Source organism: Pholis gunnellus (assembly GCF_910591455.1).
Source record: "Pholis gunnellus genome assembly, chromosome: 17".
Classification (NCBI taxonomy): domain Eukaryota; kingdom Metazoa; phylum Chordata; class Actinopteri; order Perciformes; family Pholidae; genus Pholis; species Pholis gunnellus.
The window spans coordinates 2,666,189-2,738,277 of NC_136544.1; the positions used below are offsets into that span (position 1 = coordinate 2,666,189).

The 72,089-nt window shown below is 42.7% G+C and overlaps 2 protein-coding genes across 3 annotated transcripts; both read left to right on the top strand.

Moving 5' to 3' along the window:
• Positions 1 to 15,296: 15,296 nt before the first annotated feature.
• ppl (periplakin) lies at positions 15,297 to 36,285 on the top strand. Its single transcript, XM_079177231.1, has 22 exons — positions 15,297 to 15,518; positions 19,189 to 19,288; positions 20,607 to 20,761; positions 21,156 to 21,276; positions 22,102 to 22,227; positions 22,333 to 22,374; positions 23,276 to 23,437; positions 23,550 to 23,657; positions 24,307 to 24,402; positions 24,521 to 24,643; positions 24,735 to 24,881; positions 27,337 to 27,488; positions 27,599 to 27,708; positions 29,081 to 29,238; positions 29,377 to 29,555; positions 30,430 to 30,568; positions 31,401 to 31,594; positions 31,738 to 31,888; positions 31,995 to 32,078; positions 32,181 to 32,297; positions 32,971 to 33,063; positions 33,156 to 36,285. Exons 1-22 carry the CDS (start codon positions 15,469 to 15,471, stop codon positions 35,823 to 35,825), a joined length of 5,277 nt encoding a protein of 1,758 aa, XP_079033357.1. The 5' UTR covers positions 15,297 to 15,468; the 3' UTR covers positions 35,826 to 36,285.
• Positions 36,286 to 38,563: 2,278 nt separating this feature from the next.
• glyr1 (glyoxylate reductase 1 homolog (Arabidopsis)) lies at positions 38,564 to 52,791 on the top strand. Of its 2 annotated transcripts, XM_079177733.1 has the most exons (17): positions 38,564 to 38,620; positions 40,597 to 40,633; positions 40,742 to 40,821; positions 40,913 to 41,051; positions 42,821 to 42,931; positions 44,230 to 44,316; positions 45,646 to 45,699; positions 46,128 to 46,178; positions 46,365 to 46,438; positions 46,627 to 46,726; positions 47,158 to 47,268; positions 47,365 to 47,466; positions 47,726 to 47,888; positions 48,407 to 48,586; positions 48,746 to 48,870; positions 49,751 to 49,831; positions 49,991 to 52,791. In XM_079177733.1, exons 1-16 carry the CDS (start codon positions 38,583 to 38,585, stop codon positions 49,823 to 49,825), a joined length of 1,527 nt encoding a protein of 508 aa, XP_079033859.1. In that variant the 5' UTR covers positions 38,564 to 38,582; the 3' UTR covers positions 49,826 to 49,831; positions 49,991 to 52,791. The 2 variants fall into 2 exon arrangements, with proteins under 2 accessions (XP_079033859.1, XP_079033860.1); XM_079177734.1 differs by lacking the exon at positions 44,230 to 44,316 and having other exon boundaries at positions 49,751 to 52,791.
• Positions 52,792 to 72,089: the final 19,298 nt, after the last annotated feature.

Consider the following 72,089-nt stretch of genomic DNA (forward strand, 5'->3'; position numbering starts at 1 on the left):
GAAGGCTCAGGGTAGCACTTCTTGAAGAGGTGAGTTTTCAGCCTGATGAAAGATGGGCAGTGACTCTGCTGTCCTGACGTCAGTGGGGAGTTCATTCCACCACTGTGGAGCCAGGACAGGAAACAGCCGTGACCGGGTCGATCGGCCGCAGGGTGAACCCTTCGAATATATATTTTTTATATCTGATCCTGAAATTATGGTTGACACAAGTGACGGACAATGTTGTTGGTGTGTTGCATGGTTGTTTTGATGTATTTTGTTTTTGTTTTTCTCTTATTTATCTATTTATGTTTATTTTTATTTTTATTCCTGGTCTTTCTTTGCCAAGTGCATGATTTACTATATATTATTATTCCTTTACTTGTTTGTGATTTGTTTTTCCTTGCTACAAAAAACCCTTAGTAAAATATTAGGTATAAAAAAAGAAATCAACTGTAAAGAAATTAAGTTTATTATAAATGTATAGTAAAATTATGATGATCCTAATCATGTCAGTAATGAGATAAGAGTGTGATGGGTGCAAACAAAACACACAAAACCTTCACCAAACCGAGAGATGGAGGCCTTGGGAGGAAGAGTGAGGATAGGGAAGAAGCCACTGAAAAAGGCTGATGGTCCAATCAACAATATCGTCCCCATTCACTTAAACTGCACATGGATTCACTGGTGAGTCTGCAGGCCTGGGGCCTCTCTTCTACCTAGAGACACAGAGGTGAAATCTGATTGGATAAAAGCTCTACTTAAAACAAGCTGCACTGGAAGCAGAGCAACTGAGGAAGACAGTAGCTGTGCAATGAGAAAATAAGATAATGGGAAACATATTTTTATAAATTATGATACATGTCGTGTATTTAAGAATAATTATTAAATTATAAAATAGCTATAACTTTGTGATTCTGTTTAGGCCAGCAGAGAAGGCTTTGCAGGCCCTGACGGCCCACCACTGTCCTAATGGCAAAATGACAGCAGTATTTCTACAGCCCTGTCCCCAGGAGACTATTCTCACAGGCCATGACTTTTAGTGCGGCTCTCCTGCCAACACTCATCCTTATCCAACACTTTGGCTCAAGTTATCTTGACATTGCTAACCACAGTTAAATGGACAATTCTTTAGGGCCTTTCTAGTCTTGGCACAGCCTTCAGAAGCAGTTTGGGGTTCAGTATCTTACCCAAGAACACTTCAACATGCGGACTGCATGGATGACCCGCTACACCTCTGGAGCTAACGCATTATAAGTGCTCAATATTAACAAGTGAATTAATGAGTCATACACACGGACACATGTATTAGAAGATAGTTTGGTGCTTCTCATCACCATAGCCTGACTGCAGTTAGTCAAAACATCCTCCCATATGCTTCCCATCAGGGTGACTGCACTCCAATCCTGTTACCTTAATCCCACTGTGGAGCTCTAAGGTTAACACGCCTGGGGCCAAGCGTCGGCGCTCTGACTCTCTGAGTTGTAATGGCTGCAGATAGGATTGGGAGCTGTGATCTTACATCTGCTATTATAGGAACCCGAGACCAGCTAATCCAGTCAAATCCTCCTCAGCCACTAATTGTAGAAGCCAGACATTGCCATACACACAGCCTCATCTACAGCATCATCAGTCTACTACAACTAATCTCACACAACGCTGCGGATGTCTTTACATGTCTTTACTGATCGTGTCAACTTCATTGAGCTCTAAAACATAAGCAGGAGGTGTACCTTGACCGCATCTTTGCGGAAACATATTTCCACAAGGAAAAGAAGAAACTGATGACATGTATGGAATGAAGAATTATGAAAATAAACTGCTAATTCAAAAGTAAAACTTTTCCTTTACTTAGAAAGTAAAGTCTTAAGGAGGCCATGCAAATGATTCTTTTTGGATAAATGACGTTTACTGAGGTCATTTAATTAAAGCTGCATTAATTCAAGTTTTGATCCCTTTTGAATTACACATATGTAATTTGCTCCATGATTGAAAAAATATTGCTTTGTCCAGCGTTAAGGTTTTGGTCATGCTTCTTTTTAGTACAGTTATTTCAAAAAAATCAAAGATCGCATTTCCATTTCTTTTCTTTTTTACAAATATGGTTACAAGTTTTTGTATTGTCCTTGCGCAACAAAGTTACACAAAGAAATGCAGATTGCGGTCCCATTTTGCCTCACAACAAAAACACAAAATAAACTATATGTGGAGGGTGAATGAAGGAGTGTCACAGCCTGAGGACAGAAGCTGCTTTGAAGGCAGCTGATACTTCTCTAACTTCATGTAAGCATGAATTATCTGTGAGGTCAAGCTGCACACAACTAGTCACAAATGCTTTTGCAAAAATGTTTTCAAATAATATTTTCACCTTTTATCAACTAGTGAATAAGGCCTTCAATGTTCACCTGCACTGGTGACATCACCGTACAGGAACAGGGAGGCTTTGGTGAAAGTAAAATAATAATACAGTTATTTTGTATAGACACGTTTTGTAACACATTATTTACAATATTTAGTACAATATATTACATATTTACATATAATATATATATATTTATAACTTTATTAATTACAATAACACACATATGTCTGGCTTTAAGAAAACTACTCACCAATTTAGCTGAATTGATTTTAATTTATCATATTTAAATTTTCAGTGATCTGTCTGGCACGAGGTAGCGTCAGCGTGAAACGACTTGTTTCTTCTCTACATTATTTTCACAGCTGTAGTTATTAATCATACTTACCTTAAATGAAGAAACTAAATATATGATGAACTGATGAAAAACACTGAATTGTTAGAGATTGAACCGGTTTGCTCTGAGCTTTTTGGTTTGTCTACTTCTGGCTCCTTGTCCCGCTTCTGTTGTTAGTGAGTTGTTCGACATTTACCCTCCAAACATGTTCGGGGCTCAATGAGTTAAAAGTGATCCAATATTTCACAAAAAGACGAAGATTAGAGAAATGCATCAAATATGAATATGAATACAAATTTCTGAAGCAGCTCCTAAACTCTGTCTTCAGAATTATGATTCAGGTTGTCTTTGCTCTCCAAAACTCTTCATGGACCGTCAGTGAACGCGTCTCACATGAGATCCAGGACCACCGTTTTGGACGACCGACTATAGATTTTCCTTCCAGCCGTCGATTTTCATCTGGGACAAGAACATGAGAAAGAAGCCTTTGGACAAAAACTGTGATTCTTGTAGCATCAATGTTCTTATATTCTCCAGTAATTTCCATCCAATGTCTTCACATTTGTTCTATTGGTTGTGTGACTTTAAATAGTAGGTATGTCCTGTTACACATTTGGTCAATAATCAAGAGCCACATCGGCTGTGAGCGTTCTCAGGTGACGTTTGTGTTTGATTCAGATTCTCCATATGAACTTCACGAGTGATTATAGTATATAGTGTTATTGTATTTCTAAAGATACTGACTACATTATGACATTTAATATCCTACAGGTTTATGTTGAGGCATCCTGAGGTTCTTAGTATGTGGTGCTACCTGGATGATCCTCTATGAGTTCATCAAGTCACTGTGTAGTCTCCTGGAGGTGAGGCACTACTTTCTCTAAATAGGCTGGTAAGTGAACTGGAATCTGGAATCAACACAGCCAGCTGGACATGTAGCACCCTCTTCTGGACACTATTCTAACTCTGTAGAAAGTCTCCACACGTTCACATCTTCAGCATTGTTGAAGGAGACAAACACACGATCACAAGACTGATGTTCACGTTTCTAAAATGCACAAATATACAAGTCAACTGGAGAGTGATCTGATGAGAACCTTGACAATAAGGTGTGTCAGACAATCAATCACATCCTAAAACAATCATGTGTTCAGCAGACCATTAGGTTAACAAATCAATCTAAACTCAAAGGTTCACTTACTGGCTTTTAGAGCTTTCAACCACAATCAAAAAACAACATTTTGGCCTGATGGTGGTACTACAGGAAACATTAGGACTACAAGGAAGGAGCTATAGGTGAAGCAGACAAGCAGAGCGAATAACCTGAAAGAACAGGAGAGCAGTGTGAGGCATGAATAAATGCAGCTGCTTCACTATTCCCATATTCTATAACTCACTTCACATGTTATAGTGATCACTTCTTTCTCCTCACCTTCTTCTGCTCTACTCCTCACTTTCAACATGTTTTTTTAACCCCAGGCGCAGCCTGTTTTGCATTCCGTGTACTGTTGGGCCATTGCAGTGCAGTCATGTTCAGAGAGGAGCAGCTCTTGGCTTCAGTGTTGATCAGGCTGCAGTGTTTCTCTCCTGGGGTGTGGGGCTGGGAGGGAGGAGACAGATAAAGTGTCCTCCCCTCTGTGTGAGTGCACACACACACACACACACACACACACACACTGCTCTCCTGACATACCAGTTTGAGGTGTGGTCCTGTCAGGTTTCAGGTGTGCAGAGACAGGGTTGGGAGGACTTCTCTCACTTTATACAGCACTCAGTGTGCTGACCTCTGAGCGGAAGGTTGCTGGTTTGATTCCCAGGAGTCAGAGAGGAAACATGGGGAAGTGAACAAGTGTCTATGACCCTTTTCACAGCACGGTAAACACAGATGTAATGAATAACATTGGTTATGGTCCTGTTCCATAGGTCAGGGCCCTGGTATCGTGCATGCTGGCTCACTGGCTGTCACTCACTAAATAGAACGGGCCTGTGATTGATCCGTTACACTTGTTTTTACACTTGTTTTTGTTCTGACACGTCACAATGGCTGTTGTGGAAAGGGCCTGTTGCCCTTGAGCAAGGCACTAAACTCTGAACTGCTCCAGATGAGTCCATAGCAACCAAGAGTTTATTGTATCAACTGGCTCTGACGGGAACATGAACATGTTCAAGCTTATTACAACTAGGGTCTTATTTTTGTCATGATTTATATTGATTAAAATAACATTGTACTTTCTACAATAAAGTCTGACTGGACAAGAGACAGTTGACAGTTGAAATAAAAACAGTTTTTAAAACTAAACCATTTTAGGTGAAACATAAAAATGGAAATATAATATTTCATTGGACTGAAAAACTGCATGTTCACAGCTGTGGTGAGCAGGTGGTTTACTACAGACACTTTGGAGAATCATTTGAATGTTTAGCCAATCCGGTGATCAGATTAAAGTTCAATGAATAGAGTTGCCAAGTTGGAAACAGCGGAACAAGCTGAAGAGACATTAATGGTAAATGGACTGTAATGTATTATCTCTTTTCTCTTTCCGACCACTCAAAGCGCTTTCACACTAACTTGTCATAATTCACCCATTCACACACTGACGGCAGCCTATCAGACTAACTCATTCACACACCGTAGGCACAGCTACGGGAGCAATGTTGGGGTTAAGTGTCTTGCTCACGGACACATCGACATGCGACTAGCGCAGCCGGAGATCGCTTACCGCCACTGATTGAAGGATGACCCTGCTCTCCACTTAGCCACAGTCGCCCTCAACGTCTATCCCCCTATTAATACCTATAAACACATTCTGTGTTCATATGCAATGGGGCAAGACTTTGGTATCAGGAGCGTTCTGCTTTCCATTTGTAGCCTGAGTACAAGTGACCAATCACGTTGGAGAAGGCTTTGATTGAATGTGAATGTGTGGAGAGCAAAAGAAGAAGAACACATTGGCTGTGATGCATTCTGGGAAACCACCGGCTATCTGACGATGATTTAGCTTCTTATTGGTTTGAACTTAATTAGCTTGTAAACTGATCCCGTCGTCTCTCAACTCCAGTCTCCAGATATCACACATACTTATTTAATCCATTGTTAATATACAATATTGTTTGGTGCAGTTTTCACATCTGTTAAATTGTCTGATTGCTGTCTTCAGTGAGGTCCACGTCATTGTTTACTGATAGAAAAGATGGCCGAAACCAAGATAACGAAAATGATAATACATCCAGAATGAAGCTTTAACGCTACATTAGCAGTGTGTTGCAACATATTCTATCAGCAGATGTATGATTAGAGACAATACAATGTCTTCACAAGTGTAGTAATAGCATGCGTGGTGTTAGAGTGGCAGCAGACTGTAACCAGAGGGGGCTTCGTGAGGCTTACAGTCCGGACAGACAGAGCAGCAGTTTCCTGTCAGAGGGGCTTTGCCATGGTTAAGGGGGCTTTAGCTTGTGCTGGTCCTCACACACACACACACACACACACACACACACACACACACAGAGACATTGCATTGCGTCAAGGCAAAACATTTAAAAAGACAACGTGCTTTTTGCACCACAGCCCTCAGCATAGAGACATCTTCTCACGCAGTGCTCATGTCTGGCTGAACACTCCATTGGCTCGATCGTTTTCAACTTCCCTACCTTGTTGATAGGGTTCCATTAAACCACCGCAGAAAAGAAGGCCGCAGCAACATGATGTCACTAGAAAGAGCTCCCATCAAAAGGAAGGAAGTGAGGAAGGTTACAGTCTCTTTATCACAAATCTCATTTCTTCATCTGCTGCCGTTTTTCCGTGGCTTTCTGCGTTTTTTCAGTGGAGCAGAAAGAGTGAAATAAGTGACATGCTTCATTGTTCGTCAAGGCCACTGTAGTTTTAACATTTCTCAAACAGGAGGAGTGCATCTATTTGGGACTATATGTTCAGAGGCGATTAATCTGCATTTGGTGCTCTAGTGAGTGTTTTCATCGCAGCAGGATTGAGTCCAAATAAACACCGGTGTTGTGATACTCAATTCTCCTAATGTTTAGGAGGGGTTCAATGCAGATGTCAACTATGTTTGTATGTATGTGACAAATGTAACAAAGTTTAAGTGTATATAGAGCATCATCAGACGTATCTAGTTAACTACCTATGGGACAAATAAAAGTCTGTTGTGTTGGTGTGAGGGATACATTAGGATACGCCTTAGGTAATAAGGGTAATCAAGAAGATACTTTCAAGACTGCAGGAGTGTTTATTGAGCGGATCACATATTTGAGGGCCGGGTGGAGTTGGTTGGCTGGCCGGCTGCCAACAGACTATGTTTTTAACGCTAAGAAGGGTTCGGCAGTTTGTGGAATGAGTGAATGGTTGTTTGTATGAATGCCTGCGTAGATCTGTGTGTGAATGCGGAATGCATTTAGTTTCAAACCTGAAGAGTGGGGACACACCTGTCACAGAGAGGCCGGTGCTGCACACACCCTTCACCTGCCACAATAGCTCGGACAAACTGCTGCTTTATTGTGGCAAAGCAAACAATGAACATTTTGAGACTCCGTTCATTCAAATGTTTCCCTCATTATGGTGAAAACAATTCTGTGTGGCATTACATTTATTTACTGTTGTTACGGTTGAACATGAATATCCACCGCACATGCCATCTTTTAATGAACATTTATTAGTTACCAAATAAAAATATATAATATAAAAATATAATGTATGTTAACACTGACAACAATGGGAGTTTTGATTACATTTGGGGGGGAGCAAGAACGCACTTTAATACTATCTGCTCTGAATTATCAGCTGACCAAAGCTTCAGTCACTGCACCAACATGTTTTTATTCTGCTGCAGAACAAACTCAGGATGTGTTTGCCACACCTGAGTTGATGTTTGGAGTTTGGAATGACTTCCACACCCTGTCCAATCCACCGTTTGTGTGCTTCCTCGTGTGAGGGGTTGACCCGGCAGACAGACTGGTTTGATCGTAGAATGGTTGACTTTGGTGACTTGGTCTCAGTGGGACTAATCTCTTCTACCCTGCCAGATCACCACTGGGGTCCATCATATATTAATAATTCTGGTCAATATCCCCCCAGTGTCCAGTGACACCAGTCATGTCGAGCTGAAGCCGAGTAAAATATCTTTTTATGAGAGTCTGTGTGGTTTTCAAATACTTTTCTCTAACTTAAAAGCTACTCAAGGCGGTAGGTTAAAGGGGAAGTCAGAGATCAAAAATGTAAAGTATGGTCGAGCAGTATAACTAGAACACACACACACACACACAGTGCACAACTAGACAGCAATCATATGGCACCACCTTTGGCAACAATGTATCTGAAGCTGCATGTGTCATACTTGTCATACCAGCAGTGAACCCCCTTCCTCCAGGTAATTAAACTGGTGACAGCCAGACACACCTTTAAGTCACCAAGATCACACCCCTCTGGGGAATGTGGAGTACAAAGGCATGAATGCACTTCAGTTTCCTCCATGTCATACCTGCACACATAGTATCACTGCATCTTAGACACCTGTTCACTTCTACAGCGTGTCACCTGGCTGGGTTGCTAAGGACAGAAATGCACTGACACACTCATGCCTTCATGGTGGTTCACAGACAGGTATGTGTGTGTATGTGTGTGTGACAATAGTCTACGTGAAAATAATATTCATGAATGTCACAAAACCGGTTGGAATTACGGTTGTGAGGTGAGTGAGAGCGAGGCAATGGGGAATGGACCCAAATACAATCCAGGCAGACAGGGACAGTTCAGTCATTTATAGAAAAAGTGAAGAAACATAAGTTTACTGACATGAGTAACAAATCCCAAAAGAAGTCATTGAGAGCACTAGTAAACAGGAAGGGCAGGTGGGAGGTACAACAACTTGCAACAAGGGGAAAGATGCAAGCTGGACAGAGGGCTCAGAGTAATGTGTCCAGTATGTGGATCCAGCTAGAGTCTGATCATTGTGTCCACACAGAATCCTAGTACTTCTCTAGTACTTCTACTGCTACCTCTACTTCTCTAGTACTTCTACTGCTACCTCTACTTCTCTAGTACTTCTACTGCTACCTCTACTTCTCTAGTACTTCTACTGCTACCTCTACTTCTCTAGTACTTCTACTGCTACCTCTACTTCTCTAGTACTTCTACTGCTACCTCTACTTATGAAGTACTTCTACTGCTACCTCTACTTCTCTAGTACTTCTACTGCTACCTCTACTTCTCTAGTACTTTTACTTCTATTGCTACCTCTACTTCTCTAGTACTTCTACTGCTACCTCTACTTCTCTAGTACTTTTACTTCTATTGCTACCTCTACTTCTCTAGTACTTCTACTGCTACCTCTACTTCTCTAGTACTTCTACTGCTACCTCTACTTCTCTAGTACTTTTACTTCTACTGCTACCTCTACTTCTCTAGTACTTTTACTTCTATTGCTACCTCTACTTCTCTAGTACTTCTACTGCTACCTCTACTTCTCTAGTACTTCTACTTCTACTGCTACCTCTACTTCTCTAGTACTTCTACTGCTACCTCTACTTCTCTAGTACTTTTACTTCTACTGCTACCTCTACTTCTCTAGTACTTTTACTTCTACTGCTACCTCTACTTCTCTAGTACTTCTACTGCTACCTCTACTTCTCTAATACTTGTACTTCTACCTCTACTTTTCCAGTTCTTCTACTTCTACAGGACCTCTGCTTCCACTTCTAGTTCTAGACTTTTACCTCCACTTGTATTTTTAGGTGTCTGGTCAGGATTATGAGCAGAGCAACATCTCAGAGCTGTTAGTGATCTAGTAAACTTGTCTCAAGTACAGCAATCAGGCCTCTCTCCTGCCCTGAAGAAGCATGGTAAACGTACTCTTGTTGAAGTCATCCTTTGTACTTCACCATGTCTTCATGAGCCCAGGCAGTGAATCAGCCTGAATCATGCCTGTGCTCTCCATCAGAATGCTACCATACTCGCTCAACAGTCCAGCCAAACATTCCAGTCATGGTACAGTACCTGGATCAGCCCAGACTACACCCTGTTGGAATGCTTTACCTTTTGTCACAGAGACCTGCCTCTGCTACATTAGCATTACCTGAAGAACTAGGGCAACTTTACCAACACCGATAAACCCCACGATCAAAATCAAGTTAACTCACTCTGAATCTGAATCCAAAGCTGAATTAAAGGGCCACTCCAACAACTTTATCAATGAGGATCAGTTAGTTATGTGGCGTAGACCTTTGCCCATTTATTACAAAAAGAAGTGTTTTTGTCATATTTTAGCCTCTTAACCCAATCGTCATCAATACCGACCATTTTCTAAAAAAGTATTAAAGTATTCCGGTTCAAAGGAACGTAATTAGAAAAATATTGCAGATACAAAATAGACTTTAAACCCAACTCTTAGTTGTTTTAATTTTATCTTTATTTTGGGTTACTTGTCTTACATTTCCTAAATCTATACCCTGTTTTATTGCTTCCTATCTTGGCCAAGAGATGAATGTATTCATTTAAAACACTTTGATTTGATGGTACTTTACTGTATAAAGTAAGGTTATTTTACACTAATGTTCCAACGAGGTTCCAAGGGTTAAAGCCCTTTATCATTCATGTCAGGGCAGACTGAGGACAGTGAGCACCATTTACACAGTTCACCTTTGGTGATTTATAGATACAGAGTTGCCTCTACTATGTTCGTTTCACCTCAGTATCATAAAAGTTAAAGGAGGTTTTAGGGGAATTGTTATAACATGTTAATTAATTACAAGCATGAATGTTTCCTGCATAAAATATAATTCATTGGTTGAACACTGGTTTAAAACATTTTCAGAAGTCCAAGTGAAGTGAAAATATTCATAAATCAATTCACCAGTCTAAACGTGTCCTTTTTCATCCAGCGACAAATGTAGTTTCAGGTTGTAATTTGAGCAGCATGTGTGTTTGCATGATGTTAATGTTTAAGCAGAAAACAGGCTGGTCCTTCATTGATCGACTCTCACCCTTGTATCAGTAGAGGAATGCAGTGGTGATGGGGTCAGCGGGGGGGAAGTCACCACTGCAAGATATCACTGTTAGCTTCTGATGACATGACATGAGATAAGTGCCGCTCGGTCAGATAGAGGCCTCGATGCAGCACAACTCTCTACTGCTTCACGCTGCTTGTGTCATATTCACCTTTTGAACTACCTTAGAATGCCTTTGGGAAGTTTCATCTGTTTCCAAATCACTGCTCTACGCCCTAATTACCAAATTACAACCATATCCATGGATGAGACAATGCATTTGGACCTGTAATTCACTCAGCAGATGTTATTGTCAGCTGGATAAGAGCAAAACTGTATTCTACAAAGCTGTCTCTCCTCTCTGCTTCTCCCATCTCATTCTGTTCTGTTACATATTCATACTCACATTCATTGGGTCATGTTGTTGAGTAGAGCTCAGGCTTGGGTCCACTTTGGGTTTGGTCAAAAATAATTCATTAATAAATTCATCATTGGGAAGTGGGAAGAGAGAGAGAAGCTGGGGGTCACAAATATATTGGATTGCCCTTTCGAGCTAACGATCACTTGTCTATATGTAAATAGCTTTGAGTGTAGGGTTAGGTTTGGGTCGAAATATGGCAGTTCAGTCATGTGGAGTCTTAAATGGCCAGTTTAGCATTTCGGGGGAGATATTAACAGAAATGGAATATAATATTTATCATTTTGTTTTCATTAGTGTATAATCATTTGAAACTAAGTTCTCTATGCGCTTGTGTAACCTAATCAAGCCACAGAATGTAAACCTGTGTTATACGCCAGCCGCCGTCTGACTTCTGTTGCTCCTAAAGTGGGGTTATTATGGTATGGTTGGCCTCTGAGCAAGGTGAACGGCGTTACCACGGTTTTGCACTTGGCGGCTCATGTTACCACAGTCTTGGAAAGGAAAGAGAGAGTGGAGGGGTATTCAGTTGGTTGCAATCTGCAACCTCACGGCCAGATGCCACCAAATCCTACACACTGTCCCTTTAAGGCCCAGGTCTCAGTTTTAGACCCAGAACTCTAGTGCTGATGTCACATCAGCTGCATGTGCCATCTCGGACTAAATATACATGTTTCTGAAGGGACGTTTTGAAATAGAGACAGTATTTCCACCTGGTATTAACATGTATATGGCCTCCGTTATCTTAATGTTATCAGACATTGTAATCAGATCTAATGAAATCTGTTTGATCACTATCTTTATAAATCCATCCAGCAAGTGTAAAGGTCACCTTACTTCACCTCTTCTTTGTATCTCAAGATGAGCTCCCCCTCTACAATGGAGACACAATAGAGCTCATACAACAGTACTGCTTTGGACCTCTACTCCATGCAAGACTGTGTGTGTGTGTGTGTGTGTGTGTGTGTGTGTGTGTGTGTGTGTGTGTGTGTGTGTCTGAATCTATATATTCTGTATATATGAGTGTTGGCAAGTTGTAATGCTGTTTCTCTACGGACAACAAAATGTTCCACATGGTTTAACTCTTGAATGTTGTATACGTTGCATTCCTATGTATATTGAATTTGTCCCTACCAAATACGCATGAAATGAAATGATGACCACATTGTGTTGCAGAAAAGGGACAACCCTGCGTTGCTTTGCTGGAGCCCCCTCTGTTTGGGCCCCTGCTGACCCACTGGCTCCATTCAAATAAATGAGAGGGCTTTTTTTCACACAGGGCACCGTTGTCCTGAAAGTGGCCTTACAGTATAGATAAGATTAATCAAGTTCGGCAAGCTGGAAAAAAAACTGACCATCACTTGAGTCTGCCAGCACCACACCTAATTTGCATATTGATGATCAGATGACAGTATCCAAAAATAGGTCACATGTAAGTAGTAAGTAGTAGTACCAGGTTCTGGAGTTTGCTTTTACTGCTCAATGACACCTTCTGCCAAGTTAAAGGGAGGTAACGTGGTGGAGGTGATGGAATGAGCACAGAAGAAGGCTGAGACACCAGTCAGTCAAGCAAACGTAGGATACACTCACCGGAGCAGAGGGTCAGGTGGTGTTTGTCTCAGGTTGGAACTTCTTTAAACTAAAGCTTCTGTGTAGTCAAAGGTCAAACTATCATGAAGTCTGGGGTCACTGACTTACTATAATGAGAAGAAATGATTGGCCTGTTAAATATAGCTGCTGATGGCAGCATACTGACTGAAAGAGTCAAATCAACCACACACTTTGAGTAAGATTTCCCTGTGAAGATGGACAACATGAAGAATCATTTGAATAGATTGTAATTCACTTAGAACAAGCATCCTTCTTTAACACTTTAACTCTTGCAGTAGGCTACTATTCCAAATTGGACACCTGCAATAGAGGTTTTGCTGTTTGCATGCTACAACCCAAAGGAGGGGAAGAGGTGTCAGGGGAAAAGATAGAACTAAAGATTATACTGTTGTTTCCCAAAACTAGACATGGGAACATGGAAACATGGAAACAGACACACACACACAGACACCATTATTTGTGCTCACACCCATGGCCGGTTGCTCTTCCTTCCAGCTGATAACAGCCTTTCCCTCCATGGTTGAGAGGTCATGGCCATCAGCCCAGATGTTGAATGACACTGTTTCATTCCACCAGAGGGGATGGAAAGAATGACCCTGTTTGAAGAAGACTCCACTCTTGACAGTCCTGGAAAGCTTCAACATGTTTACATTGAGGTCTACAAGAAGACAGTGAAGATTCTTTTTAATTGTTATGAATTCAAGAAACACAAGGGCATGTTCAGACTGTCAATATCGCTCCAGAAAAACTACAGAAATGGCTGAAGAGGGGTGGGCATGTTGCTACAGTGAGAGGATTAAACATGAATCTGGAATTCAAGTTTAACGGATGATCGGATTTGAAGACACTGCACAGTTTACTCTTTAAAGCAGGATGTTGTAGTTGTCTTTTACTATGGAGTGAACTGCTTCTGGAGGCTTTGTTGAAGGGATACACTATAGGATCGGGTTGGAAGTTTAGAAATGTTAACTTTTGGCAAATTATGACTTAGGATAAACTTATTAAACTGGAAGTGTGTGTTGAGTCAGAAGTCTTTACCTGTTAAAAGGCTGTTGAAGGTCAATATTGGCTAATGATACCTATTTTTATGACCTCTCTCTCCAATAGTACAGAGTCAAAGAAGTGCTGCCAGGCACAAATCATGCAAATAGTTGGAGAAAGTTAGTGACTTCCATAAATCCATAACTGGACACCCACAGTATGATGCAGAGCAGCAGCAGAATGTGAGATGAGCAGTGGACAGACACAGAGGTTCACCCTCACTCAGTCACAGAGTGTTTACAAAGTGAGAGTGAAAACACAAGGCCAGCTATTTTAGAAAACAAATCATACTTCTATTACTTTATAATATAAGTAATCTTGTTAGTGCATATTAGTAACCTACTGTATTAGTGATGCTGCAGGTCAGAAGTGCTGAGTGGACCATGGTGACATTGAGAACAAGGAATGTTTCAAATAAGACAGCAATAAGGAAACATATTGTATAAGTTATCATACTAAACATTTTAAATGAATGTTAGTTGACAATCATTGATAGTCACCAGTTGGTCTCCTTCTGTCCTATCTGAAAGTCATACAGAATCAACAGTTATTACGATTAGATAGGCCATCATTTACCGTAGAGTATTGAAACCACCATGAAGTAAAGACATGGCAGAAAATCTCTTGATTAAGTTCTACTTTCAGGTGTGAAAAACACGTGTGGCTGCAGAACGGGTTTATGTATCTTATGTGAAAAATCTAAATGAACTGAAGGGAACTGGGTTTTATTTTAAATCCTGATCGGATCACAAAAGTAGCACAATGTTCAGTGTGAAGTCAAAGCTAGTTTGATGTCCCCTTACCTATAGTTCAGTTAGGAAATAGTTCACCTGGAGATCCTGTATCTGTCACACATAGACACACACACACACACACACACACACACACACACACACACACACACACACACACACACACACACACACACACACACACACACACAAATACACACGTAGTCGGGGCAGAAAATTGAGTCTGACTGGTTCAGCCAGTGAAGTCCTTTCTGTCACACTACAGAGCTAATCACACACCCACCCACACACACACACACACACACACACACACACAGACAGACTATGAAGAACTTCATGGATCGATCTACCATGGATAGATTCATAGTTGATCCATATTAAACAGTAAGTGGTATCATGTCCTACTCTACACCATGCACTCTGTAATAATAAGTCCATCTGTACCTGTTACATCACATCAACTGCACAAACAGACACTTGTTTTTTCCTCTACACAAATGTGTTGTCACGCCCTGTTTTACATAGTTTGGCCTTTATTTGTTTGTGTGTCATAATAATATGCAATATACTTTAGAGACAGGTACAGTCCTTTTTCAATCTATATTATTTAGTAGGCTTTTAAGTTATTATTACTATTTAAATACTGTATATTTGCATTAGCGATATCAGCCCGTGTGTGTGTGTGTGTGTGTGCACGTGCGCGTGTGTGCGTATAGTGTGCTTGGCTGTGAGGGCGGGGCCTAGCTCTGAGGCCCCACCTGTCCCCTGCTGTCTGACAGGTAGTGTCCACAGCGAACGCGGCAGGTGAATCACAGTGTCTGTGGGAGTGGACGCGGTGACATTGAGAAGGCGTGTGGAACGTACACATACACACCCGGAGCAGCGGAACGAGCAGAGGACTCACTCACAGCCGAGGTTCACCTGTCCTGTTGGGATTGTTTTCTCGTCGGAAGCCGGTGCCAGGTGACCCGTCAACATGTTCAAGAAAAAGTCCAAGACCACCGCGATAACGCAGCCAACTTCAAGGTGAGTGGCGGTAGTCTCCGGGACAGTTGGTCTACAACGAGCTATGGCGTCTTCTGGACCCTGTAGTCGCGAGTCCTCCGGTCTGCTGGCTCCACACGTAACGTGACTCCACTGACACACACCGAGAACCAACGTTAAAACTCCGGTTTGAAGTGACCTTGCTTTGCGGTAAAGTCATTAAATACTAACATGTAGTAACTTGACACAAGCTGTCAGTCCGTCTTCATTAGGAGAAACATTACGAGTAAATATCTCATCTTTGGTCACCGTCGTAGGAATAGTGTGACAAGTAGCCTATTCAAATGTATATAATGTAAATATAATGTATACTAGGTGTCATTAATTAAACACCGTGTCGTGTTTATTCACAAAGACCTCTAATACAAACTGGTGTGTTGAGCGTACAGATGTCCTTTTTATTTAGTCACTTTTATGGTTATTTTGTGAACATCGCGTCTCGTGTGAATTTGCTGCCTGAATCATTTGGATGTAACTTCATTTTAAAGTCCGGATCATCTGCGTTCAGGACAGCACCGAGCGGGTGTAGATGAGATTGCATAATGTGTGCTTTGGCTCCAGAGAGGGTGTGGTGCTCACAGGCTGTGCAGTAAAGTTGTAGTAACTGGTTTGTGAAGTATTCAGATGTCCTGTGTGAGGAATGGCTTTCAGCCTCTCCCACCTTACTAACGCCTTCCTTTCCACCGGGTCTGAGTTCCACCTGGAGAGGCTGATGTCTTCTTAAACCATCATCCCATGGCTGCTCCATGTCACTCAGCACTATAGGGCCCCAAAAACAACACCCTCTGGGGTCAAGTACTAGAAGATGGACTAATCTGTGTTTAAATAGTAACTCTTCAGTGAGAGCTGTGTTCCACTGTCACATCCACCATCAAGAGAAAAGGAATGACTGCTAGTCTTTATTTATTTATGAAAGAATTATTAGCAAGTAGGTTTGCACATACAAGGACTTTGTCTTGGTACTTTGGAACAGAACAATAAATACAGTGCAAGAGTCAAGAGACATGATACAGAATATATATAATATATATACACATGACGAATCCCATAAGAATATATGCAGGAGGCACTTCGTCAGAGAAGTCCAGACCAAACCATGATATATTTGCATGTTTGTGGCTAGTATTGGTTTCTACTCCTCGGGCAATGGGACAAGGAGGATAAGTCCTTATTATAATCACTGCTGAACACCTTGATAACCACCAACAGACGGTGGAGGAATCCTGATAATGCAGCTCCACCCTCCTCATTCTCTTCATACGGCTCTCCTTATGCAGTTTGTAGTCGGTGCATGAAAGCTGTGATCTCAGGTATCTGGCACGCTGGCAGCTAATGACAGCTTCAAGTCCAAGCAGGAGATCTAAAGATGTCTGGATCCAAAGCCTCGCAGCTTGCAATACTAAGGTGTTTTTGTGCTAGTTTAGATCTGTTACAAGATATAAGTATAAGACAGGCACAAGGAGGCACTGTGTTTTGTTGTACATTTCCTCTCCTTATACAGACATGGGTGGACCGGGCCTCCTGGGCACAGGCTTAGGGGCCCAATCGGTCAGGGGCCATTGTCTCATACTCAGTCCATGTATCTGCATCATATGGCTGGGGAGCAGGCGGCTGGGACAGAGCAGGACTGGTGTTGTGCTGTGAGGCTCACTGACAGCAGCAGCCCCCCCACACCCTCTATGACTTAACGCTGGAGCTTTCTGCTTCTAATTTCACTCTCTCCCTGTGGAAACATCTGAGTTGTGTTTCTCAAGCGAACGCTCCAGAGCCAACACAACCACACTGAAAACATTGAACCCGAGCCAGTGAGCCTCCCTGGAAACTATTGACAGCGTGTTTGTAGCTCACAATACATAGTAGAGGAGGCAGGAACATTGGTGCATTGGTTTCAGATGCTTGAGTTGTAACTGAAGAGCAGTATTCTGGTACTGTAGGCATGTAATATGAGGTTATTCTCTTTGAACACAGTCGGTAGGATTGCTTAACACTCAGAAGACCAAGGCACAGTTAGTTTTCATCTGGTCTGAACAAAAACATCTGATATGTGTAAAGCAGCGCGTTGACTTATTTCACCCCCTTCAGGGTGTTTTTCATTCGGATGGGCCTCGACAGACTAACTGGCAGCGCTACAGTACCTGTTCACACTTGTTTGTATTTTCACTTCAAAGCTGCTCTGATATTATTTATTTTCAAAACCAGCAGGGGCTTTGAAATGAAAGTCAGTGTCCAGTGTTCGTTTGGCAGATGTTATGTAACTTGTGTACACGTGTGTGTGTGTGTGTGTGTGTGTGTGGGGGGGGGGGGGGGGGGGGGGGGGTGATGGATGGTGGATTTGAATTGACAGACATGGACTCTTTTTGCTCTGTCTGTCACCAGTGAACACACACACACACACACACACACACAAAACAAAATCACGTTTGGAAGGTAATGACTTGGATGGTATTCGCTTGTGTTGGAGTTAATGTGTAACATTAATGTCATAACATTTATTGGTATCATGTGACATGTGAGGGGTGCTGTAAATAACTTTGAGCGTTAAATGGAATTTTGCCAAGAATGTATTTGAATAACGAAAGCAGTGCTCGGAGTTTATAGAAAGTGGAATGAGGGTAATGTTTGTAAAGGGAATATGAATAGAGCCCACTAATACTGGATACCAATAAATCATACAAAGTCTGATCACAATATGTAACACAATGTTGGATGACCAACCCCCACATTAGTTTGGTAAAAACTAATGTGGGACTTTTTACAGTGACAAAATAAAGGCGTCAGTGCTCTCTGGTGGACAAACTGTGAAATGGAGACTCTGTTTCGAAAGGACCTCAAACATATTTGAGACATTAATGTAGACACTAGATACCTTATATTTTTACTAAATCAGCCAATGAAATCATCTTATTTATCAGACCACACTGCTCTTGTAGTTGTGTATATTATATGAACTGTACCCTCTGTACGCTCGGAGTGATGCTTCACACGCTCCTGCTCTTTGGCACACATCACAGTGAGCGATAGTCTCACGCTGATTGGACGAGATGTTTCTGCTAGTTTCCTTTTAAGGAATGATGTCACCCTGTTTCCTGTCAGCCTCTCTGCTCTAAATGAAGAAGTTCGTTTATCAGAGTCTCGTTCATCTGTGATTGATGCTTATTTTAAAGTATGGCAGCTGTGATCTGTGATTACATTAGTAAACTATTTATCAACAGTTTATCGTTGAAATACATTATAACATTCTAATGATAATCAAATGAGTTGTTAACCTTTGATAAACATCACATAGATGGACAAGAAAGCAAGGATTAAGCATTGATGAAGTATTAGCTGTTAATAATGTTAACCCATTATTAACCATTAACAAGATGTTACAAACATTTATCTTTTAGATGTTTTAAAAAAGTTGTCTTAAAGGTTTATAAATCATTTAGTAATCATTAAAAAAGCCTTCTGTATAACATGTTTTAATGTGTGCAACAATAAGCTGAAGCATTACTAATAATTATTCAACATTATTAATTATCATTTCATTGCTTGTTAACAGTAAATTAACTGTAAACTAAAGTTGAATTAACTCTGATGTTGTGTGTGTTAATGGTTATTATATGGTGTTACCCTGATGAAGTCCTAAGTGTGTCTGTTTGTCTTCCAGCGCTCCGTCCACAGAACTGAGCACTCTGATCGACAAGCTGCAGAGGACTGCTGATAAAGTGGAGAAGTACAGCTACGACATCGAGCAGAACCTCAACAAGGTACAGTCTGATGACCAGAGACCTGGTGATACTGACAAATACACAGTTAGATAGAAACCTCTCTACAAATACCTTCGGATGATAGAATGACAAGAGAACCAACACTGAGTTCAACTCGTGTTGTGGTGTTGAGTAAAAAGGATTAAAGGCCACCATAATAAATTGGTGCAATGCTCTTTATGTATCATGTGTTTTCTTTTTGGCACTGCAGTTTATCACGTTAAGATGAAAGAAAATACAACAATTATCCGCTTCTTTTGAAGTCCCACTGAAGGAGAGGTCGGAGCGTCTTCAGCGTCTGTACTGTGACGTATTTCACAGTGAAACAGAATGAGGGGTGTACGCTCACAAGACAGATTCAAATCAAATCCTTTGCATTTGATTGGACCGCTCGGGGTTAGAGTTTAGTGTGATGCAGAGCTGCAGAGGACTGTTGGCTCCACACACACCTTCCTCAGCTGTTGTTAGATCAGGAGGAGGACGAGGGAGAGGAGGAAGGAAAGCTCTGCTTTGAACGACCTCCCTCCATGCTGCCGAGCAGCGGCCGAGCTCCCCGCTCATTTGATTGGGTTATGTTTAGTCAGGATGACTCATCAAACATCAGAAACTAACAGAAGCTAAAGACACTCTGTCTCAGTAACATTCCTACATTTATTAAACAAGTACTACAGTAATTAACAAGTGTTGCAATTTCATAAAGTTGGAATACTTTCAAGAGACCGATTTATTTTGAAAAGACTTGAAGCAGCAGCCCTAAAACTCCTGACTCAGAACCCCACAACACAGAATCCTACATTTCCCATAATGCCTTTCATTAGACCCTTTCATTACTATCGACCCCTCCTGATTCACACGTCTCTTAAACTCTACCCCTGCCTGCAGTCTGTGATGCAGTCTTTCTGTAGCCACCCAGCTCACGCTGCTATAACTCTGATGACATCATTTGGGTTTATTTTGTCAGACTTAACATCATGTTTCAACTTCCAATGCTGAGAAATGACGCCAACGCAGAAGTGCCAAAAACGGTCCTCAAATGTCCCCTTGAGGCTGGCTCCAAAAGATCCATTCATTCCAGAGTCTCTTAACCCTTAATCTCCATCTCTGCACACTAACAATGTGCAAGCACTCATAAAATAACCTTTCATATTTCTACAGTAGCTAAAGGAGGGAGGAACGCAATTTCAGACAAAAAAATGTTCTTCACTTTGTGTGTGTGTTGTGCTGCTGTTTGTGTTGACTTTGACATTAAATAGTGGCCAGGAGTGTTTGTCTGACTGCACCTGATTGACCTTCCTACGTCCACTGTGTTCTTCTGCAGGATGTGAGTAAGATCAATGAGGGGAAGCAGCCTCTGTATCAGGATGACACCAACAAGAGAATCCTCAGCTCTCTAGAACTGCTCACCGGCCTGGATGAGGACGCCGTCAACGCCAAGCGCCTCCAGCATCCGCAGGCCGAGATGATAGAGAAGGAGTGAGTAGAACCGAAAGGCTCGATGTGATATCTGGACTAACCTGTCCAGAGGAAGTCATGTATGTTAGTGTCAGAAAGCTGCATGGAGGACGTGTTGTGTTTACGTGACCATGGGGAACAGGGGAAATTAGAAATAAAGGCCTGTTTCTCTACATGTAAATCCACCAGTATTTTAGAATCGAGCAACGTTGTTGCACTGAGGAAATTGATGCCGTGGAAATGTGCATAATGCTGAGTCATTACAGTGCAGGTTATCCCCCCATACCAGCTTTTATATGAGAATTTACTGTACATTGTTGAATGTTATGGTCAAAAGAGATTAAGTTCAGAAAAGAAATTGTCATTATTTGTACTCATAGAAATAATGTGTGTGTGTGTGTGTGTGTGTATTCAGCATGAGGCAGCTGCGTGAGAAAGTGCTGAAGCTGAAAGAAGACCATGACCGTATCTACCACCTGACCCGCACTGAGGGGAAGCCCACCATCAACTGGGGCAACATGATGGATGAGAAACTGGTAGGAAGCAGACCTGTACACTCACACAGGGTTCCACTGTGGACCCGACACAGAGATCACACTCAGAGCTTGTTCTATCTACCGTATCGAACCCAACAATGCGGAGAAGGAGAACAAATCGGCTGATACATGTTGATATATCTCGTTAAGTCAATCCTCTGTACACTCGTGGTTTCTCTTCATTTATCACGTTTTTTTCAAACTTGAAGCACACACCCTCTAACGCCATACAGACGTTAACACTATCTTGGCTCCAAAGTGATTTACAAAAACCAGATTAGGTCTAAAGTCACTGCATTTACTCATCAGCAACTCAGATGTCAAACTGATGCCAGAAATATATTGTGACAAGGAAATGATTCCTCAATTAGATATTGATACAGCGTCACATACAGTATGTGGAACTGTCTCTTACTTTGCTAACAGGGAATCAGTTTCAAAGGATTTTGATACTTTGATACTTTCAACTTAATAATAGCTAAAAACTGTAATTAATGCAGCTTTATTGAACTAACAAAGCTGAGCTACAAGAAGTAGACCGCTGGATTTATCTGAAGAAATAGAGGGTGATGAGAAAACTTGGTCAGTAGGTCAAAAGGTGACCAAGTTAAGAAAATACCAAAGCAGAAAATAAACGGTTTTCATATGTATTCACGTGAGAGCACGTAGGTGTTTGACATATGTGGATTGTTACATACTGTCCATAGTGGAGGCCCTTGGCTCTTGCACTATGAACTGCTACTGACCTTCAACATACACAGCTTGACCAAACTGTCACCGTGTGGTGGAGGGGACTTCAACGTGTTATTGTGTCTCTCTGCCCAGGACAACCTGAACAACAAGGGCTTTGGCCAGGACCTGCCATCTGTGGAGAACGAGGTGGAGGAACACAACATCTCCCACAGTGAGGTGGAGGCTCTGGCTCCTCACATCTCCACCGGCGGAGACAAGGTACAAACAGAGAGCCAGAAGAAGCAACGTTTGTCAGGCCTGATGTTTCCTTCCACACAGCTTATTAATCAAACACATGACCCTCATGTTTGTCTTGTTCTGCAGGAATACGTCAGTAGCCTCCAGACGAAGTACGCCAAACTACTGGTAATTAACCACCACACCCACATTCACTCTCTGAGCCCACGGGGGGTGCTTTGTGTGTGTGTAAATATCATTCTGATCAGCATAACCTGTGACTGGAGGCTGGTCTTATATAAAGACCTCTTCCGTCTCCCATCACCAGCCGGCCTTTAGCCCTCTGGGGACTTTCTGTGCCTTCAGTACCGTCTGCAAACAAAACACTTCACTGCAGGTTTACCGTATCACAGCGAATGTGTCTTCTCCAGTGAAGTAGAGCACCAAATGTAGATCAATCCACAGCTGAAAATAGTCCCCAACAAATACACAATTTCCTCCTGTTTGAGTAACAGTTGAACTAAAGCGGTCTGCTGTTTTAGGACATCACCAAGCCTTTGAGGGAATACAACTTTAAAAATGTACATCTTCAGCAGGAACCAATGGACTTAGGGCTGAGTGCCACAGACAGACTGGATTTGTATAAAATTTAAATAAAAAAGAACATAGAATAATGCCAGCCTTATCCTTCAAGTGAAAATTGAATACAACTGTTTAAATATATCAATAAAAACAGCTACAGTGATGCTGCATTGTTATTGTTGTGTAGCTGTTTTGCTGGTCTGCAGCCCCTCAAATGAGCAAATAAATATTGTGTATTAAGTATGAGGCAGCTGCACATAACACATTGGTCACATGTCTTATACACATACTGTATTACACTGCTGTTGCATTGCAGAGGAACGATAAAGGGCTGAAGTCAACTAGTTTTTACCAGTTTTTTCTACAAACAAAACCATATGCAGTTAAAATATTTTTAAAATACTTTTCTAGATATTTCTATTCAAATATATTTTACTCAAATGAATATTGTTAGCTTAGAGCAACAGCTTCCAGGGAATCCAAGTCATCATGTTTGTATGCTGGTTAGGCCACTTCCAGCGCTCGTCAGCGCAACCTGCTGAGCCTGCGGGACTACATGCAGCGCTGCACCAATGAGCTGTACTGGATGGACCAGCAGGCCGAGGAGAGGACCAACTATGACTGGAGCGACACCAACCTGGACTACCCCGCCCGCCAGAGGCAGTATGAGGTAGCTAATACATACTGTATATCAAATGAGCATCAGTGCATGCACGAATGGACACTACAAGTAAATAAATGTGGTCCACAGTTTACTCAGCACGTCTGTCTTGCCTCAACAGAACTTCATTAGTAAATGTCTGGAGTCCAAGGAGGCCTCCGTCACCAAACTGAATGAGGATGGAGAGAAGCTGATTGCTGCTGAGCATCCAGGGAAGAATGTTATTGAGGTACAGGCTCATCCATCCCTGTATGAATTTTAAATGGTCTTCCCTTTTCACTTCCTGCTTCAGCAAAGATACAGTGTGAGGTGAAAGGGACACGTGTGTACCAGTGTTCTGAGAAGAAAAATAAGTGGTTATTGTAGATTGGCTGCTCACCAACACGGCCGGCAGTTGATGCTGATCCTGTTTTTAAGTTTTCTTTACTATCAAAGTAATCCAGTGATAGTTGTCTATACATCCATGAGTAACACAATCCATTAATACAAACCTTTGTTTACATTACTAAGGCTCAGATGGTGTCATGATTCTTATATTCCTGGAACACTGACACCCTGTGTTGTTTTGGGGGGGGTCAGGGGGGGTCAGGTGGGATGACACTTTTATAAGCTGTCTAGGCCACAAATGCACACTTAGTGTGGAACAACACTTCTTAATATTGGAAATGCACACACAACTGAAATCTTTACGTCCAGCCTCAAAGACAATAACCAGTGTGTGTCCAAAATCAGTTTTCTTCACACGCAGCAGGCTTTTAACCTCGCCTTGTAAACTGTACAGCGCATTGGTTCACTTTTTCAAAATGTGCCTTGAATGCAAAATGACTTCAAAATGTATTTTTACTGATCAAGTGCTCACACACTTCGTTGTTTGTCAGGCTCACATGGAGGCGGTCCACGCTGACTGGAAGGAGTACCTGAACCTGCTCATCTGTGAGGAAAATCACCTCAAACACATGGATGAGTACCACAAGGTAAGACACAGGGACAGATGAGCACTCACACACACACACACACACACACACACACACACACACACACACACACACATTTAAACAGGTAAAGCTTATCTGTGTATGTGTGTGTGTCCAGTTCCAAAAGGAAGCGCGTGACACTCAGGACCTGCTGAAGCGGATGGACACAGACCTCAACCAGAAGTACAACCCAGAGTTCAAAGACATGTATCAGACGGAGGGCCTGATAACGGAGCTGGATGTGAGTGTTCTTCAGTACTGACAGACTGAACCACTGACTCCTTCTACAACACTAAAACGTATGCTTTGTGTGTGTGTGTGTGTGTGTGTAGGACCAAGCCAAGGCCATGGACCACTTTGATGAACGGGTCAAGGCTCTTCAGAAGCGCAGCCTGCAGGTTTTGCCTCTGAAGTACCGCCGGGAAACCCCTAAGAAGCTGCTGCCCGTTGAGGCTCTGTGCGAGTTTGACACGGACGACGTATGTACTGTGTGGTCGAAAGCTTATAGGCTGTGTAGCTGCTATTACTTAGCATTTGTTGCTCATTAATAAATGTGAGAAACTAAAGTCCTCTACTTCAGGGACTTCTTGATTCTTGTGAATCATGAAAAGGCTCATCTGGTTCATCCTAGGACACGACGAGGATTAGTTTAAACTAAGATTAGATATGTTACAGTATTTAGGAAAATCTTTACTTTGTGTGTATGCAGCAACAAAAAAAATCAAAATAAGCTTTTGATTTTGAAATCTTTTTTCTTCGCCTACTTGCATGCGTCAGAAGGGGAAAGCACTTGAAATAGGACTCAGCGTTACTTCCCGGTAGCCTGCCACTGCACTGTTTGTGACATCATGGCCAGGTGTAGCTCGTAAACTCTGAGAAACTCAAGCTGTTGTTCAGTATCCTCCTGCCATCTAGTTCATTTGAATTGTGTTGTTGTTGACTTAGTGACCATGACACCGTACAGAATCCCTCTTTAAAGAAGAATTTGAAAATGTAGATGGAAGTACTGAAAAGAAACATTCAATTGAAAATCAAATCGTAACCTTAAAATTCAAAATTTGATTATAATTTGGTGGTCAAAGGTCACTTTGATCTCACAAAACATGCTTTGGCCCATAACTCAAGAATTCATATGCTTATTATGACAGTTTGACACAAATGTCTATGTGATGACATTTGGGCCAGACATGTAAGTAAACAATCCTAAAATAGTGATTTGATTGATGTCTCAGCAAATCATCTGGTCAATAGGTTTATGATCCACAATCAAATCACAATTTAAAGCGTATCCAGTCGTCTGATAACAGAACAATCAAACGTGCAAGCAAGTAAATGAGAACAATTCAATTGTGAGTCGGTGGTTGATCGGTTATCATCACAGAGAGCTTCAACCATTTGCGATTCCCTCTTTGGAAGCTTTCTCCTAACTGCCTTATTTCCTTCATCTTCATCATCGTATTGCCTCTCTGTGCTGCAGTGACCCCATTTCAAATGAAAACAGTTCATCTTATCTTTATTTTTGTGCCACATTTTCTCTGTCACTGGCTATCAGTCTAATCCCAGGATGTTCTCAGCTGTAAGAGTGCCTGACTAAGCACTCTGTCTTTGCTTTGCTTTTTCTAAGCACTAGGCCTGTAACTTGTTGGTTTTGTGGTGTAATGTATTCAAATCCCTTCAGTAGGGAGCTCAGGCTGACACTCTGAGTATCTCATATAAAACCCCTCAGGATGAGAACTTTAGGGATTGGAAGAAGTCTGCGCTTTGACTAAAGAGCCTGCAGCTCTTCAGCTTATGTGTAGCGAAGCTCATCGTGTGTAGGTTGTCTCTTGACCTCACTGATTTCAGGTTCTCATTATTGCCCATCATGTGCACTACAAAATGCATACGGTTAGCTCAATAGCAGATCTATATCTATATCCTAGAGCCCAGCAATCCCTTTTTGGGGGGCAATGAGTTAATAGCACTGAATGTCCTGACGTAGGACACAAATCCGTTTTGTCAGGTTCAAAAGGTTTTGTCTGTTTGGAGAGCCACGTAATCTAAACACTTGTAAAGAACCATGTTGAGTTTATGGAGAGACATCGTTTTACTTTTGGCAGATGACAGTTTATTGTAGCATTACCGCCCTCTACTGTAGAGAGCATGCAATAACTATGTTTTATGAACTTAGTTCAAATATATACTCTATATACATGTTTTAATACTTTTCTTTAAATGAATTTATTATATTATGTTGCAAATTGTTTCATTAATTTACTTTACCCAACGTATTCATGTGCTTGTTTATTTCAAAATATATGAATTCATTTGATCCATATCTGACAGCCTCTTTTAGAGTCTTAATGAGCAGACGTCCCCCTCCCCCCAGCAACATTTTGCAGCTCTGCTCTGCTCGTGTTCTGGGTTTACCTCAGGTCCTCCTCCTGTTGAACCACCTCAGCTGGCCCCTTTCAATGTGAAAGAGCAGTGGCCCTACTCCGAGCTCCTCAGCATATCTCTACGAAGCTCATTTCGTCCGCTTTGTATCTGTCCATCACTCGCTCCGTTTTAACCTCACTCATAAAACAAGACCCCAAGATCCTCCCTCGCTTGCGGCCGTGACTCACTCCCACCCGAGGGGCACAATCCACCGTTTTCAGGCAGGGCCTCAGATGATTCATTTCAGTCCTGCACAGAGCAACAAGAGCTCTGATTGCCAAAGACTCCTGATAACACACAATGGTTAGACAGAGCATACCACAAATAACCACAAGTCAAATGTAAAAGCCTTAATTCTTTAGATTAATTCAGTTATTCCTACTAAAAGGCGATAAGTAATCTGTCAGCCACGTTCTGAAGAAAGCTGTTTTGTGGTCTAGAATGTGACTGTTTGAGAGGAGATTGTATTTGTGGTGCAGTACTAGATGACAGATTGCAATTGTTGGACATTTACAGGGGCAGATTTTGCGTGGGGAGAGTTACACTCTGCTCCGGAACAATGGGAGCAAATGGGACGTAAAGGATGCAGCTGGACATCAGTTCACTGCCCCGGCCGTCTGCTTCATGATCCCCCCCACTGCCCCCGAGGCACTGGCAGTCTCTGACAGGTGAGTGTGTATGAACACGTACAAGAACAACATTCACTGGATGACAAACTCCGTTACATTTTATTCCAGTGCAGCTTTAACAGTTTTTTTTATGTTTTGTGTGATTGCAGCCTGGCAAACCAGCAAAAAGCTGTCAAGCAGAAGGTGGCGAGCAGCAGTGCAACTCTGCAGAAACGCTTCGACGAGCTGAAGAGGGAGAGCGGGTCTGGCACAGCTACAGGTACAGAACACATCCACATTCTGCTGCGCTACACTCATCACGTCTTCAACATCTCAAGCTACTTGATTTATTTGTTGCTCTAAGTAGATTTAGCATGCTGGGGCGTCATACTGATCAGTTGGGTTATAATATTATTATTACGTGAGCCATGATTCCTCAGTTATATTGTGCTAAATTAACTAACAGGGATTCAGCAGTTAGATTTTGCACCAGAGTAGGTAGGATAATCCGGCCACGAGGATATATTGATAAACACACACACACCCACCCACAGTGACAACAGCTAGCAACCTGAGATGGCATCCACCTGTCAATCACAGTGGCCACGCCCTCAATTGTGCCTAACTTTATGCCTTAATACAATTTAAACGAGGGAGTTATACAAAAACGTAATATTATTTATAGAGACCAGAACCGTTGTATGTACCATGCTGTAAATTGTAACACTGTTAAAACAGTTTGTAAATGTTTATTTCTGCTGCAAAGTTGCTCATGTTAGCACGGAAGTCTATGGGGATTGACTCGCTTTTGGAGCCAACCTCAAGTGGCCATTTGAGGAACTGCATTATTTAGCACTTCCGTGATGGCTTCATTTCTCACCACAGGAGGTTGCCACTTGATAAAAAAAACCCAGATTAGTCAAACTTATTTGGAAGAAGAAGCTAGGGCGAAAAGGTAAAATGATTACCAAACTGTTGTAGTGAACATCCATCACAGGTACTTAATGTATACTTGATAAGGTTTATCAAGACATGCCACAATGATGGTCAATAAAGTTCATTCATTTATCCGTACAGTCATTAAGCCCATTACCGTCTGCTGTTGCTGCTGCTGCCATAGTTTCGTAATATTTGTCCAACACAGAAGACGACTGTCTGCTCTCCACTTAGCGGGACACAATGTCTCAGCTAAGGACATATAGAGCATAAGGGGGCGGGACAGATACAGACAGACAGGCTTGTCTCTCTATCGTCATCACCCAGTGCATATTTAGAGAAAAACAATGGGCCGATCTAGCTGCTTTATTGGCCGGTTGGTAAGACAAAAAAGCGCTGTGTTGGCCCCAAAGGCACGTCGACCCACCAGGAATGTACCCGGTCTGCCAGATTGCCAGTCCAGCCCTGGTCAGATCAACATACTTTCAGTTTGACCACCAATGTTTCTTGTTCGGACAGACTTTTCTGTCGGGATGTCAGTGTCCCCCCAGATCTCAGCAATTACTCTGTAAGGATGTACAATACAATCTGTACAATATGTCGATGTCAGACAAAGATTTCACATGTTTAAGGCCGACCAGAGCTGTCACTATGTGCCACTGAAGAAAATAGATAAAGCCAGATAATGAAGCTTATCATGTTGTGTGTGATCTTAGACAAACAGGAGCAGCAGTGCCGCCAGCTGATGGCCGGTCTGGACAAGGTTGTCAGTGACCTGGACAAACAGGAGAAGAACATTTATGCTCGAGTACGCCCGCCACTGGAGCAGAACAGGCCACTGCAGGACAGCGCCGACCGCCTGCAGGATATGAGGGTAATGACTTCCACTTCATTCTGTTGATTGATCCAAATACGGTTTCACACAACGCCTACATCTCTCAATTATGCTCAAAAAGCTTAGAGAGAGCATTCATGCCTTTTACAACTCGCCAACTCCGACTGTTCCCTTCAGGACATTGCTGCTGCCGTCAGTAAGATTGAACCAGAGAAGTCCTCTAAAGCGCAGGAAGCAAAGAGCTTCTTGGTCTCAAATCCAACTTGTGCCAGCGCTCCTCAACTTCACAGCAAGGTGGACGAAGCAAACCAGAAGTACACCAAGGTCGACCAGCTTCTTCAGTGCTCTCAGGAGAAGTATGCGGCTTGATTTGTGTCTCAGTGTCTCCTCTTCTGTGGTAGTTTGATTGTTATTCCTTAATGGGCAGGTCCATTATTATTATATTATTGTTTATAGGTTTGTATATCATTCTGTAACTTCTCAGTGGTGTTTCTTATGTTTTCAAATCCAAGTATTCAAAATGTGGTTGACCTACCTATGTTTTAGCGTCCCAAGCCCTCCTATATACATATTTTCTCATGTGACCTGACATAGCTCTCTGCATGATGTCGTACACATGTATAGATGTAATTCTTATCCATAGTCAGTGTATTACCTACAGTAGTTAGATGGCGATCAGCACACTCCCAGTCAGAGACACACATTAGCACAAACAAACTCGATCGATGCAGTAACCTCTGTGCTCTGTCTGTGGCTTTCAACAAAGTATAAGTAAGCCCGGTAAGGGCTATCTGACGGCAAGGAAAACTGGTGCAAACATTCTAAACCTATCGTACACTTAAACTGATATTGATATTTCTTTTGGTGGCTAAAATCAGTTTTTCTGCGGCTCCCATCCACAGCCACTGTACCTCGCCACCAAACAGCCATTTCCAACGGGAAACTGAAGTAGTTAAATTGCTGTCTTTAAAGACACTAGATTCCATTTACAAAAACATTCATTTTCCTTGCAGAACAGATGAGTATACATACAAACCCCACTTCCTCCAAATTAGTTTCAGTCATTTCAATAATTTCCCAACTTAGCACAGCTAACAGACGCTATTCATAACCTTACGGATGAGCTTACTTGGGTAAGCTACTACACTGCTTCACGCTAACAGCTTTCCTATTTTATTTATTATTCTATTATATACATATCTACTCACAGAACTGCACTTACCTTTTTAGACTGAAGAATTCCAACCAGCTGGAGACTTCCATTCAAAATGGAAAGACTTTACTGTCGACCTACGAGAACAAGCTGGCCAGGGAGGAGGTCGCTCCGTCTGACATCACCTCACTCGACAAAACACAGCGGGAGCTTGCAGTAAGATGCCTCTTTTATTTTTTGGCACACATTACAATGGCTCTGGCTGAAAACGACATACTGGCAAATGAAACGTTTAAGATCCATCATGGTGTTTTTGATCACTAGTACTGCTATGGAGCAACGTATTGATCAGCAGGTCCTATTTTGTTTGTATCCTGTGCATGCGCACACGCACGCACACCAACACACATGATGGTTTTGTGCTGTTTACACTCAACTAAACAAGGAAGAACATTCCAAAGATCAGCTTTGCAAAGCGGGTAACTGATCTAAAAACTGCATATTTGCTGCATCTCAATGAGTTCCCACACAAAGTTACAATATTAACTAAGATGGATCCTGTATTACATGGTTTTGTGGCCCCTCCTTAGCAGGGTCCCTATCTCAAAATGCCATTGGGCGTCCTGATCAATCCAATTGATACAGTTGCAAATAAAGACTAATGTGCCAAAAAATCATTTTGAGAACATTTTTATTTTAGTTCATATTGTGCTCTCATATTCCCAAATAAAGCTATGCTTCATCAAATTGCCACTCATTTATTGACATATTGAAACCTTGGGCAAGGCAAGGTGTGGGACCAATAAGAGCCCCCTAACAAGTTCATACAGCCATGTCCCTGATTTATACAAGTAAAAAGATGCTGTCATCATCACCAAATATTCAGTATAAAATGTGTGGAATTATTGCACTCATTCAAACATTTAGCAAGTGCTAGATGCAAAGGCCCCAACGCACTGTCCTTTTATCATTGACTTGTCTATATTATTCTTTCCTGAAGAAAACATCACTGTGTATATTGAATTAGTCTGCCTTGCTACTATGGTAGGAAACTGCATCCGACCTGAGGTCCAAGAGGGCAGTTATCACTGAGTCGGAGCAGAACCTGCGTTCGGCCAAAAGCAGCTGTGACAACATGGCCACCAAATTCCAAGAGCACTGCCCCGACATTGAGAGGCAAGAGGCTGACGTCCAGAAGCTCAACAAGCGTTTCGACAACCTCAACCGGCAGACCGACACCAGGTGAGAGGGTCTAGAAATAATCAATCAGTCAGTAATAATCAATAATTATTGGAAGAAATATTGAGTAAAATATCACAGAAACACATGTCATATAGTCCTATATATAGGATGTGTATAATGATCTCTTTTGCTGTGTGTTGCAGGTCTCAAAGCTTGCAGAGAGCTAAGATGTCGTACAACAATTACCGCAATGATTATGACAATCTGAACAACTGGTTGTCTCGTGTCCCAAACTACGAGCCCCGTGAAACTGATGACACAAAACAAGTGGAGACCAAGCTGAAGAATCAGAGGGTGAGAGTGATGAGCAACAGGGCGATACATACTCACATATGCATATTTCCTGGTGTAGAGAAATCCTAAAACTCTAAAAACAACTTCTCTGTTTTCTTCTTTTCAGAACTTGCTCTCTGATATTGCAAGAAAGGAGTCTGACTTGAACAACGTGTCCAAAAATGCCCAGCTTTACCAACATGCTGTCAAAGTAAGATATTCATTGATTTTTACCACCACATCACTATCTTTAACTTGCATAAATTAAATAAGATGATGGTTTGATAAATGGTTCACTGGTTCTTCTTTGTAGGACTACGAGAATGAAACTGAGAAGTTTAGATCCATCCTTGACCTTGAAGATGGACTTGTACCTCAAACATACAAGAGGAACAGACTGGAATCACCTGCATTGGTAGTCAAGGCAGAGGTGAGGCACACACACCAGCTAAGCTTTTATGACATGTCACTGTCAATTTTGTCAGACATCAGACATGACTGTAGTGAAATAAGTAAGTACTTTAAACTACACAGTAAAGATATACAACCTATCTCTGTCTTCTCCATCCCTGCTTTCCATAACCTCTCCCTGTTTCAAGCATGTTCATGTGCCTAAGTGAACTAAAACACAACTGTGCTAGCTCTTTCTCAGCATAGATTAGCCATTGAATCCACCAACACACATTTAAAGGGGTACTTTTAGTATAGCACATCCATAATGTTGTGGAGCTTGTGAGAGACATATTTAAAAAAAATAATCAAACCATTAGAGGTTGAGATATCCAACCTCTGGTCTGAATCATACCCCGAGAATCCCAGGATCCCACATTTCCCATAATGCAACTCAATAGTGTCTTTTTATTTGACTGATACACGTCCACATCTTTCAACTCTGCACTCCAAGTTTATAACACAGCCTTTCTGTTGAAGATTTAAAATCTCAAGCCAAAATCAAAATAACTTAGGTGACATCACCATGACATCATCAGGGTGTCTGACTTTTCTTTAACGTATGAATTAGCAGATAGTTTTCCCAAAAAGGTTGTGAACCACTGAAGTATTTACTGTATGTGATCTCCATGTAATTTCAATGTTGTTTTCAGGAATCCGCTATTGAGGCAAGGTTTACCGAGGTGAATGCTGTGAACAAGCAAAAGCTTCAGAATCTGGAGTTTGCCCAAAGTCTTCTCAATCAGGTGAAATATTTACACACTATATATATATATATTATATAATAATAATAAAAACAATAATAATAATAATGATGATGATGATTTACCCTTGACAGCAACCTGAGGCCCCTATGATTCAGTCTAATGTCAAGTCAGTCAATGCTGCTGCCCCAGGAGAAGAACCTTGGAGAATCAAGAAGCAGCTGGAGGATGAGGTCCAGAGGAGGGAGCAGCTAGAGAGAGAAATTGAGACTATCCAGTCTGACATCTATGTCCTTGAAGGACAGAAGCCCCAGGACACAATTGTCAAGAAGGAGCTGATCAAAAAGGTTGCTGACCCCCAGCTAGATGAGGAAGTCCATAAGGTCCAACAGAAACTTTCAGAAGAGCGCCGCACTACCCATGTCCTAGTGAATGAACTTGAGACCTTGAAGTTGAAGTTGCGTGGCCTTGAGACAGAGGTCAAAGAAGGGGCACAGCAATACACGGTCAAGGAGGTCTTGCGCATAGAAAGAGATCGTGATCAGGAGGAGGAAATGCGCAAGCTTCGGGAAGAGCTTGAAGAGATAAGAAGGCAGAAGTTGACGAAAGACAATGAGCTGATTCTGATACAAAAGCAGGTGACACTTCTAGCTGAAGAGAAGAACAAAGAACAGGAGGTGATCACTGAGGAGGAAGTGATTAAAGTCCAGAATGATCCCCAACTCGAAACAGAGTACCGGGTGCTCCTTGACCGGAGACAGAAGGAAACGGATGGCAGGAAGCAGCTGGAGGATGAACTGCAATTTCTTCAAGAGAAGCTCCGAAGGATGGAGAAGGAAAAATCAATGGCCGAGGAGAAGATTTCCATCAAAGAGGTTCTGAAAGTAGAGAAAGATATTGCCTTTGAAAGGGAGGTAGAAAACCTCAGAAGGCAGTATGAAGACGAGAAGGGGAAACGAAGATCATCACAGCGAGAAAAGGCTGACCTCCAGAGGAAAATTACCAGCCTAGAGGAGGAGAAGTCCAAGGTTGTTATTCAGGAGAAGATGCGGGAGATCGTCCGCCCTGACCCCAAAGCTGAGAATGAGGTAGCCAATCTCCGGCTTGAACTTGTAGAGCAACAGAGGCGTGGTAGGGATGCAGAGCTCCAGGTTAGATCACTACAGGAGGAGCATACCATGCTGAGGAACAGAGGACCTCAAGTGGAGGTCAAAGAGATCATCAAAGAAGTCATCAAATACAAGACAGATCCACAGACTGAAAGAGAACTTGAGAGACTTCGCAATGAAATCGTAGATAAAACACACCAGACTGAGAAATCTGAGATGGAAATCCGCCAACTTCGTGATGAAATTGTAAGATGGAAGGACACCAAACCCCAAGTGCAGACTAAAGAGGTGGTAAATGAAGTTCTGCAGTACAGAGAAGACCCCAAGACTAAGGAGGAAATTGATATTCTCAAAAGGAAACTGGCTGATGAACAACAGAAACGCCTCGACCTTGAGAATGACCGGTCAGCCCAAGAAGAGAAGATCAGACTGAGGAAAATCGATCTGTCTCAGGTCCGCGAGAAGATTGTTCAACAAGAAGTGGTCAAGATGGAAGAAGATCCTCTCCTCAGATCAGAGTGCGATAGCTTCTCACAAAACATCAGCAATGAGCAAAGACAAAAGGAAAGCCTGAAAACCGAGCTCTACCAACTGCAGAGACAGAAGGCTGACCTTGACATGCAACTGGAAGAACTGGAGCGTGAGCGCAGGGCAAGGCGCGATGCAGAATTGGAGATCCAAAGGCTTCGGGTCAGACTTACTGAGCTGGAGATCCGAGACAAAGAGAACCGTGAGAAGGTGACTGTCAAACAGAAGGTAGTCCTGCAACAGGATCCCCAACAGGAGAAGGAACACTCCATTCTCAGACTACAGCTTGATGAAGAGAAGCACAAACGCACTCTGCTCGAGAAAGAGTTGAATATCCTCATCCAGCAGCAGCTCACCCTGGAGAAGATGGATGTGAAGGAAAGAGTTGTCCGCACTGAGAAAATCCAAGTTGAAAAGGACCCAGAGGCTGAGATTGAGATTGAGAACCTAGGAAGGACTCTGGAAGAAGAGAAAAGGAGAAGGAGGGAACTTGACCAGGAGTTGGCCACCCTCACCTCAAGGCTCTCTGATATGGAGTTCACAAACACCAAGTCTTCAAAAGAACTGGACTACATCCGTGATGAAAGTGGCCGTGTGCAGCAAGAAAACCAAAGGCTGCAGAATGAGATCCGCAAGCTTCGGGCTGAGATCGAGATCACCAGCAAAGAGACTCGTCTTATCACTGAGTCTGCACCAAGGGAGGAAGGAAAGAACCTGGAATTGAGGCTTGATTCACTACAGAAAGAACTATCAGAGCTCAGGGGCATAACCGGCCAGAAGGATGAGGAGATAGAGAGGCTTCAAAAGAACCTGGTGTCAGTGAGAATGAAGAAGGAACAGCGGGAGAGCCATCTGCGTAGGTCTATCGTGGTCATTGACCCAGATACAGGCAAAGAGATGCGACCAGAAGAGGCCTTCAAACTGGGGCTGATTGACTGGAAGATGTTCGTCAACCTGCAGAGCCAGGAGTGTGACTGGGAGGAGATTTCGGTAAAGGGCCCCAAAGGAGAATCCTCAGTTCTTCATGACAGAAAATCAGGGAAGAAGTTCTCCATCGATGACGCGTTGCGTCTTGGGCACATCACTAATCGCCAGCTTCAGCAGTACATAAACAAAGAAATATCCATCCAGGAGTTTGGCGTAATGGTGTCAGGCAAAACCAATTAAATGCAAACATACTAAGGAAGAGGATTTTTCAGTTGTTTCTACAGGATATCCTCTGTTTCATCTCTGTTGTTTAACAATCTCCTTGTGTTTTATTGTACTTCCACTCTGACTTTAATACTATGGTGACTTGGCATTACTGTAACGATGATTACTAATTACACTGTGTATTTATTTGCTTATGCATATTAAATGTAGTGGTACTGGCATAAATATATGGATTGATGTTAGTATTATTACAGCCAACTACATAACATTTTATGTTGTGGGAAGAGTTTGCTCAGCCAAGCTTTAATTTCTTACTCTGGGTACAAGGGAAGAGGACATATCTTTGCATATCTTTATTGGATATTGCCATTGAAATTCACATGGGTACTAAAAGTTTCATTCGTGTTTGTGGTTTTCCCAGGTTCACTGGAACTGATGTTTGCTCTTTAATCTTCAATAAAAGTCAAATCAAACTGGAAAATGTTTTCTGTGTAATTTAATTCTGTATGCTATATTTGATGATGGAGATCCAATACAGAGCATTGAATATCTAAATAGAACAGCTCAGTGATGGCCCTGCACCTAAAGCTGCTGTAGTGTCACTATTTGTAGGAAATAATAATAATAAAATGAATGATAATAATAATGAGAGACTTTATTCATACAGCACTTTTCAAAAACAAATGTCAAAGTTCTCTGTAAAATGTAAAAATGTTACACAACATGGGTCCTGTTATCCTAGTATATTGTAATGTTAGCGTTCCATGGTTTGATTCCAGCCAGGGACCCTTGGTTGTATGTCTTTCCCCCTAGAAAAGTGCACTCACACACATATACTAATCTACTCCCAGAATAATTACTTAGCTCAGGGGTCAAAGAGCCATTTTGATCTATTTTCCACCAAATAAAATTCTTCTGGAGCCGCAAAAGCTATTTGATGTCAGTTTATAAAGTTTTATATATAGTTTTATTACATATGTAATACATGTTACATACAAAAACTATAGTTTGCTGTATTTATGAAATTATAGAACAAGAAGAAAGACACTTGTTGACATTTTATTTCTATTTTACGTGTTATAACAATATCAAACTCTGATGAAGAGGAGAGTTTGCTGCAGCAGTTGAGGAATCGCTCTTCATAGTTCATCTCCATCGTGATACCTTTCAGCAAATGCTGTGTGTTTGTTCTGGAAGCGTCTTTCAACATTACGTGTTTTGTTGTTTGCTAATTTCTCGCCACATTTCAAGCATACAGGTAAGCCAGCATCGTTGGCAGTGAAAGCAAATGAATACGTCCACGCAGAATTCTACTCTCTGTTTTCCTCTGTGACTTTTCTGTTTTGGGATTTATATATTATATATTGGATATATATATATATATATATATATATATATATACATGTGTACATTCAGACAGCTCCACAGTGTAGTAAGTAATACTCTGCCACCTGGTGGTGGGACACAGGTATGGATGTTGGACTCAATAAATCCGCCAGCCTCACAGAGACCAGTCTCTCTCTCTCTCTCTCTCTCTCTCTCTCTCTCTCTCTCTCTCTCTCTCTCTCTCTCTCTCTCTCTCTCTCTGTCTGTGTAGGTGTCTCTCTCTGTGTCTGTATTTGCAATGTTGTGTCGCAGATACAATACAGACAGGAACATCTTGAAGCAAAAGATGTGTCATGGGACGGAGGTGGAGTTTGGAGGGTGTTCTTGCAGTGAGTGCTGCAGGGCACTGTTGGGATTTCTTAAAGAAACGGGATTAGAAATGAAAAGAAATGTGGATGAAGTTGGAATATACAAGTTGGGAATTTAGTCTAACGAGTTTATGACCGGTTATTGTGCTGATTAACAAATAAAGAGCGTCATCTACCGATATAAACACCTCATTACACACTGCAAAAATAGAGATAGATAGAGAGATAGATGGATGGATGGATAGATAGATAGATAGATGGATAGATAGATAGATAGATAGATAGATGGATATATAGATAGATGGATAGATAGATGGATAGATAGATAGATAGATAGATAGATAGATAGATAGATGGATGGATGGATGGATGGATGGATGGATGGATGGATGGATGGATGGATGGATGGATGGATGGATGGATGGATGGATGGATAGATAGATGGATAGATAGATAGATGGATAGATAGATAGATAGATAGATAGATAGATAGATAGATAGATAGATAGATAGATAGATAGATGGATGGATGGATGGATGGATGGATAGATGGATGGATGGATGGATGGATGGATGGATGGATGGATGGATAGATGGATGGATGGATGGATGGATGGATGGATGGATGGATGGATGGATGGATGGATGGATAGATAGATAGATAGATAGATAGATAGATAGATAGATAGATAGATAGATAGATAGATAGATAGATGGATGGATGGATGGATGGATGGATGGATGGATGGATGGATAGTATATTGTGATTCCCATAGTTGTGATGCATTATAATCACTGGTTCAATGCATTATTTTAAGTTGCTCTGAGTGGTCATTTGGGTGCTTTAGGAATAATAAAAATACTATTATTATTATTGTTATCCTTTAGATTAGAACAGTGATGAAACTTTTACTCTGAAACTGCACACTCCGGTACAGTAGGTGGCGGTATGCACCTATTCAAGTTGGTTGCGATCCGCCAATCAAGCTAGAGAAGAAGAAGAAGAGCGGAACATGTGATTAGTGGGTGTGTGTTGTCTTCCCCCTCAGTCAGTGCGACGTTTTATTAAAGTTGTAAGATGGCGACGGTGCATCTGCGGATCGGGGATCTGGTGTGGTGAGATAACCTTTACATATTGTCCAACGCCTCCAGTCCTGCTAGGTGGTCTTGCGTTGCATAACGTAGTCATTGATTAATTAGTTTAAGGCTAATGTTTCATGTTGGTGTTAACGAAGCGGTAACGGAAGTGTTGGTGTTCTCGGTTAACGTTAGTTGGTAGTCAACCCAAACAAGTCGCTAGCCGAGCTGACTCAGCCAGCAGCCATCGTTAGCTGCTAGCTAGCGGACAAGCTACAGAACAGGTTTAGACCGAAGAGAGAGAACTTTATTTTATTTCAGAATACAGACCAGTGTTTTTGTCTTTCTTGCGCTGGTTGGTTGTTCTGTAAAGCTTCGACACATCGTTTAATGCTCATTGTTGTGGTCTGTGGCCAACGTTTCTAGCACAGCTGAAGCGGATATGTAACGTTAGCTAACCGTTCCTGTAGCTGGCTTCACACTGGCTCGTCTTCCGTGTTTATCTGTAGTGATGGACGAGTCCGCGTAGAGTCAGTCTGTGGCTCATTTCACCCACAGAGAGAATATCGTGAAGCTGTGGGTCTGCTTGTGTTTCTCGTGGTATTATCAGCTCTGTAAGAGACCATATCTGTTCCATACGAGAGACTGTTGTATGTTAGTAATACGCATCAACGTTACATAATATTCCATATCCCTATTCATCGACACATTTCTGTAACGTTACACCAGCAACTCAAGAAGTGACTATCTGTGTTCTCTTGTTGCGTTTTATAAAGCTGCTTTGAACATCTTCATCTCGTTCAACGTGGCCAGCTGACACACTGCTGAATAGCGTTCATCTCCTGTGGCTGTTTTGTAAGTGTGCGTTATAGCAGTTGCTGCTTTAGTTGCTGTTGCATCTCTGAACACGCTGCGGAATCCCGTAATATGGCAAGAGACCACGGCACTAGAACTCACGAGGACAAACCTGCAACTGGGCCGACAAGTGGAACAAGTAGAACCCTACTAGCACTGCCTGACACTGGGAGCATCGTCTATTGAGAGATCTGACAACCTGAACACAATGAACATCGTGTGTTTTGCTATTTCGTGACTTCTCTGTGTTTCCTTAGGTTGGTGTGGTTGACCTGTTTTATAATGCAGCTGTTTTGACTTTTTGTCAGAACCAGCAGCAGGAAGAGCTGAGTATTGTAGACACTTGTGAAGATATTTAGTTTTAGCAGAAAGAAAATGATATACGGTTTCTGAATTATATTATTCATTAAAAGAAGCCAAAGTTCTAGAAGTTTGAATAATCCAAAACTGTAAAATCTTTCTGAAACTAGGATCAAAATACACAAGAATATAACTTGACCAGACATTACTGGCAGCTTTCTGTGGTTGGCGACTATTGATGCTACGATTAACCAACCCGAACAGGAAGTGGTGTGTTGGCCAGCTGAGATGGAATTATGACATACAAAGGGGTGTCTTTAACATGAAATAGTATTAACAACTAATACTTGTATTTATGTAGTACTTTTCAAAACAGATTTGATTCACAAAACAATAAGAGCAGGTAAATGAATCTAAACTAAAAACAATAAAATAGGCTATTAAAACGTAACATCGCGGGACATACTAGTAACAACGTAATAGTAAAATACTAAAGTGGTAAAACAAGGTGATACACACACACACACACCATACACATATACTCTCTGTGCACATGCTTTGTCCCCTGTATAAACGTATGTACGCATACATGCATACACACACATAAAATTGGGACCGTATAAACCAACTTGAAACAATGCGTTTTTAAAAGTGGATAGAGATGATCGTATCTCAACAGGAAGTGCATTCCACAGTTTGGAAGTCCTGACAGCAAACGCCCGGTCCCCTCTGGTCACAGAAGTGGACCCGAGGAAGCGTCAGAATCATCAGATTCTTTGAGCGTGTCGTAATGTGTCTCGGTACTACCAACACACATGTAGACCACAGCTAAATATATAAATATATCCCTCTTCTTTCAGGGGGAAGCTTGGTCGTTACCCACCATGGCCAGGGAAGGTAAGGACTGAGAACGTGCCAACGGCTGGTTGGAGGCAAATTAGATTCAAACATCGGCATGACAAATGTTAGGATTATGTTGGTTTACTATATTTATTTACATTTCAGGTCGTAAGCCCTCCCAAGGACTTGAAAAAGCCCAGAGGCAAAAAATGCCATTTTGTCAAATTCTTTGGAACTGAAGACCAGTAAGTATGGACAGGGAGGCTCCTGTTCTGACTCACCTTGCATGCACTTCTTCTTCAAATGTGTGAGAGTTGTTTCTGTGTGTCTGTCCAGTGCCTGGATCAAAGTAGAGCAGCTGAAGCCCTACCATGCCCACAAAGAAGAGATGATCAAGATAAATAAAGGCAAGCGTTTCCAGCAGGCGGTCGACGCAGTGGAAGACTTCCTAAAGAAAGCAAAGGGGAAAGAACAGGTGAGGGGGAAGTCGCACGTCATACGACACACGTCATACGACACACGTCATACGACACCGGCACACGCTGTACGACACACGTCATACAACACCAACACACGTCGTACGACACACGCCGTACAACACACGTCGTACAACACCAACACACGTCATACAACACCGACACACGTCGTACAACACCGACACACGTCGTACGACACACGCCGTACAACACACGTCGTACAACACCAACACACGTCGTACGACACACGCCGTACAACACACGTCGTACAACACCAACACACGTCGTACGACACACGTCATACAACACCAACACACGTCGTACGACACACGCCGTACAACACACGTCGTACAACACCAACACACGTCATACAACACCGACACACGTCGTACAACACCGACACACGTCGTACGACACACGTCATACAACACCAACACACGTCGTACGACACACGTCGTACAACACCGACACACGTCGTACGACACACGTCGTACAACACCGACACACGTCGTACAACACCGACACACGTCGTACAACACCGACACACGTCGTACAACACCGACACACGTCATACAACACCAACACACGTCGTACGACACACGTTGTACAACACCGACACACGTCGTACAACACCAACACACGTCGTACGACACACGTCGTACAACACCGACACACGTCGTACAACACCAACACACGTCGTACGACACACGTCGTACAACACCAACACACGTCGTACGACACACGTCGTACAACACCGACACACGTCGTACGACACCAACACACGTCGTACAACACCGACACACGTCGTACGACACCAACACACGTCGTACAACACCGACACACGTCGTACAACACCGACACACGTCGTACAACACCGACACACGTCATACAACACCAACACGCGTCGTACGACACACGTTGTACAACACCGACACACGTCGTACAACACCAACACACGTCGTACGACACACGTCGTACAACACCGACACACGTCGTACAACACCAACACACGTCGTACGACACACGTCGTACAACACCAACACACGTCGTACGACACACGTCGTACAACACCGGCACACGCCGTACGACACCAACACATGGCATACGACACACTTCATACAACACACTTCATACAACACCAACACACGTCGTACGACACGGCTAGTTCAGAAAAAGAAACGGAAAATCACACACTTGATCTGTTACCTAAATATTGGCTAATATCCCGACATACATTTCATTTGGAATGAGCTAACAGAAGTCATGTGTCTGACAGATCTGAAATCTAGTACTCATTTTGAAAGCTGCACAAGCTGTGAAACATTTTCATTTTTGCCTAAAAGTCTCTAACAAGTGAATATGTAAATGAAATGCCACTCGTCATAATTCCTGATGTTTTGGTTATTTAGTATAAATGCTGTAGTCGCCACAGCAGAACCAAAACAAACCCAGATGTGGAACCTTGTTTCCAGCAGTGAAACTGATGGACTCACATGAGGGATTACTGAAGTGAGACTTGCTCCACCAAGCCTCCTCATCAAATGCTTCAGTCTCAGCAAGTGTTTATTCAGGTGGACGGGTGGTCTCTGTTGAGGCCATCTGCCCTCCAGAATGAGTGCGTCTGGGAAAATCAATGATCCTTCTGTTCAGTGTGTGTAACCTGCTTATTTTAGAACCATCCGACCTTCAAACCGTTGTCCGACTGCTGGGAAATGTCTTCAAATGCAGAGATAGCAGCACAAAATGATAATCTGTGTTTTTTTAACAGAACTCAGACGGCAAAGGAGACTCAAAAGGAAAGAAGACATCCAACAAGCCACTGAAGATCCTGGAGGAGGATGATGAGGATCTCAGTGCCCTGAAGGACCCCTCTGAGAAGGTCGGTAGGACACTGACAAGTTCAACCGTTGTCCTGTAAAGTTTGAGTTAAATAGAATTCAAATATACGCCATTTAGAAAAGACAGACGCAGAGAAATGAAGACTGTGGAAAAAGTGATGATAAAACCGCTTCTTTATGGCAGACATAGTAGTCCCAATGTTTTTGGTCAATACTGAGCTCATTGACTTTGGAAACATTGTGCATATAAGAAGACATGTTAAAGTTAAATACATGAATCTCTGCACTTTGAGAGCAAAAGGCTAGATATTCACAAACCTTTTGCTCTGGAAACAATTTAATCCCAAACACATTGTTTGCATGGATATGAATGGTGTGGACAAAAAATTTTTCCCCACAACGCATGGTGAACAAGCACGGGGCCCCGTCCCTCCCTGCAGGCAGAGGGGGCCCAGCGAGTCGGGGGCGCAGTGAGCTGTAGAGCTCCCAGTCAAAGCGTCTGTCCTCGCGTGAAACACAATGTGGCGCAGTAATCATTTTATATCGACTATCTTGGTTTTTTGAATCACTCTAAGCCGCAATAGTAATTGAAAATACATTTAGATTTATCGCCCAGCCCGACTAGAAAATGAGATCTGAGATCTGTAATTCTATTCACCTAGCATTAGCTTCCAACGCTAAACCACTGTGAGGAAATTGTGTCGACTAAACCTGATGTGTGCATATAATGGTGCACAATTTAAAGTGATCCCACCCCTGCTAGACCAAGTACTGCAGCATCATAATACAGTCTCATGCAAAAATGAATTGTGGGTCTTTACACCATGGATACTAGTAAGTGAGTGTTTCTATCGACATGCTGTATCAGATGTATAATGCCATCACATGGAACCAGCAGTATAATAAAGCCCCATATCTTTTAATTTGATCTAATTATTAGAGACGTTTATTAAGTTGGATAATGTGAAATTGACGTCACGCGATCCTCCAGATAGAGGACGTATCACTCAGTTGGAGTTGTTGGGACAACAAAAACACTCATCACTATCATGAAGTTCTTTAATCGACTTCACGTCATAAACCTGGATCTGTGACATGTCAAGCATCAGCGGCTGTGGAGCTAATGTTGTCTCAATACCACATCCATGCAGATCACTTTGCTTTTATTGGTGCAGGTTTTGAAATAAAGATTTCTGCCTCTATCCCAATACAGTGGAGGTGAAAGTCATTTCATATTTGGTCCTCTGTATATGAACATCCCCCACTACAGCAGACACGGACCTCTACGGATTCACCGTTTGATTTAGAAAGGTGAATGTGTGTCTCTCTCCTCCTTAAGGACCTCACTGACTCTGACCCCGAGCCGTCCACTCTTGAGAGGCTGGGGGGGGCTGGACCTGGCTCAGGATACAAATGGGAGAGCAGTGTAGGTGAACTCCTTCCCCCACAAGCCTGCCTTGCCTTGCTGTTCTTCTACCTTACCTTCAGCTTTGGCTTTAATCACCAGCAACTGCAGACCTTTACTTTCTCACCTGTGTGGTGCTCACTCCTGAAACGGTCTCTGTATATGGAGGCTGACTCACAACTGTGTGACTTCTTCAGCTTCCTGCTTTCTAGGATTGAGTTACCCTGCTCCTCAGGACCGTGTGCGTGTGTGTGTGTGTGAGAGACAGTGCACACCCATATACATATACAGTTTGAGTCATTAACTGTTGATCTGTATGTCAGTGGAAACATTTTTACAAATGAGTTTGTGGCTGCAGCTCCAGTGAATCCACTCTAACACTGCCCTGTGATTGTGAGTTCAGAAGGACACGTCTTTGTCGGTAGTTGTTGTCACAGGAAGCTGTTTGTAGCTTTTTGAACGTTGTCAGTCAGCCAGTAGAGCGATGCTGCTGCTGACCTCGGCCTCCGTTATGGTCTGCTGACTGGTAAACAGAAAAGACTTGTGTCCTTGTTTCAGATGCCGTTCTCTGCGTTTCCTCTACAATACTGTGACATATTGAATATAATCTGTGCCCGATAGAAAATAGATCATCTTTTTCTACGACAATAATCCTGTCAATAGATTCTTTCTTTTGTGACTGAAGGCTACCTCGTACAGAGTTCACCCGTTTCCACTTGCATGAAGAGAATCAGATAGTGACTGACTGTGGGTTGAGCTGATCACATTAGTGGAGGTGCACTGGACCTGAATGAAATCCTGAATCCTCTTTACCAGAGGACTCGTACTTGGACCTTCTGCTATAGAAAAAATCTTTGAGTACTTAGTGATTTGCTTGCTATGTTTTCATATGATCACCTGCCTACTTCCTTTCCCCTCACTAGCTGGGGGATGATGGCTTGTGATCAGTGTAGAACTGTGACGTAACGAATGCAGAGAAGTCCACCTGTGATCGTATAAAGCATGAGCACTTGTGTCGGCTGTGAAACTATTCTTCTTGCTCTGTATTGGTGCGAGTATTCATGCTGTTTTTAACCTGAACGATCTGTGCAGCAGCTGAACACGGACAGGGTTCTCGCTGGTGAGAGAGAATTGTAAAATGAACAAGATTCAGGAATTTGATTTAGTCTTTATTCATTAACACTCCAGGCCAAAATCAGATTTCTAGGCCATGGATGGAATCACCACGATGGGAGCCCTGGTGTGTCAGTATGGTGCGCTGTAGACTCGATGGGTTCTCACTCGACCGTCCGTCAGGTCGACACACATGCAGAGAGAACGCTGTCACAATGACCTCTTCTTCTGTTGCAGCCTGTGAAGGACGACCCCCATTTCCACCACTTCCTCCTCAGCCAGTCTGAGAAGGTAAGCGGAAGCACACTCAGTACGCTGACATCTTCTCCACCCTATCAGAGGTTGGGTTCCACATCTCCGTGTCTGATCTCGCCCGATAGTCAATCTGAGACTCTAGTCCCATGTGGGCCTGTAGAAACAGTTCCACTGAAAAAGCCTTTTTCAGCCTTTAGGGTTTGCTTTCTGCATTCAGCATGTAATACCTATGGAATGCTGATCTCATTACGTTAGTGATGCACCAATCTATCAACATCAACACTATACACAATAGTGGCACTGATATTAACCATGTGTGGCTCATCTGAATGAGATGTTTGTTAGTAGCTGTTATTTGATCACATATTCACTGCATCTCTTAGTCTGTTTGACTTGAGCAGTGTGCATGGTGACTCTAATGTGTAGAGTGTATTGTTCATCACTGACTGACTGTTTCCTCACAGCCAGCATCATCAATGGAACCCATTAGCAAGCGGCTGAAGATCATTGAAGAGGTGAATATTAGTAAAACTAATGAATCAATGTGTTCCAATTTTCACGTGTTTACTTCAATGTTCATTTGACCGTCTACAGTCGGATTAGAAACTAGTGTTTTCAATAACAACATATCAGGAGATAGCAAAGCTAGTTGAGGCTTCTCGTGCAGCGTGAGGGTGACAGTGTTTCCTTTGATTGTGCAGGACTCGGGGTCAACATCTATCCAAGCAGCAGACAGCACAGCCATCAACGGCAGCATCACACCCACAGATAAAAGGTATTCACACATCCTCACGACACCATTATCAAACGCACTCCATAGGTGTACAGAAGAAACGATAACAAGCAGAACACTAGGCATGACTATGATTGATTTGAGCAATAACCTTAATAGAGTTGAACTGCTCATGTTTCCTTTCAGTGTTGGCGTGCTCATGTTTGTTCTTTTTGGACTTTGCTCTTCAGGATAGGGTTCCTGGGTCTGGGGCTGATGGGTAGCGGTATAGTTTCCAACCTGTTGAAAATGGGTCATGTTGTCACAGTGTGGAACCGCACAGCAGAAAAGGTACTGCAGTCCTGTCCCTCTAGATTCGTTACTGATCTTGTGTCTAATGAATGAGTGACCATCAGTGGAACAAAGTCAAACATATTATTAAGCAAATATAATTTGTATCAAGTGTAGGTTAAACAGTTTGAAAGTGTTGGAGTGTAAACTAATGTGGCTCAAGGACTGGTAGAACCTGGAGCACAAGATTCACATATGTTGGAAGTGATTACGTTTGACATTAAAATCTTTTAAGGTTAAGAGTTTACCAAAAAATCTGTTCTGCAATAAATATGTCAATATACCAATTAGCGTTGCATGAACTGTACCAGAGGTTGGCCACACTAGGATCTGATTGCTAATAAAAGATCGGATGCATATGTTGGCTATCTCCAGAAGTACCTGTGTTGGCACGCTGACGGTGACTCAGAAATGTCTCCTCTGTGTTCCAGTGCGACCTGTTCATCCAGGAGGGGGCCAGGTTAGGCCGGACTCCTGCTGAGGTGGCTTCCACGTGTGATATCACTTTCTCCTGTGTCTCTGACCCAAAAGCTGCCAGGGATGTGAGTATTCGCTCCAGTTAATGGCTTCCTGTGGATGCGAGAGTCACTTGCTCATTGGTAGAAAACGCACTTGTCTTCGTATTTCTGTCTGTCTAGTTGGTTTTGGGGCCCAGTGGAGTGCTGCAGGGAATCAGGCCAGGAAAATGCTACGTAGAGATGTCCACTGTAGACCCCGAGACCATCACAGAACTCTCCCAGGTAAACACTAACACAACACAGCTACACACCAGAGCAGCCACAGTCCTTGTAAAGTTCTATCTTATATTAAGTACACAGTGAAGAATCATGCACTATTGAAATGGGCATAGTTTCCTAGCTTTATACATCAGGAACGCTCCTACGCCTTAAGTGATTGTGGCTATTCTCCATCTGAAATATATACAGCAGTAGCAGCTACCCTTATTGGAGTAGTATGAACAGTGCTGTATTAAAGTGTTACTCCATGTTTGAATGTCAGGTGATCACATCACGAGGCGGCCGTTTCCTGGAGGCCCCGGTGGCAGGAAGCCAGCAGCTCTCCAACGATGGGATGCTGGTCATCCTGTCAGCCGGCGACAGGACGGTCTACGAGGATTGCAGCAGCTGCTTCCAGGCCATGGGCAAGACCTCCTTCTTCCTGGGTATGTAGGGGTCACTGTGCTCTGTGTTGTGCTCTGTGTTGTGAGATGTTTTTAGAGGTGATGGTAGGTGCGTTTTGTTCCAGTCGACAGAGCCAGGCTAGCTGACACTACCTGTCTCCTGACTTTGTGCTAAGCTAAGCTAAGCTAACCAGCTGCTGGCATCAGATCTTATTTAACTCTCTGCAAGAAAACAAATCAGTGATTGAAACTGATTGTTTAAGGTAATGGGTGTGTAGATTGTACACCTTTTGAATGGTGTCATGGAAACTCTCCAGTGAATGACTTTGATAGAATTTGCCATATCAGATTTGAGTCTCCCCTCTGGTTTCTGTCTACTTTCTGTTTAAGGATGCTTGAGCTGCCAGATGGCATCAAATGGTGTCATTTATTGGTAGAACTTTATGTTCTCTGCTCTGTGGCAATCCAGCATGAGAGAAAGGCAGATTTGAATTAGACATGGACACTGAGGGTGACTGTCAGTGGAGACTGTTGCTTATGTGTCTATATGTGTTTTTCAGGGGAAGCAGGCAATGCAGCGAGGATGATGCTGATCCTCAACATGGTGCAGGGCAGCTTCATGGCCACCATTGCAGAGGGGCTGACCCTGGCCCAGGCCACAGGCCAATCACAGCAGACCTTCCTGGACATCCTGTGCCAGGGCCAGATGGCAAGCACCTTTGTGGACCAGAAATGCCAAAGTAAGTCAGTGTTTGAAGACATCCTTCAACTTACCTGGACCGCGCTCACTGGTTGTCTTTCGTCATTTCTCTCAATCTTACATGGTAAAGGTCAGTTTCAAACACAAATGTACTATATGTTTGAAGGCTAATACAAACCTTTCTTCCTACCTCGTCCAGATATTTTACAGGGCAACTTTAAGCCAGACTACTATTTGAAACACATTCAGAAGGACCTGAGGCTGGCCATCTCCATGGGCGACATGGCCAACCATCCAACCCCAATGGCTGCAGCGGCCAATGAGGTATAATTCAGGATTATTGTTACTTTGTACTGAAAACCTTTTTTTTACTGTGAACTGTGATCAAATCCTACCTGGTTCTTGGTACTCATGAGTACATTCCACATGCTGCCATAGAAACCCAATGGATCCATTAGTCAGCATCAGCATCTTTGGTAGCTTAATGGCCCAAACCACCACTAATGGAACATTAGGCTGACTTGCCTGCTAAGTGCGTCATTTATCAGTAGAACAGAACATGTGTTGATCTTCACAGAGGTCTGAAATGGCAAACAGCTTAATGTCCTCTTTTAGTCTTTACTTCAGCACCATGCTGTCTTTGTAATAAATCGGATCACTTTCACCCTATTGTGGCAAGGCTAAGGACACACACACACACACACACACACACCATCTGACTGGCTATTCAAACCTGGCCTTTTTAAATAGGCTTTGTAATGATTAATAATAATTTTATTTATATATCACCTTTTAAAGACAGATTTTACAAAGTGCTTATAATAGACGTCTTCCTTCATGTGCAGCATGATTAGTTTGAGCCACGACATTTAGTTTCTATGTATCCTATAAAATGAATGCAGAATGCAGAATGCAGAATTCGGGTCGCTCCCCGGCCCTTCCAGTCCATGTCGATGTGTCCTTGGTCAAGACACTTAACCCCAATCAGTGTGTGACTGTTATAGTCCTGTTGGGCCGGTGGCACCTTGCATGGTAGACCTGTCATCAGTGTGTGAATGGGTGAATGATGACATGTAGTGTTAAAGTGCTTTGAGTGGTCAGAAGACTAGAAAAGAGAGAAACAAGTCCAGTCCACTTACTATTTACAGTAACAAGAGTGAAGCATGTGCATTACAACTGAAACTGTTGTGCTGTTACTTTGCAGGTGTACAAGAGGGCTAAGGCACTGGACCAGTCAGACAACGATATCTCTGCAGTCTACAGGGCCTACATTCACTAGAGCGAGGTGGGACCTATCCTCCGGACCACACACTCTTTAATCCCTTCTTATTTCTCCCTTGTCATGTAATGAGTTTTTTTTTAAATTCCATTTTGTTTTCATTTTGCCACTTTTCATTTCATTTTAGCTGCCCACAAGTCATGGGGTTGTTGTTCCTTTTGTTAGAGGCAACAGTGAGCATTGCACTGCCTGTACTGGGGGGATGGATGCTGTGCTCCAGAGGAGGTTGTACTACTGCAGTTTGGTTTCTGACAACTGAAATATGGTGGAAGTGATGCAGAGCGAGGACGAGGGGTCCACAGCCACTGTGAGCAGCAGGGTGTCCAGCTCAAGCCAGAGAACATGCTGGCAGCTTTTGTGGATGCATAAACCCAAAATATGTGTTGTTGTTCATGTGCAAATGAGTATATTTAATTGAGTGTGATCTTTGCTTTTCTTTTAAAATGTTTCCATGAGTGAAAACACCAAGAACGTGCCACTGCATTGCCTTAATATTGTAACCCCTGAAGTCTTTCAATTCTAGTATTTATTTGTGTTTCTTTCTAGGTCTTCTTGGTGCAGTTTGGGCATGGCTTGTTGCTTTATTTGACAAGATGATTTATGCTTTTGTGTTATTAATTTTTTCTTGAATAGGTTAAAGACAGAGCAACAGATGTGATGAGGCCTTAAAATGCAGTAATAATTGATAGTTCTCATTAAGGCTTGAGATTTCCACATTTGAAACCCTTCGTTCTTGTGTTTGGAAAAGTTGTCATTTACACTTAAAAAAAAATATATATATATATAATATTATATATTACTCTGAACCTAGATGAATCCACTTTTTGAGTTCCATTTTAACTGACCTTCATAATTCTGCCCCGTCAGTGGTGTTTTTACCTGGTAGTTAGAGATTTTAGACCATCATGAGACACGATTAGAAACCAAGCTAATGAAAGAGCTGCAGGTGCGTTAGTGGCGGGACAGTTTCATTACCTAAAAAGACTGAACCTGTAGAATAAATACAACATCTTGAGCTCCACTGTCAGTAGCTGGCTTTAGTTACATCACTCTAACTAAGACACACACACACACACACACACACACACACACACACACACACACACACACACACACACACACACACACACACACACACACACACACACACACACACACACACACACACACACCTCCCTTCAGTTAAACTGTTTGGGTAAATATGGAAATGAAGTAATTCATTTCAACATGGACTCTGTCTTACTATTTATTTTTTACAGCAGGTGGTCACATGACGGGGTGATAACTCTGAAGTAGAGGTCTTCACAAGTTCACTCTTGAGTAAAGCTGACCGATACGTTGGCCACATGAACCGTTATAAGGTCATTGTGTGTGTGTGCTGATGCCTAACGGATGCTAAAGACCAACCATACGTTTGAGGTCACTTAGAAATCGTGTCTGCAGTACAAAGTCTGTCCATCAGAGAGCATCCAGTTGGTTTGTACACTGCAAAATGTCCCGCTCACTACGTATACCCAACACAACGCTCCAATAAACTCATTTACAGGATTATTGAAAAAAATATGCATTTTGTTCAGAAGATATTAGCGGAAATTTCTAATAAGATTTGTAACTTTTCAAATGCTCAAATGTCGGTACCTGCCTCAAAAATTCAGTGATGGGTCGAGCTCTACTGGGTCCAAATAATGTCTAATCGGGTCAGACTGGGTCCAGTTGTGTTACTGCAGGTCTCAGGTCTCTGAGTCAGCATGTCTAATATCCACATGGATCCATTCTGCTTTATCATTCTTACTAAATGTGAAGGACGTGAACAGTGGCATCTATTGAATGCTCTTTTTCGTTTCTTTTTTTTGCATGTTTATTCTGAATCAGGCCTAATTATTTAGTCCTTAACAACGGGTGTCTTTCAAAATGAGTCTATGCATGTTAGGTTAGGGTAGTTTTCTATGTGAAGACCTCTACTACGTAGACTCTCATACCCTATGTAGGTCTGCAGATGCAAAATGACAATGTCCAACATATGCAAAATAACATTGGCACGGTTGTGCATACTCAACCAGAGGTGTCGTATATCGGAGAAGGTGAATTCTTGTATCTGTCTGAGTTCTGATAGAAGAGGACCGCTTTAATCTGTTGGGTCTTCATTCCACCACTAGAAACCGATCAAACACCACGTGTGAAGTCGTAGCTCAAGGCTTCTGTGTTAGCTTATTTGTAGAGTACGTTTTGGGTTTTATGTCGTTTCCTTTTCGATATGACCAATCTTACAACAACTCCTTAGTGCAAGAAGGATGTGGGTATTATTTGGGGGCTCTTATCTGTTCCCCGTGGTGAGGAGGTACATACAGACGTGGTCAAATATTGCAGCACATCTATATCGTCATTAGAAGGAGCACATCAGTACTCCACCCGGGACATGACCGAGTGAGACGCCAGCATTCTGTCTTCCACGACAGTATGACAGGAACACAGCACAGCACAGTGCTCCGTTACAAATTCTCATTGATTCTCATGGTTTTTAATCAGTTTAAACTGTATACGAATAAGTCTCTCATAATACAGAAAACATTTGTTTCATGTCCAGAATCCAGCGTCCCATCGTGAGCGATTTTTAGTTTGCCAAACAAATGATGAAGGTTTTTGATTTCGGCGCCCCTTCCACGTGGTCGTGTAAAGAAGAGTTTTTAGTAGACGGATGTAAATAGCACATTTAGTTTGCATGGGGTTTCTTTTCTACAGAGCGACTAACATCTTTGTGTCTTTATCCTGTAGATTGTTTAGTTCAAGTGTAAATGGTTTATTAATGTGTGGTTTATATAATCTGGCTTACTATCGCATTGAAATAATGACTTTGAACCTGTTAAAGGAAGGAGGTGGAGCTTTGTTTTGGGGGATATTTATGATTTTTGTGTACATGTGGAAGTATCAAGACTTTTGTGCTGTTTAATAAACCCTCTCCTAATTACTGACATGAGTCATGTGTAATTCCTGATCCAGTGTTCTGTAGCTCTGAAGGTGGAGCGGGTCGACCACTCATCACAAGGTTGGAGCTTCAATCCCTGGCTCCTCCTGTCTGCATGTCGACGTGTCCTTGAGCAAGGCACTGAACCCCAGGTTGGCCCTGATGGGCAGGCCTGCGTCTGGCATGGCAGCTCTGTTACCATCAGTGTGTGTGAATGAGGAGCAAACTGTGACGTGCTTTGTCCACTAAGCTAGAAAAGGGACATAAATGTCCATCTAACAGCATTCCAACAATAATATTGGTTTAAAGAATATTGGTTTAAAATATAATGATGTTTTAATCATGATTATTGTGTAAAGCTCCTTGTACCTTTGCTTTGAAAGATCTTTTTTTAGGCTTTTTTTGCCTTTATTTGACCGTACAGCTGAAACACTTTTAATCAGGCCTAAAATGTTCAATGAAAAGTAAACAACACTCCTTTATCTACAAATCCTGATTCAATTAGAATTTATTTTTTCAAAATCATTGCTGCCAATATTATTCATTTATTATTATTTAAAACTCAAATTGTCATTATTATTATTATTATGTTATTGTCATTGTTCAGTTAAATATCACATTATGAACTGAATAATGTGGCCCAGCCCGAGCTCTCTAAGAAAACGAGGAAAAACTCCCCCAAATCCTGATGCCAGGAAAAATGGGAAGAAACCTCGGGAAAGGCAATTCAGAGAGAGATCCCCTCTCCTCGGACGGCTGGGTGTGATACAAGTACCTGCAGAATGACGATGAAGTTCCTCACGTTCTCCTTCCTGTCAAAGAGGCAGAGCAGCGTTAGTATGTGAATGACACTTATGCATGACATTAGATAATATTAATATAATAATTCCAATTACTAACTGGCTGTTCCTTTGCAACACAACCTCATCCTGCAGAATGACGATGAAGTTCCTCACGTTCTCCTTCCTGTCAAAGAGGCAGAGCAGCGTTAGTATGTGAATGACACTTATGCATGACATTAGATAATATTAATATAATAATTCCAATTACTAACTGGCTGTTCCTTTGCAACACAACCTCATCCTGCAGAATGACGAAGGAGTTCCTCACGTTCTCCTTCCTGTCAAAGAGGCAGAGCAGCATTAATATTTGAATGACACTTATGTATGACATGAGATAATATTAAAATAATAATTCCAATTACTAACAGGCTGTTCCTTTGCAACACAACCTCGTCCTGCAGAATGACGATGAAGGAGTTCCTCACGTTCTCCTTCCTGTCAAAGAGGCAGAGCAGCGTTAGTATGTGAATGACACTTATGCATGACATGAGATAATATTAATATAATAATTCCAATTACTGTGTGTGTGCCCGCTTGTAGTGTTAGTCCTCTGCGAGCCATGGGTGAACACTGAGCTGCTCCAGGGTAGGACGCTGTATGGGGTCGATGGTAAAACATCTTCTCAAGAAATCCTGGCAATCTGGAGAGAAAGAAGGAGAAGAAAGGTGAGGGCGACGGCTACAGTGATCCATCAGAATGTCAACTGAAATCAACAGATATGTTTCTGCTGACATGTTCGTGAGTATGTTTTTCTTACCTTTGGACAGCGTCTTGCCGATTCCCACAAGGTTTCTCAAGAACATCCTGGTGTCAAACTGTTCACCACTGTGGAGTGTTTGAAAGAGGACCGCTCCAATCTGCCACACTGTGGTGGGTCCGGCGCTGTAGCTATGACATGTCCACCACTCTGGGGGGAAGTATTCAGGGGTACCTAGAAGATACAGACATAATAAGGTGATGAGGATGAGGAGCTGTGTCTAATTGTAAAAGTCACAGATGGGTAAGTTAGTGAAGAGCAGGAGTAAAGCCAGACATCTTACCGCGGAAGATGCTATAAGAGGATTTTCCCTTCATGAAGCAGCTCAGACCAAAGTCAATGAGGCGAACTCGCGGGACGTCCGAGCCGGTCTCAATCAAGATGTTTTCACACTTAATGTCCCGGTGGAAAATATCTTCCTTCTCAAGGTCAATCGCTGCATCTACCAGCTGTTTTATTATGATCTGACAGACAAAAAGAGAGAGAGATGAGGGATCACAGAGGAGGATGGTTTGACATGTTTTCATGGCTGTGACTCTGAGCTGACTACAACTACAAAACACAACGTTTCTAAAACCTTCTTTAAGCCATAGAAACTGAAATGCACAAGAGATTTTCAGTAGATTGCGTAAAAACCACATCTGTTTATTTTTCTCCTCCAAATAAGTTTAGTTGACCTGGAGCTTTGTCTACCATCTGTTTGACTGCCTCCACTACTGTTTCTTGATCCATCAGAACAATTACTTTGGTGAGTACAATGTTACCATGATCAACAGACACAATGACCTAAAAACTAGGAAAATAAACCTTAAATTGCAAAGAAAATCCTTTAGGTAGTCTCCAAGTTCCTGTAAAAAGTTAAAGACACACAAGGATCCTCCAGCAGCTTACCTTGGCCTCCTGCTGTGGTAAGCAGCCTTCGTTTTCGTCGATGTAGTTAAATAGGTCCTCAGCGGGGATCGGTCTCTCCATTACCAGGATCAGGTCCCTGTTCAGATCGTACCAGTCCAATAGAGACACAGGTGCTGACATCCCCACTGATCCACTTGTTTTGTCCGCCAGTTTCAACATGATGGCAACCTCCACGGGCAGCCACTTCCCAGTTTCATCCTGAAACATCACAACAGAGAGAGGATGAGGATGAGAGAACCATGATTCATCCATAATACATTCAGAAACAGAGTGCAGTGTTGAATACAGAAGATTTTAACAGCAGCAGGTGTTGCTCACTCACCACGTGGTAGAGAATGTCCTTCTTGCACAAGTGTTTGATGGCAACCTACGAGATACAAAAAAGACTTGTGTTAGCACTCCCTGACCATATCGTGTGTGTGTGTGTGTGTGTGTGTGTGTGTGTGTGTGTGTGTGTGTGTGTAACACTTACAGGTAGATTATCTGCTATGCGATAGCCAGCAAACACAGTTCCATATCCTCCTTTACCAAGCAGACCCTGCTTTTTGTATTTGGCCCTAAATTTAGCTGAACAGAACAACACATATTATGTCTTAATACAGTTGTAACACCAAATATATGCTACCTAAGCTCTAATATGAAACCTTCCTGTATTATACTTAATATAGATCCTAATTTTACACTAAGATGAGGTCAAACCTTACATTTACTACTAATAATAATAATAATAATAGCGTTGTTTATATAGGACCTTTAAAAAAAGAGTTTACAAAGTGCTTTGACAGACAAAGCAGCAAAAGCAAGGCAATAGTAACAACACTATACTGACCTTTTATGGCATCTATACAACGTTTGGTCTTCAGTTTTCTCCTCCTCTTCTTTTTGGTCTTCTTTGGTTCTTCCTCATCGGCGACGGCCTTCCTCTTATCGACTCCCACATCCTCCACAGATGTAGTGCAGCTTCCTACAGAGGATAAAAACAGCCAGAGGATCATCAACTGTATGGTATTGTTGTGTTAGCTTTTTGTAAAGACTTACACTGATATGTTAACACATGTGAGGCACATGCAAACCCACAGTTACACACCCAAATATTCTTTTAAGTGTGTTTATCCTGGATGTCATAGAGCTTTCCAGAACATTGTGTTTCTAAAGTTTTTATTTTGTTTGTTTTACAGTCACTCGTCATCAGAGATTGAGGATACCAGCCAGACTCTGCAGTCAAGTCCTCTTTCAAGGTGTTCTCTCTCCTTATTGTTTTCATTCATGTGTGAGTTCATGCAGTTCAAATTAACTATAAATGTGTATACGACTTGTTATCAAGCTAGACTGTGAAGCAGTTCAATTACACTGTTCTTGATACTACTTTAATTCAATGTTACACTGTTGATGCTAATAAGTTCAGTTAGGTCAGATGAGGTCAAACCTTACATTTAATAATAATAATAATGTTATTTATATAGCACCTTTCATAAAAGAGTTTACAAAGTGCTTTGACAGACAAAGCAGCAAAAGCAAGGCAATAGTAACACTATACTGACCTCTTAAGGCATCTACAGTCTGTCTGGTCTTCTTCAGTTCTGTCCTCTTCTTTTTGGTCTTTGGTCCTTCCTGATCATCATCGGCGGCGGCCTTCCTCTTACCGACACTCACATCCTCCACAGATGTACTGCAGCTTTCTACAAAGGAGAAAAACACCCAGAGGAACATCAACTGTATGGTAATGTTGTGTTAGCTTTTTGTAAAGAAATATCATTTCTGTTGATGCTAATGAGTTCAGTTAAACTGGTCATTAATGATTTTATTGGTTTATTAGTTTTCTTCTAAACATGCAGTACATTGTGAGTTTTGTGATGTAATACAAATGTCCCTTTATTATTTGAGAACAAGTAATGAACTGCAACATTTGTGTATTGAATGTCTATTGTGATTATTTTATTTGTTGGGAATTAAATGCTAAAGTAGCCGGTTGTATTACCCTTTATAAATAAACGGTAACATTCTGGCACCGTAATATCACGGTAAAACCTAGTTATCCTTCTATCACCTACCGTAATCCAGTAAATTACCGTTAATTTACTAAGATGAGGTCAAACCTTACATTTAATAATAATAATAATAATGTTATTTATATAGCACCTTTCATAAAAGAGTTTACAAAGTGCTTTGACAGACAAAGCAGCAAAAGCAAGGCAATAGTAACACTATACTGACCTCTTAAGGCATCTACAGTCTGTCTGGTCTTCTTCAGTTCTGTCCTCTTCTTTTTTCTCTTTGGTCCTTCCTGATCATCATCGGCGGCGGCCTTCCTCTTACCGACACTCACATCCTCCACAGATGTACTGCAGCTTTCTACAAAGGAGAAAAACACCCAGAGGAACATCAACTGTATGGTAATGTTGTGTTAGCTTTTTGTAAAGAAATATCATTTCTGTTGATGCTAATGAGTTCAGTTAAACTGGTCTGGGAGAAATTATCCAAACAATCTGCATAAATAGATACCATTAGACGGAAGGGATAATTTGTTTTCCTTGTAATTTAAGTGAAATGAAGTCTATTTAGATCAATCTACCAACACCCCAGTTGATGTACATTTCTGTAAGAGATCTGAGTACATCTTCCACCACTGTCTGAACCCCGTGTTTAGTAAACTGATGATTGGATACACTCCCAACAGCAGATTCACATGATCAGCTTACCTTTCTCAGAGTCCTTTGAGGAGGATGCCGACTCCTTGCCAAACAGGTTGAGGTCAAGTCTTCCCTCTTTCTCCTTCTTCTTCATTGGTGCTCCCTCTCCATCTTCTGTGGCTTTCCTCTTCACTCCTCTCGCACTGAAGCATTCCTTGGAGGTGGATGGGTAGTCACTTTCTGAAAGCCTTTTCCTTTTGTTGGGGGTTAAACTATCCGGACGGGTCTTTCTTTTAACCCCCCTAGTCGTGTCATCCTTTCCGTGAGCTGAACTTTTTGACGACATGCTGATATAGTTGTGAACTAATTATATGTAGAGATATATATATACGATAACTTCAGAGCAACCAGTGTGTTGAACCAATGCTTGAATCTAACTGAAAGAATGTGCCAATGTGTGTGTTCTTAATCCGTGGTGAATAGAATGTGGAACATGATGAGTTGTTCTAGCATGAAGAAAGTCAAAGTTCTATATGCAAATGAGTGTTTCGTGCTTTTATTTGAATTGTGTGTATATTCTTATCCACTGAAACAATGCATACAATGCATAAAATACACAAGCGTACAATGCTTGATATTGACTCCCTCTCAGTCAACTGGATGACTTTACCTATTGAAATGCCCTTAGGTTGTTTTTATGAACCATTCATATTGATCTAAAGTCAAACATTTTAAGGAATAAATGCAAAACTATTCTTTGCTTTCTGGTTGGCAATGTTGTTCAGTCTGTCAAGCCACCATTTTGGTCCAGACTGAAATATCTCAACAACTGTTGGATGGATTGAACTTTGGTTCTATCTATCCTACTGACTTTAGGTGATCACCTCATTTTTATCTAGCAACGCCAAGCGGTTGACATCTGTGGTTTTTGCATGTGAAGAAATACATTCCTGCCAATGTTATAACATTGATCTCTGATCATTAGATAACATTAATATGCCAAAACAATTATAAAGCTGCACTTTATATGTGCCAGCAAAAGGCAGGGAACAACACAGCTAGCAAGTGAAAATAAATAAAATTTAACAATGCATTTAAAAAAATATATATATAAAAGGGACATTTTTGTCCAGAGTGAGCTCTTGTCTGTAACTATTGCCAACTAGCTGGCCTTACTGTTTGCCCAAAACAACAAAGAAACATGAAATGCATCATTTCTGTGTGCCAAAAGGAAACATTTGAAATGAACACCAAAATGGAAAGTTTTCATTAAGTTTTTATTCATCTTTTTTCTTTCACATGAACTCAGCAACAGAGTGCATTTAAAATAAACGTTTGTTCCCCTAGTGGGGTCTGAGGATGGTCGTGTTAGCTGGTTGGTCAGTTTCTTTTTTAGCATATTCCTTATGGACATCAATTATCGTTGCAATAAAAACATTAAGCCAACAAAACGGACATTCAGACACACACACACTTTTGTCCTGTATCTACATTGGCGTTTGGGAACAACATGTACTCAGTCCCAGCAGAGCGTGAATGTGTTCTCCGTCCTGCCCAGTCACAGATCATGCTGGTTGTCTGGGAGGAAAACAAAGCTTGAGACCCAAGATGAAGGCAGAGAAGGAGGCTCCTTCAAAAGCTAAAATAATTTCCCAGATGTTGATGCTCATGTGTCTCGGTTCCTTCAATTCAGGTCGGTCACATTTTCTGTTTCAGGATTTGCTAAAGGTTTGCCTGACAATGGTCACTTGCAGGTTTATGTAATTGGAAAAGCTTTAACTTTGTAAACGTTTACATTGTAGTAAATAAGGAACAGCATGAAGTCTGCTTTTTGTTTGTTGGTTTCAGAATGAGGGAATAAAAAAATGACAAGCTGCAGATATAATGTTAGTTATGCAATGTGAATCAACACCAACTTGCTGGATGAAACAATCCGAGGGTCCTTCCAGTAGCATATGCAACTAAACACTCACTCAGAGAACATGCTGTCAGCTTTTGTGGATGCATAAACCCAAAATATGTGTTGTTGTTCATGTGCAAATGAGTATATTTAATTAAGTGTGATCTTTGCTTTTCTTTTAAAATGTTTCCATGAGTGAAAACACCAAGAACGTGCCACTGCATTGCCTTAATATTGTAACCCCTGAAGTCTTTCAATTCTAGTATTTATTTGTGTTTCTTTCTAGGTCTTCTTGGTGCAGTTTGGGCATGGCTTGTTGCTTTATTTGACAAGATGATTTATGCTTTTGTGTTATTAATTTTTCTTGAATAGGTTAAAGACAGAGCAACAGATGTGATGAGGCCTTAAAATGCAGTAATAATTGATAGTTCTCATTAAGGCTTGAGATTTCCACATTTGAAACCCTTCGTTCTTGTGTTTGGAAAAGTTGTCATTTACACATATTGTGGCAACCCGGGGGACGTGGAGGCAAGATTGAGAGCTAAAACAGGTGACTCAGAGACAGTAACCATTTAACAAAAAGTGTCCTTTAATAAACAGGCAGGGGTAAAGGGATATAGGGTCAAACTCAACAAAAAGGTTCCTCCCGGTCGGGGTCTTTGGCCTTTCGTTTACACCCCGTGGGAGACGATTCCTCCGGCCTGTTTGGGCAGAGCAGAGGAGAGAGGTGAGTCCGCTGAGTTTACCTCTTGTCTGCTGCAGCTCCTCTCCAGAGGTTCCTTCTTCTGCCCAGTCTGTTCTCTCCCGCTGCTGCTCAGCCCTGTGAACATATACTCCCTCTAATCAGCTCATGCGCTGCAGGTGTGACCACTGCCACGTGCCTAGTGGCTGCAGCACCTGCACTTGGTTGTACACTCCCTCGATCACCTCCCCCAACCTGAGGTTGGGGATCCGCCTCCTGGGCTGTGTCTGCTCAGCTTTTCCCCCTGGTTTGCCACACACCCCCTCCACCAGCTCCAGGTGGGGGCTAGGAGCGTCGACCAACCAGCATTCCTCTCTCCTGGACAGGGCATCCGCATTTCCATGGGCGTTTCCAGGCTGTGCTCAACAGAAAAAGTAAAGTTTTGCAATTCCAAGAACCACCGTGTAACTCGTGCATTAGTGTCCTTGGCTGTTGACATCCATCTTAATGGTGCATGATCCGTTACCAGTGTGAATTTCCTGCCCAGGAGGTAATATCGTAGCTTGGTTAGCGCCCATTTAATTGCCAGACATTCTTTCTCTACAGTTGAATAGTTTCTTTCATGTTTCAGCAACTTACGGCTAATATAGGTCACTGGGTGTTCTTCCCCTCTCCTCACCTGGGACAGCACCGCTCCCACCCCCGATCCTGAGGCATCTGCATGGACGACGAACGTGTCCTCAAAGTTCGGGGTACTCAAGACCGGCTCGGTGCACAAGGCCTTCTGAAGGGTTGCAAATGCCTCTTCGGCACTCCAGAGGACATGGTGTGGGTGGCTGTTTTTTGTCATCTCGTGTAAGGGGGCTGCAATGGTCGCAAAGTGAGGGATAAAACACTGATAATAGCCCACCAGTCCCAGGAATGTTTTTACCTGCCGTTTCGTTGCTGGTTTAGGCCAGGTGGTGATGGCCTCCACTTTCCTAAGTTGGGGTCTCACACTGCCCCTCCCAATAGTGTAGCCGAGGTACTCCGCCTCTTCCAGACCCAGGTGACACTTTTTTGGATTGGCAGTCAGGCCAGCCTGCCGTAGGCTTCCCAGGACAGCTTTCAGATGGCCCATATGGGAGGTCCAGTCAGGACTGTGGATGATCACATCATCTATGTAGGCCGCTGCATACCCCCGATGAGGTCGGAGCACCTGGTCCATCATCCTTTGGAAGGTGGCTGGCGCTCCATGGACTCCGAAGGGCAGGACTTTATAGTGATATAGGCCCTCCGGGGTCGCAAAGGCCGTCTTTTCCTTGGCCTCTTCTGTAAGGGGAACCTGCCAGTAACCCTTGGTGAGGTCGAGAGTGGACACAAACCGGGCCGGGCCTAATCGCTCGATTAGCTCGTCAACTCTCGGCATGGGGTAGGCATCAAATTTTGAGATTTCATTCAATTTCCTAAAATCATTGCAGAACCTATCAGTGCCATCCGGTTTGGGAGTCAGAACAATTGGGCTGGACCAGGCACTATGTGACTCCTCAATAACCCCCATTTCCAACATCTTTCTCACCTCTTCCTTGATGGCCTTCCTCTTTGCCTCCGGGATGCGATAGGGCCGGAGCCTCACCTTCTTTCCTGGCTCGGTGATTATATCATGTTGAATCACATCGGTGCGTCCAGGCAGGTCAGAAAACACATCCCTGAACTGACTGGTCAGTTCCACCACGTCTTGCCGGTGGGCCTGGCCCAACTGGGGGCCTAGAGGTACCTGTGACGGGACAGGGTCTGGGATTTCAACGGTTAATGTTTCCATTGGAACACCGTCTGGGGCATGCCATTTCTTTAAAAGATTGATGTGATAAACTTGACAGGCCTTCCTTCTCCCCGGTTGTCTCACCTTGTAGTTAACCTCGCTCACCCTCTCGATTACTTCATAGGGCCCATGCCACTTGGCCAGGAACTTACATTCAGCCGTTGGAACCAGGACCAGGACAAACTCACCGGGCTGGAACTCTCGCACTTGAGCCTTTCGGTTGTAAATTCGGGCTTGAGCGTGTTGGGCTTGCTGCATATGTTCTCGCACTAGGGGCCATATCTTACCCATCCGCCCTTGCATCTGGTCCACATACTCTATTACGGAGCGATGGGGTGATGGCTGTTGCTCCCATGCTTCTTTAGCCAGATCCAGCATGCCCCTGGGTCTCCGTCCATACAGCAACTCGAACGGCGAAAACCCTGTGGAAGCCTGGGGAACTTCTCGGATTGAAAACAAGACAAAGGGGATTAGTTGATCCCAATTTTTCCCATCCACATCAATAGTCTTTCTCAGCATTTGTTTTAGGGTCTTATTAAACCGTTCTACGAGGCCATCTGTCTGTGGGTGGTACACGGAGGTTCTTATTTGGCTCACCTTCAACAACTTGCACATCTCCTTCATGACCCGAGACATGAAGCAGCTTCCCTGGTCGGTTAGGACTTCTTTTACAATGCCGACTCGACTAAAGAGCAGGAATAATTCCCTGGCAACTGCCTTCGCAGCGGGTGGCATAATCCATGATGACCAGGATGTACCGATGCCCCCTACTGGACTTCGGCAGGGGTCCCACTATATCCATGGCCACTCTCTGGAAGGGGACATCAATTAAGGGTAACGGGATCAAGGGATTCTGATGGTGTACCTTTGGAGCGGTCTTCTGGCACTCCTGGCAGCTTTTGCAATAATCCTGGACCGCCCTCTTCACCCCAGGCCAGTAGAAGCGACCCAGGACTCTGTCGTAGGTCTTCTCTACTCCCAGATGAGCTCCCAGCAGGTGTGAATGGGCTAGGTACAGCACTTTTGGAACATAGCATTTAGGGACTAATAACTGTTCAACAACAAGTTCCCCCAGCTTAGCTACCCTATACAAGAGGCCATTTTTCACCGAAAAATGTGGAAACGTGGTAACACTCACCCCTTCTACCAGTTTCCCCTCGACCACCCCCAGGTTCCGTCTGGCTTGTTCCAGGTTGGGGTCTTCCAACTGGGCGGTCCCAAACCGGCCTGGACGGACAGCATTTTCCTCTTCTGCCAGGGGGAACTCAGAAAAAACTTCGGCTGACGAAGCCTCGTCCGGCAGTGAATCCTCCCTCGCCAGGACCTCCCCTGGGGCCAGGGCATCCTCATCTGTCTCCACTTCAGATGAAACGGTTGGGCTAGATGGTGCTGCACAGGCATGTACCACCTTGGCTTTCCGGTTGCCCTGGGGCTTCTTGTTTGAACAGTTTCTCCTGTGGCCTGCCGTCCTGTGGGTCCACAACCTCCAAAATATGGGGCAGTCTCGCCCAATCAGCACTGGTACCGGCAAATTTTCTACCACCCCCGCCATGACTTCAAAAGTGCCCCTTGTGGTTTGAACCTTAATATGGGTGGTGGGGTAATTCCGTGAATCTCCATGGACACAGGAGACTGGGATGGGGGGCCCTCTGGACCCAGTTGTGAGTCCTGGCCGTAGGAGAGTGACAGCACTCCCAGAGTCCAGTAGGGCTTCTGCATCCTGGGCCCCTATTCTGACGGGAAGCTTTGGGGCCCTTGTTCCCTCATGGGCCCAGCAAGTGGGAAGATAGCTGCCGGCCTTCTGTTGTGCATCTGCTGAGCCCGCCGTAGGCATCGTTACATCACCCACCGGACAATTCCACGCTAAATGGCCCTCTTGGCCACAGGTGAAGCACCTCCGGCGGTCCTGGTTCACAAGAGGTCGACGGGGGAGGGGTGGCCTGGGCTGGCCCACCTGGGGGATCTGGCCGTGGGGTGGTGTCTCCAGGTCACCCTTCCTCAGCCTTGGCTTGTCTTCCCTGGGGTCAGAGCGGCTGGGTCGTAAGGCCTCTTGCCGACTGCTCCGCATCAGTTCCACTGTGACCTGGTGGTTTTCCAATAGCGCCACTAGGTCATCCACTGTCTCTGGGCTACTTTGGGAGGCATGTCGTTTGGCATCCCCTGGTAGGGCTCTAACACAACGGTCCATTACAACTCTGTCCATGGCTGAGGGTCCATCCCCTGTGGTTAACCAACTACGTGTCAGGCGCACAAGGGTTGCAACCTGCGGACGCACTGGGGCCGTGGCGTCGTAGGTCCAGGAGTGGAACTGTTGGGCCCTTGTCTGGAGGTTGTGACCGTAATGGGCTAAAATGGCTGCCTTCAATGCCTCATAATTATCCACTTCTCTAGGGGAGAGGTCCCGACAGGCTTTTTGCGCTTCACCCGTTAAAAAAGGGGCTAGGATCCCCGCCCATTCTGCTTTAGGCCACCGCTCCCTCCCAGCAGTTCTCTCGAAAACCTCTAGGTGGGCCTCAATGTCATCTTCACCAGTCTGTTTGGTGAGCACTTTACTGGGTTCCGTGGGCCTCTCAGGTTTCATCAGATGCTGGCCCAGAGTAGTCATTGCGTCCTGTAATGCGCAAAGACTCTGGGCCTGCTGGGTTTGGGTGTGTATGAGCTGTGCTAGTGCGTTCTCCATAGCACGGCGTGTCTCTCTCTCTGAGTACCTATTTTATTCTCAATCTTTAGCGACGGATCGCGATGCCCACATTCTCCACCAAATGTGGCAACCCGGGGGACGTGGAGGCAAGATTGAGAGCTAAAACAGGTGACTCAGAGACAGTAACCATTTAACAAAAAGTGTCCTTTAATAAACAGGCAGGGGTAAAGGGATATAGTGTCAAACTCAACAAAAAGGTTCCTCCCGGTCGGGGTCTTTGGCCTTTCGTCTACACCCCGTGGGAGATGATTCCTCCGGCCTGTTTGGGCAGAGCAGAGGAGAGAGGTGAGTCCGCTGAGTTTACCTCTTGTCTGCTGCAGCTCCTCTCCAGAGGTTCCTTCTTCTGCCCAGTCTGTTCTCTCCCGCTGCTGCTCAGCCCTGTGAACATATACTCCCTCTAATCAGCTCATGCGCTGCAGGTGTGACCACTGCCACGTGCCTAGTGGCTGCAGCACCTGCACTGGGTAGTACACTCCCTCGATCACCTCCCCCAACCTGAGGTTGGGGATCCGCCTCCTGGGCTGTGTCTGCTCAGCTTTTCCCCCTGGTTTGCCACAACATATATATAGAAATCGTGTCTGCAGTACAAAGTCTGTCCATCAGAGAGCATCCAGTTGGTTTGTACACTGCAAAATGTCCCGCTCACTACGTACACCCAACACAACGCTCCAATAAACTCATTTACAGGATTATTGAAAAAAATATGCATTTTGTTCAGAAGATATTAGCGGAATTTTCGAATAAGATTTGTAACTTTTCAAATGTCGGTACCTGCCTCAAAAATTCAGTGATGGGTCGAGCTCTACTGGGTCCAAATAATGTCTAATCGGGTCAGACTGGGTCCAGTTGTGTTACTGCAGGTCTCAGGTCTGTGAGTCAGCGTGTCTAATATCCACATGGATCCATTCTGCTTTATCATTCTTACTAAATGTGAAGGACATGAACAGTGGCATCTATTGAATGCTCTTTTTCGTTTCTTTTTTTTGCATGTTTATTCTGAATCAGGCCTAATTATTTAGTCCATAACAACGGGTGTCTTTCAAAATGAGTCTATGCATGTTAGGTTAGGGTAGTTTTCTATGTGAAGACCTCTACTACGTAGACTCTCATACCCTATGTAGGTATGCAGATGCAAAATGACAATGTCCAACATATGCAAAATAACATTGGCACGGTTGTGCATACTCAACCAGAGGTGTCGTATATCGGAGAAGGTGAATTCTTGTATCTGTCTGAGTTCTGATAGAAGAGGACCGCTTTAATCTGTTGGGTCTTCATTCCACCACTAGAAACCGATCAAACACCACGTGTGAAGTCGTAGCTCAAGGCTTCTGTGTTAGCTTATTTGTAGAGTACGTTTTGGGTTTTAAGTCGTTTCCTTTTCAATAAGACCAATCTTACAACAACTCCTTAGTGCAAGAAGGATGTGGGTATTATTTGGGGGCTCTTATCTGTTCCCCGTGGTGAGGAGGTACATACAGACGTGGTCAAATATTGCAGCACATCTATATCGTCATTAGAAGGAGCACATCAGTACTCCACCCGGGACATGACCGAGTGAGACGCCAGCATTCTGTCTTCCACTACAGTATGACAGGAACACAGCACAGCACAGTGCTCCGTTCCAAATTCTCATTGATTCTCATGGTTTTTAATCAGTTTAAACTGTATACGAATAAGTCTCTCATAATACAGAAAACATTTGTTTCATGTCCAGAATCCAGCGTCCCATCGTGAGCGATTTTTAGTTTACAAATGATGAAGGTTTTTGATTTCGGCGCCCCTTCCACGTGGTCGTGTAAAGAAGAGTTTTTAGAAGACGGATGTAAATAGCACATTTAGTTTGCATGGGGTTTCTTTTCTACAGAGCGACTAATATCTTTGTGTCTTTATCCTGTAGATTGTTTAGTTCAAGTGTAAATGGTTTATTAATGTGTGGTTTATATAATCTGGCTCACTATCGCATTGAAATAATGACTTTGATCCTGTTAAAGGAAGGAGGTGGAGCTTTGTTTTGGGGGATATTTATGATTTTTGTGTACATGTGGAAGTATCAAGACTTTTGTGCTGTTTAATAAACCCTCTCCTAATTACTGACATGAGTCATGTGTAATTCCTGATCCAGTGTTCTGTAGCTCTGAAGGTGGAGCGGGTCGACCACTCATCACAAGGTTGGAGCTTCAATCCCTGGCTCCTCCTGTCTGCATGTCGACGTGTCCTTGAGCAAGGCACTGAACCCCAGGTTGGCCCTGATGGGCAGGCCTGCGTCTGGCATGGCAGCTCTGTTACCATCAGTGTGTGTGAATGAGGAGCAAACTGTGACGTGCTTTGTCCACTAAGCTAGAAAAGGGACATAAATGTCCATCTAACAGCATTCCAACAATAATATTGGTTTAAAGAATATTGGTTTAAAATATAATGATGTTTTAATCATGATTATTGTGTAAAGCTCCTTGTACCTTTGCTTTGAAAGATCTTTTTTTAGGCTTTTTTTGCCTTTATTTGACCGTACAGCTGAAACACTTTTAATCAGGCCTAAAATGTTCAATGAAAAGTAAACAACACTCCTTTATCTACAAATCCTGATTCAATTAGAATTTATTTTTTCAAAATCATTGCTGCCAATATTATTCATTTATTATTATTTAAAACTCAAATTGTCATTATTATTATTATTATGTTATTGTCATTGTTCAGTTAAATATCACATTATGAACTGAATAATGTGGCCCAGCCCGAGCTCTCTAAGAAAACGAGGAAAAACTCCCCCAAATCCTGATGCCAGGAAAAATGGGAAGAAACCTCGGGAAAGGCAATTCAGAGAGAGATCCCCTCTCCTCGGACGGCTGGGTGTGATACAAGTACCTGCAGAATGACGATGAAGTTCCTCACGTTCTCCTTCCTGTCAAAGAGGCAGAGCAGCGTTAGTATGTGAATGACACTTATGCATGACATTAGATAATATTAATATAATAATTCCAATTACTAACTGGCTGTTCCTTTGCAACACAACCTCATCCTGCAGAATGACGATGAAGTTCCTCACGTTCTCCTTCCTGTCAAAGAGGCAGAGCAGCGTTAGTATGTGAATGACACTTATGCATGACATTAGATAATATTAATATAATAATTCCAATTACTAACTGGCTGTTCCTTTGCAACACAACCTCATCCTGCAGAATGACGAAGGAGTTCCTCACGTTCTCCTTCCTGTCAAAGAGGCAGAGCAGCATTAATATTTGAATGACACTTATGTATGACATGAGATAATATTAAAATAATAATTCCAATTACTAACAGGCTGTTCCTTTGCAACACAACCTCGTCCTGCAGAATGACGATGAAGGAGTTCCTCACGTTCTCCTTCCTGTCAAAGAGGCAGAGCAGCGTTAGTATGTGAATGACACTTATGCATGACATGAGATAATATTAATATAATAATTCCAATTACTGTGTGTGTGCCCGCTTGTAGTGTTAGTCCTCTGCGAGCCATGGGTGAACACTGAGCTGCTCCAGGGTAGGACGCTGCATGGGGTCGATGGTAAAACATCTTCTCAAGAAATCCTGGCAATCTGGAGAGAAAGAAGGAGAAGAAAGGTGAGGGCGACGGCTACAGTGATCCATCAGAATGTCAACTGAAATCAACAGATATGTTTCTGCTGACATGTTCGTGAGTATGTTTTTCTTACCTTTGGACAGCGTCTTGCCGATTCCCACAAGGTTTCTCAAGAACATCCTGGTGTCAAACTGTTCACCACTGTGGAGTGTTTGAAAGAGGACCGCTCCAATCTGCCACACTGTGGTGGGTCCGGCGCTGTAGCTATGACATGTCCACCACTCTGGGGGGAAGTATTCAGGGGTACCTAGAAGATACAGACATAATAAGGTGATGAGGATGAGGAGCTGTGTCTAATTGTAAAAGTCACAGATGGGTAAGTTAGTGAAGAGCAGGAGTAAAGCCAGACATCTTACCGCGGAAGATGCTATAAGAGGATTTTCCCTTCATGAAGCAGCTCAGACCAAAGTCAATGAGGCGAACTCGCGGGACGTCCGAGCCGGTCTCAATCAAGATGTTTTCACACTTAATGTCCCGGTGGAAAATATCTTCCTTCTCAAGGTCAATCGCTGCATCTACCAGCTGTTTTATTATGATCTGACAGACAAAAAGAGAGAGAGATGAGGGATCACAGAGGAGGATGGTTTGACATGTTTTCATGGCTGTGACTCTGAGCTGACTACAACTACAAAACACAACGTTTCTAAAACCATCTTTAAGCCATAGAAACTGAAATGCACAAGAGATTTTCAGTAGATTGCGTAAAAACCACATCTGTTTATTTTTCTCCTCCAAATAAGTTTAGTTGACCTGGAGCTTTGTCTACCATCTGTTTGACTGCCTCCACTACTGTTTCTTGATCCATCAGAACAATTACTTTGGTGAGTACAATGTTACCATGATCAACAGACACAATGACCTAAAAACTAGGAAAATAAACCTTAAATTGCAAAGAAAATCCTTTAGGTAGTCTCCAAGTTCCTGTAAAAAGTTAAAGACACACAAGGATCCTCCAGCAGCTTACCTTGGCCTCCTGCTGTGGTAAGCAGCCTTCGTTTTCGTCGATGTAGTTAAATAGGTCCTCAGCGGGGATCGGTCTCTCCATTACCAGGATCAGGTCCCTGTTCAGATCGTACCAGTCCAATAGAGACACAGGTGCTGACATCCCCACTGATCCACTTGTTTTGTCCGCCAGTTTCAACATGATGGCAACCTCCACGGGCAGCCACTTCCCAGTTTCATCCTGAAACATCACAACAGAGAGAGGATGAGGATGAGAGAACCATGATTCATCCATAATACATTCAGAAACAGAGTGCAGTGTTGAATACAGAAGATTTTAACAGCAGCAGGTGTTGCTCACTCACCACGTGGTAGAGAATGTCCTTCTTGCGCAAGTGTTTGATGGCAACCTACGAGATACAAAAAAGACTTGTGTTAGCACTCCCTGACCATATCGTGTGTGTGTGTGTGTGTGTGTGTGTGTGTGTGTGTGTGTGTGTGTGTGTGTGTGTAACACTTACAGGTAGATTATCTGCTATGCGATAGCCAGCAAACACAGTTCCATATCCTCCTTTACCAAGCAGACCCTGCTTTTTGTATTTGGCCCTAAATTTAGCTGAACAGAACAACACATATTATGTCTTAATACAGTTGTAACACCAAATATATGCTACCTAAGCTCTAATATGAAACCTTCCTGTATTATACTTAATATAGATCCTAATTTTACACTAAGATGAGGTCAAACCTTACATTTACTACTAATAATAATAATAATAATAGCGTTGTTTATATAGGACCTTTAAAAAAAGAGTTTACAAAGTGCTTTGACAGACAAAGCAGCAAAAGCAAGGCAATAGTAACAACACTATACTGACCTTTTATGGCATCTATACAACGTTTGGTCTTCAGTTTTCTCCTCCTCTTCTTTTTGGTCTTCTTTGGTTCTTCCTCATCGGCGACGGCCTTCCTCTTATCGACTCCCACATCCTCCACAGATGTAGTGCAGCTTCCTACAGAGGATAAAAACAGCCAGAGGATCATCAACTGTATGGTATTGTTGTGTTAGCTTTTTGTAAAGACTTACACTGATATGTTAACACATGTGAGGCACATGCAAACCCACAGTTACACACCCAAATATTCTTTTAAGTGTGTTTATCCTGGATGTCATAGAGCTTTCCAGAACATTGTGTTTCTAAAGTTTTTATTTTGTTTGTTTTACAGTCACTCGTCATCAGAGATTGAGGATACCAGCCAGACTCTGCAGTCAAGTCCTCTTTCAAGGTGTTCTCTCTCCTTATTGTTTTCATTCATGTGTGAGTTCATGCAGTTCAAATTAACTATAAATGTGTATACGACTTGTTATCAAGCTAGACTGTGAAGCAGTTCAATTACACTGTTCTTGATACTACTTTAATTCAATGTTACACTGTTGATGCTAATAAGTTCAGTTAGGTCAGATGAGGTCAAACCTTACATTTAATAATAATAATAATGTTATTTATATAGCACCTTTCATAAAAGAGTTTACAAAGTGCTTTGACAGACAAAGCAGCAAAAGCAAGGCAATAGTAACACTATACTGACCTCTTAAGGCATCTACAGTCTGTCTGGTCTTCTTCAGTTCTGTCCTCTTCTTTTTTCTCTTTGGTCCTTCCTGATCATCATCGGCGGCGGCCTTCCTCTTACCGACACTCACATCCTCCACAGATGTACTGCAGCTTTCTACAAAGGAGAAAAACACCCAGAGGAACATCAACTGTATGGTAATGTTGTGTTAGCTTTTTGTAAAGAAATATCATTTCTGTTGATGCTAATGAGTTCAGTTAAACTGGTCTGGGAGAAATTATCCAAACAATCTGCATAAATAGATACCATTAGACGGAAGGGATAATTTGTTTTCCTTGTAATTTAAGTGAAATGAAGTCTATTTAGATCAATCTACCAACACCCCAGTTGATGTACATTTCTGTAAGAGATCTGAGTACATCTTCCACCACTGTCTGAACCCCGTGTTTAGTAAACTGATGATTGGATACACTCCCAACAGCAGATTCACATGATCAGCTTACCTTTCTCAGAGTCCTTTGAGGAGGATGCCGACTCCTTGCCAAACAGGTTGAGGTCAAGTCTTCCCTCTTTCTCCTTCTTCTTCATTGGTGCTCCCTCTCCATCTTCTGTGGCTTTCCTCTTCACTCCTCTCGCACTGAAGCATTCCTTGGAGGTGGATGGGTAGTCACTTTCTGAAAGCCTTTTCCTTTTGTTGGGGGTTAAACTATCCGGACGGGTCTTTCTTTTAACCCCCCTAGTCGTGTCATCGTTTCCGTGAGCTGAACTTTTTGACGACATGCTGATATAGTTGTGAACTAATTATATGTAGAGATATATATATACGATAACTTCAGAGCAACCAGTGTGTTGAACCAATGCTTGAATCTAACTGAAAGAATGTGCCAATGTGTGTGTTCTTAATCCGTGGTGAATAGAATGTGGAACATGATGAGTTGTTCTAGCAT

Bases quoted from the DNA above. Each gene is read 5' to 3' on its own strand.
- ppl (XM_079177231.1), top strand. From the start codon at position 15,469: ATGTTCAAGAAAAAGTCCAAGACCACCGCGATAACGCAGCCAACTTCA. The intron at 20,762-21,155 runs GTGAGTAGAACC...GTGTGTATTCAG, and splicing joins GCCGAGATGATAGAGAAGGA to CATGAGGCAGCTGCGTGAGA. The intron at 32,079-32,180 runs GTAAGATATTCA...TCTTCTTTGTAG, and splicing joins TTTACCAACATGCTGTCAAA to GACTACGAGAATGAAACTGA.
- glyr1 (XM_079177733.1), top strand. From the start codon at position 38,583: ATGGCGACGGTGCATCTGCGGATCGGGGATCTGGTGTG. The intron at 42,932-44,229 runs GTCGGTAGGACA...CTCCTCCTTAAG, and splicing joins TGAAGGACCCCTCTGAGAAG to GACCTCACTGACTCTGACCC. The intron at 47,467-47,725 runs GTAAACACTAAC...TTTGAATGTCAG, and splicing joins CCATCACAGAACTCTCCCAG to GTGATCACATCACGAGGCGG.